The sequence below is a fragment of the Haemorhous mexicanus genome, chromosome 31, assembly GCF_027477595.1.
Source record: "Haemorhous mexicanus isolate bHaeMex1 chromosome 31, bHaeMex1.pri, whole genome shotgun sequence".
NCBI classification, from domain to species: Eukaryota; Metazoa; Chordata; class Aves; order Passeriformes; family Fringillidae; genus Haemorhous; species Haemorhous mexicanus.
Window position 1 is genome coordinate 3,137,003 of NC_082371.1, and position 68,583 is coordinate 3,205,585.

General features: G+C 52.2%; 5 protein-coding genes and 1 long non-coding RNA gene across 17 annotated transcripts in view; 3 read left to right on the forward strand and 3 right to left on the reverse strand.

Annotated features, from left to right (window-relative positions):
* The window catches only part of POLR3GL (RNA polymerase III subunit GL), a 16,831-nt gene extending 13,649 nt beyond the window's left edge, over positions 1-3,182 (forward strand). Inside the window, exons 6-9 of one of the 2 annotated variants that reach the window (XR_009489841.1) lie at positions 819-932; positions 1,029-1,144; positions 1,203-2,905; positions 2,986-3,182. Coding sequence is in view for 1 of the 2 variants with exons in the window: in XM_059871245.1 (XP_059727228.1) it covers positions 819-932; positions 1,029-1,115 (201 nt within the window). In the remaining variant the exon portion in view is untranslated. The other variant, XM_059871245.1, reaches the window with a different exon arrangement.
* A 9,132-nt stretch (positions 3,183-12,314) lies between these two features.
* On the reverse strand, positions 12,315-15,863 carry TXNIP (thioredoxin interacting protein). Of its 6 annotated transcripts, none has more exons than XR_009489864.1 (8): positions 15,614-15,863; positions 15,060-15,132; positions 14,821-14,968; positions 14,096-14,548; positions 13,859-14,015; positions 13,306-13,765; positions 13,154-13,180; positions 12,315-12,656 (listed from the first exon to the last, which is right to left on the reverse strand). XR_009489864.1 is itself a non-coding variant. In XM_059871470.1 (8 exons), exons 1-8 carry the CDS (start codon positions 15,861-15,863, stop codon positions 13,491-13,493), a joined length of 1,182 nt encoding a protein of 393 aa, XP_059727453.1. In that variant the 3' UTR covers positions 13,429-13,490. The 6 variants fall into 6 exon arrangements, 2 of the variants coding, with proteins under 2 accessions (XP_059727453.1, XP_059727452.1); XR_009489863.1 differs by lacking the exon at positions 13,154-13,180 and adding an exon at positions 13,003-13,029 and having other exon boundaries at positions 13,252-13,765; XM_059871470.1 differs by lacking the exons at positions 12,315-12,656; positions 13,154-13,180 and having other exon boundaries at positions 13,429-13,535; positions 13,617-13,765; positions 14,096-14,352; positions 14,446-14,548.
* Positions 12,505-14,764, forward strand: LOC132340436 (uncharacterized). 6 transcript variants are annotated; one of them, XR_009489869.1, is made up of 3 exons: positions 12,505-12,618; positions 12,689-12,759; positions 12,813-14,764. It is a non-coding gene; the product is annotated as an uncharacterized LOC132340436 (long non-coding RNA). The 6 variants fall into 6 exon arrangements; XR_009489868.1 differs by having other exon boundaries at positions 12,524-12,645; positions 12,716-13,008; positions 13,053-14,764; XR_009489866.1 differs by having other exon boundaries at positions 12,524-12,645; positions 12,716-12,759.
* Positions 15,864-29,081: 13,218 nt separating the features above from the next.
* HJV (hemojuvelin BMP co-receptor) lies at positions 29,082-38,189 on the reverse strand. The gene is made up of 4 exons (XM_059871275.1): positions 37,804-38,189; positions 36,237-36,399; positions 31,729-32,234; positions 29,082-31,004 (listed from the first exon to the last, which is right to left on the reverse strand). The coding sequence occupies exons 2-4, from the start codon at positions 36,334-36,336 to the stop codon at positions 30,378-30,380; spliced, it is 1,233 nt and encodes a 410-aa protein (XP_059727258.1). The 5' UTR covers positions 36,337-36,399; positions 37,804-38,189; the 3' UTR covers positions 29,082-30,377.
* Positions 38,190-43,745: 5,556 nt separating this feature from the next.
* BOLA1 (bolA family member 1) lies at positions 43,746-46,576 on the forward strand. Its single transcript, XM_059871243.1, has 2 exons — positions 43,746-43,810; positions 45,415-46,576. Exon 2 carries the CDS (start codon positions 45,425-45,427, stop codon positions 45,839-45,841), a length of 417 nt encoding a protein of 138 aa, XP_059727226.1. The 5' UTR covers positions 43,746-43,810; positions 45,415-45,424; the 3' UTR covers positions 45,842-46,576.
* A 1,278-nt stretch (positions 46,577-47,854) lies between these two features.
* Positions 47,855-68,583, reverse strand: part of SV2A (synaptic vesicle glycoprotein 2A) — a 21,160-nt gene continuing 431 nt past the window's right edge. Inside the window, exons 2-13 of the mRNA XM_059871153.1 lie at positions 65,845-66,576; positions 63,446-63,626; positions 61,742-61,893; positions 61,531-61,664; positions 56,768-56,857; positions 54,350-54,460; positions 54,182-54,270; positions 53,170-53,334; positions 52,946-53,079; positions 51,524-51,727; positions 49,426-49,585; positions 47,855-48,163 (exon numbers count right to left, since the gene is read on the reverse strand). Coding sequence (XP_059727136.1) covers positions 47,980-48,163; positions 49,426-49,585; positions 51,524-51,727; positions 52,946-53,079; positions 53,170-53,334; positions 54,182-54,270; positions 54,350-54,460; positions 56,768-56,857; positions 61,531-61,664; positions 61,742-61,893; positions 63,446-63,626; positions 65,845-66,424 — 2,184 coding nt within the window. The 5' untranslated portion in view covers positions 66,425-66,576 and the 3' untranslated portion in view covers positions 47,855-47,979. The remainder of the gene's footprint in view (positions 48,164-49,425; positions 49,586-51,523; positions 51,728-52,945; positions 53,080-53,169; positions 53,335-54,181; positions 54,271-54,349; positions 54,461-56,767; positions 56,858-61,530; positions 61,665-61,741; positions 61,894-63,445; positions 63,627-65,844; positions 66,577-68,583) is intronic.

Genomic DNA, 68,583 nt, shown 5'->3' on the forward strand with positions numbered 1-68,583 from the left:
TCACTGATTTATTTTATTGCTCACTGATTTATTTTAAAGATCACTGATTTATTTTATTGCTCAGTGTTTTCTTTTAATGCTCAGTGATTTATTTTAAAGATCACTGATTTACTTCATTGCTCAATGATTTACTTCATTGCTCAATGATTTATTTTAATGCCCAATGATTTTTTTTAAAGATCACTGATTTATTTTAAAGATCACTGATTTATTTTATTGCCCAATGATTTATTTTCATGCTCACTGATTTATTTTATTGCTCACTGATTTATTTTAATGATCAATGATTTATTTTAAAGATCACTGATTTATTTTATTGCTCACTGATTTATTTTAAAGATCACTGATTTATTTTAATGCTCAATGATTTATTTTAATGCTCAATGATTTATTTTAATGCTCAATGTTTTATTTTATTGCTCAATAATTTCTTTTAATGCTCAATGATTTATTTTAATGACCAAACACTGATTTATTTTTAAGATCAATGTTTTATTTTATTGCTCACTGATTTATTTTAAAGATCACTGATTTATTTTATTGCTCACTGATTTATTTTAAAGTTCACTGATTTATTTTAATGCTCACTGATTTATTTTCATGCTCAGTGATTTCTTTTCCCCACCAAGCCCCAGCCTCCCCGGGCAGCCGGGCCGGGCAGAGCCCCTCCCTAATTCCCGTTCCCCCTCCTGAGCCTGCTCAGCTCCCAGCAGAGCCCCTGCCACTCCTTCAGGGAGCATCCAAAGCATTCTTCTAGAAAGTTCCCCGGGGTGGGTTGGGGTTTTTTGTCCCCCTGGTGACGCCCCCTGCCCCCCCAGAGCCTGGAGAAGAAGGAGGAGGAGGTGACATCCGAGGAGGAGGAGGAGAAGGAGGAGGAGGAAGAGGGCAAGGAGGAGGAGGAGGAGGAGTACGATGAGGAGGAGCACGAGGAGGTGCCAAGGGGGGGACCTGGGGGGTGGGGGGGGGGGGGGCTCGGGGGTGCCCCGGTGCCACCCTGTGTCCCCTCTGTGTCCCCCCTGTCCCCTCAGGAGACCGACTACGTGCTGTCCTACTTCGACAACGGCGAGAGCTTCGGGCCCGACAGCGACGACAACGGCGACGAGGCCGTGTACTGACCCCGAAGAGAAAGGGGCACCCCGAAAAGGGGCACCCCGAAAAGGGGCACCCCGAAAATGGGCACCCAAAATGGGCACCTCAAAAATGGGCACCCCAAATGGGCACCCCGAAAATGGCACCCCGAAAATGGCACCCCGAAAATGGGCACCTCTGTGGGTACCCCGAAAATGGGCACTGACCCCAATGGCACCCCGAAAATGGGCACCTCTGTGGGTACCCCAAATGGGCACCTCTGTGGGTACCCCGAAAATGGGCACTGAACCCAATGGCACCCCGAAAAGGGCACCCCAAAAATGGGCACCCCGAAAATGGGCACTGACCCCAATGGCACCCCGAAAATGGGCACCTCTGTGGGTACCCCGAAAATGGCACCCCGAAAATGGCACCCTGAAAATGGCACCCCGAAAATGGGCACTGACCCCAATGGCACCCCGAAAATGGGCACCCCTGTGGGTACCCCAAATGGGCACTGACCCTGAAAATGGCACCCCGAAAATGGGCACCCCAAATGGGCACTGACCCCAATGGCACCCTGAAAATGGGCACCTCTGTGGGTACCCCTGTGGGTACCCCGAAAATGGCATCCCGAAAATGGCACCCCGAAAATGGCACCCCGAAAATGGCACCCCGAAAATGGGCACCACGAAAATGGGCACTGACCCCAATGGCACCCCGAAAATGGGCACCTCTGTGGGTACCCCAAATGGGCACCTCTGTGGGTACCCCTGTGGGTACCCCGAAAATGGCACCTCAAAAATGGGCACTGAACCCAATGGCACCCCGAAAAGGGGCACCTCTGTGGGTACCCCTGTGGGTACCCCGAAAATGGCACCCCGAAAATGGCACCCCGAAAATGGGCACTGACCCCAATGGCACCCCGAAAATGGGCACTGACCCCAATGGCACCCCGAAAATGGGCACCTCAAAAATGGGCACCCCAAATGGGCACTGACCCCAATGGCACCCCGAAAATGGGCACCTCTGTGGGTACCCCTGTGGGTACCCCGAAAATGGCACCCCGAAAATGGGCACTGACCCCAATGGCACCCCGAAAATGGGCACTGACCCCAATGGCACCCCGAAAATGGGCACTGACCCCAATGGCACCCTGAAAAGGGGCACCTCTGTGGGTACCCCTGTGGGTACCCCGAAAATGGGCACTGACCCCAATGGCACCCCCAAATGGGCACCCCTGTGGGTACCCCAAATGGGCACTGACCCCGATGGCACCCCGAAAATGGGCACCTCAAAAATGGGCACCCCAAATGGGCACTGACCCCAAAACGGGCACTGCCCCCCAGGTGTCATTGGGGTCCCCTTGGGGACACTGGGGTCCTGGTCCCTGCCTTGGGGACATTGAGGTGACATTGGGGTCCCTGTCCCCACCTTGGTGACACTGGGGTGACCTTGGGGTCTCTGTCCCCCCCTTGGGGACACTGGGGTGACATTGGGGTCCCTCTTCCCCCCTGGGGACCCTGGGGTGACATTGGGATCCCTCTCCCCCCTTGGGGACACTGGGGTGACATTGGGGTCCCTGTCCCCCCCTTGGGGACACTGGTGTGACACTGAGGTCCCTGTTCCCCCCCTGGGGACACTGGGGTGACCTTGGGATCCCTCTCCCCCCCTTGGGGACACTGGGGTGACATTGGGGTCCCTCTCCCCCCCTTGGGGACACTGGGGTGACATTGAGGTCTCTGTCACGACACTGGGGTGACTTTGGGGTCTCTGTCCCCCCTTGGTGACACTGGGGTGACATTGGGGTCCCTGTCCCCCCCTTGGGGACACTGGGGTGACACTGGGGTCCCTGTTCCCCCCTTGGGGACACTGGGGTGACCTTGGGGTCCCTTTTTCCCCCTTGGGGACATTGAGGTGGCATTGGGGTCCCTGCCCCCCCACTGGGGTCCCCGTCCCCCCCTTGGTGACCCTGGTGTCCCCTTTCCTGTCATTCCCCTTGTCACCACCAGGTGGCGCCGGTGCTCCAGGCCCGGAGCGTGGGGCGCGACCCCCCCCCAAATTTTGGGGCTTTTTTGGGTGGATTTTGTGCGAAATTCAAATTATTTTTGCTATTTCCGCCTCAGCTTTTGGCATTTTTTAGCTCGGGGGGGTTGGATGAGGGAGATCCAAAGGGGGGAAAAGGTTTGGAGGGGAAAAATGGGATTTTTTTGAGGTGAAAAATGTGTTTTTACAAAGAAAAAAAAAGCGATATTTTGGGAGGAAAGGTTTTATGGGGAGGAGAAAGTTCTATTTTTGGGGTGGAAAATTTAGTTTTGGGACATCAAAGTTTTTTTTGGGGGGGGAAAGTTTTTTTTTTTGGGGTGGGAAGTGGATTTTTGGGGAGTAAAAGTGGAGTTTTGGGGAGGGAAAAGTAACTTCTTGTGGGTCAAGATGTCTTTTTTAGGGGGAAAAATGTATTTTTGAGGAGAGAAAAATATTTGGGGTGGAAGGGGCATTTTTGAGGGAGGGAACTTCGGTTTATTGTGGAAACGATTTCAGGGGAAATGAATAATTTAAGGGGGAAAAATCAATAATTTCAGGGGGAAATCAATAATTTCAGGAGGAAAATCAACATTTTCAGGGGAAAAAAATCAATAATTTAAGGGGAAAAATCAATAATTTCAGGGGGAAAATCAATAATTTCAGGGGAAATCAATAATTTCAGGAGGAAAATCAATAATTTAAGGGGAAAAATCAATAATATCAGGGGGAAAATCAACATTTTCAGGGGAAAAAATCAATAATTTAAGGGGAAAAATCAATAATTTAAGGGGAAAAATCAATAATTTAAGGGAGGAAATCAATAATTTTATGGGAAAAAAATCAATAATTTCAGGGGGGAATCAATAATTTCAGAGGGAAATCAATAATTTCAGGGGGAAATCAATAATTTAAGGGGAAAAATCAATAATTTAAGGGGAAAAATCAATAATATCAGGGGGAAAATCAACATTTTCAGGGGGAAAAATCAATAATTTAAGAGGAAAAATCAATAATTTAAGGAGAAAAATCAATAATTTCAGGGGGGAATCAATAATTTCAGGGGGAAATCAATAATTTAAGGGGGAAATCAATGATTTCAGGGGGAAAATCAATAATTTTAGGGGGAAAAATCAATAATTTCAGGGGGAATCAATAACTTCAGGAGGAAAATCAACATTTTCAGGGGAAAAAATCAATAATTTAAGGGGGTAAATCAATAATTTCAGGGGAAAATCAATAATTTAAGGGGGGAAATCAATAATTTAAGGAGAAAAATCAATAATTTCAGGGGGGAAATCAATAATTTAAGGGGAAATCAATAATTTAAGGGGGGAAATCAATAATTTTAGGGGGGAAATCAATAATTTCAGGGGGAAATCAATAATTTAAGGGGGGAAATCAATAAATTCAGGGGAAAAACCAATAATTTAAGGGGAAATCAATAATTTCAGGGGGAAATCAATAATTTAAGGGGAAAAAATCAATAATTTCAGGGGAAATCAATAATTTCAGGGGGAAATCAATAATTTCAGGGGAAATCAATAATTTAAGGGGGGAAATCAATAATTCAAGTGGGAAAATCAATAATTTCAGGGGGAAAATTAATAATTTCAGGAGGAAAATCAACATTTTCAGGGGAAAAAATCAATAATTTAAGGGGAAAAATCAATAATTTCAGGGGGAAATCAATAATTTAAGGGGAAATCAATAATTTCAGGGGGGAAATCAATAATTTAAGAGGGGAAATCAATAATTACAGGGAAAAAATCAATAATTTCAGGGGGAAATCAATAATTTCAGGGGGAAAATCAATAATTTAAGGGGAAATCAATAATATCAGGGGAAAAATCAATAATTTAAGGGGGAAAATCAATAATTTAAGGGGGGAAATCAATCATTTCAGAGGGAAATCAATAATTCAAGTGGGAAAATCAATAATTTCAGGGGGAAAATTAATAATTTCAGGAGGAAAATCAACATTTTCAGGGGAAAAAAAATCAATAATTTAAGGGGAAAAATCAATAATTTTATGGGAAAAAAATCAATAATTTCAGGGGTAAATCAATAATTTAAGGGGAAAAATCAAAAATTTCAGGGGAAATCAATAATTTCAGGGGGAAATCAATAATTCAAGTGGGAAAATCAATAATTTCAGGGGGAAAATCAACATTTTCAGGGGAAAAAATCAATATTTTAAGGGGAAAATCAATAATTTCAGGGGAAAAATCAATAATTTCAGGGGAAAAAAATCAATAATTTAAAGGGGGAAATCAATAATTTCAGGGGGAAATCAATAATTTAAGGGGGAAAATCAATAATTTCAGAGGGAAAAATCAACAATTTCAGGGAGTGGGGTGGCCAGCAGGGGACTGGGAGTGTCCCCCTGATTTTTGGGGGGCTCTGGGAGTGTCCCCTGATTTTGGGGGGGGCTCTGGGAGGGTCCCCCTGATTTTTGGGGGGCTCTGGGAGTGTCCCCCTGATTTTGGGGGGGCTCTGGGAGTGTCCCTCTGATTTTTGGGGGGGCTCTGGGAGTGTCCCCTGATTTTTGGGGGGCTCTGGGTGTGTCCCTCTGATTTTTGGGGGGCTCTGGGAGTGTCCCCCTAATTTTTGGGGGGCTCTGGGAGTGTCCCCTGATTTTTGGGGGGCTCTGGGAGTGTCCCCCTAATTTTGGGGTGCTCTGGGTGTGTCCCCCTGATTTTTGGGGGGGCTCTGGGTTTGTCCCCCTGATTTTTGGGGGGGCTCTGGGAGTGTCCCCCTAATTTTGGGGGGCTCTGGGAGGGTCCCCCTGATTTTTGGGGGGGCTCTGGGAGGGTCCCCCTGATTTTTGGGGGGCTCTGGGAGTGTCCCTCTGATTTTGGGGGGGCTCTGGGAGTGTCCCCCTAATTTTGGGGGGGGCTCTGGGAGTGTCCCCCTGATTTTTGGGGGGCTCTGGGAGTGTCCCCTGATTTTGGGGGGCTCTGGGAGTGTCCCCCTGATTTTTGGGGGGCTCTGGGAGTGTCCCCCTGATTTTTGGGGGGCTCTGGGAGTGTCCCCCTGATTTTTGGGGGGCTCTCCCCCTGATTTTTGGGGGGCTCTGGGGGTGTCCCCTGATTTTGGGGGGGGTCTGGGAGTGTCCCCTGATTTTTGGGGGGCTCTGGGAGTGTCCCCCTGATTTTTGGGGTCTCTGGGTGTGTCCCCTGATTTTTGGGGGGCTCTGGGTGTGTCCCCCTGATTTTTGGGGGGGCTCTGGGAATGTCCCCCTGATTTTTGGGGGGCTCTGGGAGTGTCCCCCTGATTTTGGGGGGCTCTGGGAGTGTCCCCCTGATTTTTTGGGGGCTCTGGGAGTGTCCCCCTAATTTTGGGGGGGCTCTGGGAGTGTCCCTCTGATTTTTGGGGGGCTCTGGGAATCTCTTTTTATTTTTGGGGGGCTCTGGGAGTGTCCCCCTAATTTTGGGGGGCTCTGGGAGTGTCCCCTGATTTTTGGGGGGCTCTGGGAGTGTCCCCCTGATTTTTGGGGGGCTCTGGGTGTGTCCCCCTGATTTTTGGGGGGCTCTGGGTGTGTCCCCCTGATTTTTGGGGGGCTCTGGGAGTGTCCCCCTGATTTTTGGGGGGGCTCTGGGAGTGTCCCCCTGATTTTTGGGGGGCTCTGGGAGTGTCCCCCTGATTTTTGGGGGGCTCTGGGAATGTCCCCCTGATTTTTGGGGGGCTCTGGGAGTGTCCCCCTGATTTTTGGGGGGCTCTGGGAGGGTCCCCTGATTTTTGGGGGGGCTCTGGGAGTGTCCCCCTGATTTTTGGGGGGCTCTGGGAGTGTCCCCCTGATTTTTGGGGGGGCTCTGGGAGTGTCCCCCTGATTTTGGGGGGCTCTAGGAGTGTCCCCCTGATTTTTTGGGGGGCTCTGGGAGTGTCCCCCTGATTTTTGGGGGGCTCTGGGAGTGTCCCCTGATTTTTGGGGGGGCTCTGGGAGTGTCCCTCTAATTTTGGGGGGGCTCTGGGAGTGTCCCCCTGATTTTGGGGGGCTCTGGGTGTGTCCCCCTGTTTTTTGGGGGGCTCTGGGTGTGTCCCCCTGATTTTTGGGGGGGGCTCTGGGAGTGTCCCCCTGATCTTTGGGGGGCTCTGGGTGTGTCCCCCTAATTTTGGGGGGCTCTGGGTGTGTCCCCCTGATTTTTGGGGGGCTCTGGGAGTGTCCCCCTGATTTTTGGGGGGCTCTGGGTGTGTCCCCCTAATTTTGGGGGGCTCTGGGAGTGTCCCTCTGATTTTTGGGGGGCTCTGGGAGGGTCCCCCTGATTTTTGGGGGGGCTCTGGGTGTGTCCCCCTGATTTTTGGGGGGGGCTCTAGGAGTGTCCCCCTGATTTTTGGGGGGGCTCTGGGTGTGTCCCTCTGATTTTTGGGGGGCTCTGGGTGTGTCCCCCTAATTTTGGGGGGCTCTGGGAGTGTCCCTCTGATTTTTGGGGGGCTCTGGGAGTGTCCCTCTGATTTTTGGGGGGCTCTGGGAGTGTCCCTCTGATTTTTGGGGGGCTCTGGGAGTGTCCCCCTGATTTTTGGAGGGCTCTGTATGTGTCCCCCTGATTTTTGGGGGGCTCTGGGAGTGTCCCCCTGATTTTTGGGGGGCTCTGGGTGTGTCCCCTGATTTTTGGGGGGGCTCTGGGAGTGTCCCCCTAATTTTGGGGGGCTCTGGGAGTGTCCCCCAGATTTTTAGGGGGCTCTGGGTGTGTCCCCCTAATTTTGGGGGGGCTCTGGGAGTGTCCCCCTGATTTTTGGGGGGCTCTGGGAGTGTCCCTCTGATTTTTGGGGGGCTCTGGGAGGGTCCCCTGATTTTTGGGGGGGCTCTGGGAGTGTCCCCCTGATTTTTGGGGGGCTCTGGGTGTGTCCCCCTGATTTTTGGGGGGGCTCTAGGAGTGTCCCCCTGATTTTTGGGGGGACTCTGGGAGGGTCCCCCTGATTTTGGGGGGGCTCTGGGAGTGTCCCTCTGATTTTTGGGGGGCTCTGGGAGTGTCCCCCTGATTTTTGGAGGGCTCTGGGAGTGTCCCCCTGATTTTTGGGGGGGGCTCTGGGAGTGCCCCCCTGATTTTTGGGGGGCTCTGGGAGTGTCCCCCTGATTTTTGGGGGGGCTCTGGGTTTGTCCCTCTGATTTTTGGGGGGCTCAGGGAGTGTCCCCTGATTTTTGGGGGGGCTCTGGGGGGTCCCCCTGATTTTGGGGGGGCTCTGGGTGTGTCCCCCTAATTTTTGGGGGGGCTCTGGGTGTGTCCCCCTGATTTTTTGGGGGCTCTGGGAGGGTCCCCCTGATTTTTGGGGGGCTCTGGGTGTGTCCCCCTGATTTTTGGGGGGGCTCTTGGAGTGTCCCCCTGATTTTTGGGGGGCTCTGGGAGTGTCCCCCTGATTTTTGGGGGGCTCTGGGAGTGTCCCCCTGATTTTGGGGGGGCTCTGGGGGGGTCCCCCTGATTTTTGGGGGGCTCTGGGAGTGTCCCCCTGATTTTCGGGGGGTTTCTGGGAGTGTCCCCCTGATTTTTGGGGGGACTCTGGGAGGGTCCCCCTGATTTTGGGGGGGCTCTGGGAGTGTCCCTCTGATTTTTGGGGGGCTCTGGGAGTGTCCCCCTGATTTTTGGAGGGCTCTGGGAGTGTCCCCCTGATTTTTGGGGGGGGCTCTGGGAGTGCCCCCCTGATTTTTGGGGGGCTCTGGGAGTGTCCCCCTGATTTTTGGGGGGGCTCTGGGTTTGTCCCTCTGATTTTTGGGGGGCTCAGGGAGTGTCCCCTGATTTTTGGGGGGGCTCTGGGGGTGCCCCCTGATTTTTGGGGGGCTCTGGGAGTGTCCCCCTAATTTTGGGGGGCTCTGGGTGTGTCCCCCTGATTTTTGAGGGGCTCTGGGTGTGTCCCCTGATTTTTGGGGGGGCTCTGGGAGTGTCCCCTGATTTTTGGGGGGCTCTGGGAGTGTCCCCTGATTTTTGGGGGGGCTCTGGGAGTGTCCCCCTGATTTTTGGGGGGCTCTGGGTGTGTCCCCCTGATTTTTGGGGGGCTCTGGGAGTGTCCCCTGATTTTTGGGGGGCTCTGGGTGTGTCCCTCTGATTTTTGGGGGGCTCTGGGAGTTTCCCTCTGATTTTTGGGGGGGCTCTGGGAGTGTCCCCCTGATTTTTGGGGGGCTCTGGGAATGTCCCCCTGATTTTGGGGGGCTCTGGGAATGTCCCCCTGATTTTTGGGGGGCTCTGGGAGTGTCCCCCTGATTTTTGGGGGGCTCTGGGAGGGTCCCCCTGATTTTTGGGGGGCTCTGGGAGTGTCCCCCTGATTTTTGGGGGGCTCTGGGGGTGCCCCCTGATTTTTGGGGGGCTCTGGGAATCTCTTTTTATTTTTTGGCCTGGCTGTGCCCTCCCTTTCTCACAGCCCAGCCTTTCCTGGCCCAGCTCAGGGTGAACTTTTCCCTCCTTGGCCAGGAACCAGAACAGCTCAAATTCCAAAAATAAAATTAAAAAAAACAAACAGGATAAAGCTGAGGGGTGGGGGAGGGGATTTCAGGGGGGGGAGGGGATTTTTTTGGGGGGGCTCCAAGTGGGGGAGAGGGTGAGAAGCAAAGCCAAGGTCGTGGCCTTGATTTTGGACAGCAGGACCTTTCACCCAGATCCAAAACTGAGCCAGGGCTGCTCCAGCAGGGCCAAAAAAAGGCAGGAAAAATAGGAATACTGCCCTGCCTGCCTCAGTTTCCCTTCTCTGGCTGTTTTTCATCTCTGTGCCTCAATTTCCCTTTTTGCAATGTTTTTTTTTGCTGATTTTTTGCTTTTTTCCCCCTGGAAAAACCACAAAAAAGCCCAAAAGCCCCTCAAAAAAAAGGAGGAAAAATAGGAATACTCCCCTGCCTGCCTCAGTTTCCCTTCTCTGCCTTTTTTATCTCCGTGCCTCAGTTTCCCTTTTTGCACTGGTTTTTTTTTGCTGATTTTTTGGTTTTTTTCCCCCTGGAAAAACCACAAAAAAGCCCAAAAACCCCTCAAAAAAACAAAAAGGAAAAATAGGAATACTCCCCTGCCTGCCTCAGTTTCCCCTCTCTGCCTGTTTTTTATCTCCGTGCCTCAGTTTCCCTTTTTGCACTGTTTTTTTTTGCTGATTTTTTGCTTTTTTTCCCCCTGGAAAAGCCACAAAAAGCCCAAAAACCCCTCAAAAAAAAAAAAAAAGGAAAAATAGGAATACTCCCCTGCCTGCCTCAGTTTCCCCACTCTGCCTTTTTTATCTCTGTGCCTCAGTTTCCCTTTTTGCACTGGTTTTTTTTTGCTGATTTTTTGGTTTTTTTCCCCTGGAAAAACCACAAAAAAGCCCAAAAACCCCTCAAAAAAAAAAAAAAGGAAAAATAGGAATACTCCCCTGCCTGCCTCAGTTTCCCCTCTCTGCCTTTTTTTCTCTCTGTGCCTCAGTTTCCCTTTTTGCACTGGTTTTTTTTGCTGATTTTTTGGTTTTTTCCCCCTGGAAAAGCCACAAAAAGCCCAAAAGCCTCTCAAAAAAAGGCAGGAAAAATAGGAATACTCCCCTGCCTGCCTCAGTTTCCCCACTCTGCCTGTTTTTATCTCCGTGCCTCAGTTTCCCTTTTTTCACAGGTTTTTTTTTTGCTGATTTTTTGGTTTTTTTCCCCCTGGAAAAACCACAAAAAGCCCAAAAGCCCCTCAAAAAAAAAGAGGAAAAATAGGAATACTCCCCTGCCTGCCTCAGTTTCCCCACTCTGCCTGTTTTTATCTCCGTGCCTCAGTTTCCCTTTTTGCACTGGTTTTTTTTTGCTCTTTTTTTGCTTTTTTCCCCTGGAAAAACCACAAAAAAGCCCAAAAGCCTCTCAAAAAGAGGCAGGAAAAATAGGAATACTCCCCTGCCTGCCTCAGTTTCCCTTCTCTGCCTTTTTAATCTCCGTGCCTCAGTTTCCCTTTTTGCACTGTTTTTTTTTTTGCTGATTTTTTGGTTTTTTTCCCCTGGAAAAACCACAAAAAAGCCCAAAAACCCCTCAAAAAAACAAAAAGGAAAAATAGGAATACTCCCCTGCCTGCCTCAGTTTCCTTTCTCTGCCTTTTTATCTCTCCGTGCCTCAGTTTCCCTTTTTGCACTGGTTTTTTTTGCTCTTTTTTTGGTTTTTTTTCCCCTGGAAAAACCACAAAAAAGCCCAAAAGCCCCTAAAAAAAAAAAAAAAAGGAAAAATAGGAATACTCCCCTGCCTGCCTCAGTTTCCCTTCTCTGCCTGTTTTCATCTCCGTGCCTCAGTTTCCCTTTTTTCACAGGTTTATTTTTGCTGATTTTTTGGTTTTTTTCCCCTGGAAAAACCACAAAAAAGCCCAAAAGCCTCTCAAAAAAAAAAAGGAAAAATAGGAATACTCCCCTGCCTGCCTCAGTTTCCCCACTCTGCCTGTTTTTATCTCTCCGTGCCTCAATTTCCCTTTTTGCACTGGTTTTTTTTTGCTGATTTTTTGGTTTTTTCCCCTCTGGAAAAGCCACAAAAAGCCCAAAAGCCTCTCAAAAAAAGGCAGGAAAAATAGGAATACTCCCCTGCCTGCCTCAGTTTCCCCACTCTGCCTGTTTTCATCTCCGTGCCTCAGTTTCCCTTTTTGCAATGTTTTTTTTTGCTGATTTTTTAGTTTTTTTCCCCTCTGGAAAAGCCACAAAAAGCCCAAACTCCCCTCAAAAAAAAAAAAAGGAAAAATAGGAATACTCCCCTGCCTGCCTCAGTTTCCCCACTCTGCCTTTTTTATCTCCATGCCTCAGTTTCCCTTTTTGCACTGTTTTTTTTGCTGATTTTTTTTGGTTTTTTCCCCCTGGAAAAGCCACAAAAAGCCCCAAAAACCCCTCAAAAAAAAAAGAGGAAAAATAGGAATACTCCCCTGCCTGCCTCAGTTTCCCCACTCTGCCTGTTTTCATCTCCGTGCCTCAGTTTCCCTTTTTGCACTGGTTTTTTAGCTCTTTTTTTGTTTTTTTATCCCTGGAAAAGCCACAAAAAGCCCAAAAACCCCTCAAAAAAAAAAAAAAAAGGAAAAATAGGAATACTGCCCTGCCTGCCTCAGTTTCCCTTCTCTGCCTGTTTTCATCTCCGTGCCTCAGTTTCCCTTTTTGCACTGGTTTTTTTTTTGCTGATTTTTTTGCTTTTTTTCCCCCTGCAAAAACCAGGAAAACCCTTCCAGGGCTGCTCCCAGAAAAACCAAAAATGAGAGAAAAAATAAATAATCCCCACCCAGATTCCCAGGGGGTTCCTGCCATCCCCCCACCCCCGAGACAGACACGAGACAAAGGAATAATTCCATTGATTTATTACAACTTTATTACAAATTTCGCCCCCCAGGGGCCACGACAAAGTACAAAATTTGCATTTCTGTGCTTTCTTTCCCCCCATCCCTCCCTCCCCGAAACGCTATGTACAAAAAACAAAGAGTACAAAAGGTCGTGACACGCACGTTGTGTCGCGACAGGACGGATTCACCGCGTCACAGCTCCTCCTCCTCCTCCTCCCGGAGTCACCAAATCCGGATGGAATTGATTAAAAACCACAACTCCCCGCCCGGCCCGTGTCGCGACAGGGCAAGGACCACGACAGAGGAGGTTTTTCCCAGCTGGATCCGCCTCGAGGTTTGATCCACCTCGAGGTTCTCCCAGCTGGATCTGCCGCGAGGTTTTCCCCAGCTGGATCTGCCTCCAGGTTTGATCTGCCTCGAGGTTCTCCCCAGCTGGATCCACCTCGAGGTTTTCCCCAGCTGGATCTGCTGCGAGGTTCTCCCAGCTGGATCCGCCTCGAGGTTTTCCCCAGCTGGATCTGCCTCCAGGTTTGATCTGCCTCGAGGTTTTCCCCAGCTGGATCCACCTCGAGGTTCTCCCCAGCTGGATCTGCCTCGAGGTTCTCCCAAGCTGGATCTGCCTCGAGGTTCTCCCCAGCTGGATCTGCCTCCAGGTTTGATCCACCTCGAGGTTCTCCCCAGCTGGATCCACCTCGAGGTTCTCCCCAGCTGGATCCACCTCCAGGTTTGATCTGCCTCGAGGTTCTCCCCAGCTGGATCTGCCTCCAGGTTCTCCCCAGCTGGATCTGCTGCGAGGTTCTCCCCAGCTGGATCCACCTCGAGGTTCTCCCAGCTGGATCCACCTCGAGGTTCTCCCCAGCTGGATCCACCTCGAGGTTCTCCCCAGCTGGATCTGCCTCGAGGTTCTCCCCAGCTGGATCTGCCTCCAGGTTTGATCCACCTCGAGGTTCTCCCCAGCTGGATCCACCTCGAGGTTTTTCCCAGCTGGATCCACCTCGTCTCCCCACAGCGCTCGAGGGGTTTTTTATCCTCGAGATTTGGGATGGGGAGTGCAGGAACCCCTCGGGAAATGCAGCAGCTCCTCGGGAAATGCAGCAGCTCCTCGGGAATGTGGCAGTTTTTGTTTTTTTTGTTTTCCCCCTCTCCAGATGTGCTGCAGGTTTGTGGCACACCGAGAGCTCACTGGTTGATGTTGTTGTTGTTGTTGGAGACGCAGGGATCCACCTGGGAGCAGGAGGAGGGTGAGGAATCCGGCCAGGTGATCCCAGATCCACCTGGCCCCTGCCCCGGAGCTGCCGTGCTCACCTCCGTGTAGGTGGGGGGAGGCATGAACTTGAACTCGGGCGCGTACATGAAGATGGGGCTGTCAAAGCCGTCGGGATCGTCCAGCAGGGGCGTGGTGGGGCTCTCCAGCCGGTGATCCTCGGGAACGATGTCCAGGTAGCACGGGGGAGCTGCGGGGAGGGAGGGAGGGATGGCTGAGCTCAGCTGGGGGGTGGCTGAGGGGCTCCGAGCCCGGCCCAGCCTGAGCATCCCAGCCCACTCACCCTCGGGAGCGTCGGGGAGGTTCAGGTCCACCCAGCTCATCTCGGAACTGGTCTGACTGGCCATGCTGGAGCTGCGGCTGCCGATGCCAGAGCGGCTCCCGATCACCAGGGGCAGCTCCAGGATGATTTTCTTGGAGCCTGGCACGCTGACGTAGATCTGCAAAAACAACCGAGGAGGTTCAGGGGAGTGTGGGACAGAACCCCAAGACGAGGAGGATCAGGAAGATGAAGGCTCACCTGCAGGAAATACTCCACCCTGAGGATGTTGCAGCCCAGGATGGAGGGTTTGAGCTTCTTCACACGGATGGTTTTGCCACGCCAGGACTCGGAGGTGCCGGAGATGATGTGGTTGCCACGAACGCAGGAGAGTTTTTGGGAGAACACCTTGGTCTGCCCGTTGGCCAGGTAGGTGTGCTTGGCCACGATGGCTGCCTTGGGCACCACGATGCGGGAGCAGGTGTTCTCGAAGTCGGCGTTGATGCAGATCTCATCACCTGCACAAAGGGAAAAAACAGCCGTGTTTAGGGGTGCTGGGGGTTCCTCACTGGTTCCCCCCACCCCAATTCCCTGCTCCCAGCAATCCTCACCTTCACAGAAGCCCTTCCTGTCGATCTGGGCGCTGACAGACACGCGTCCATCCGGGATGAACATGCACGACACTTTCTTCTCCTTTTTGGCTGCCACTGGAGACTGTGGGGAGAGGGAACGGTCAAACACTGGCCCCATCCTGTCCTTCCCACCCTTCCTTCCTCCTTCTCTTCCTTCCCTTTTTGCAACCAAGCCTCAAATTCCCCTGGAGTACACAACCCGCCCCACCCAGTGTCAGTTTCTGGAATTATCCACAACTCCTTAATCCCACCCTTAATCCCGCTCAGCCCAAATCTGATTAAAGACACCACCAGCTCAGGCTGACCCTTCCCAAGGGCTTTTCTCCCCAGCTTTTCGAGAGAACAGGGGCTCACCAGCAGTTCTGGGGTGTTCACATCCACAGGATCCATCACCTCGAAGCGTTTCTTGATCTGCTGAGCGGGGCAGGACGGGCGCTCCAGGGACGCCTGCACCCAGTAATCCACAGAGCCATACTTGCCCTTGAACGTGGTGCCCAGCGGCCTAGAGACACACAGGCGGTCACTCCAGAGCCAAAACACGGATTTTCCAATTTAATTCCACCCCTCAGTGGCAGCTGCTGCCTCATACTCACCCCTGGGGCAGCTCGAAGCCGAATTTGTACTCGTACTTGTTGCCGGGTCTCAGGATGACTGAGCCGTCCTCATCTGGAGGAGAAAAGGGCAGGGAAAACATCAGGGTGATCCTCAGCTCCAAGGGTGTTGGCCACCACCTGTCCACACCTCGGGAACCCTGTGTTCTCTCCCTTCACCTCACCAACAGCCCGGGGCAGAACAGGGTGGCTCCGCGGCTCCACCCCAGCTCCAGCTCCCCCTTTATCTGCCAGCTCCAGCCCCAGGGTGTGATCCTGTCCCTGACCGTGTCACCAGCCTGCCCAACCCCTGTGGAGTCAGAACACACCACAGCAGCTCCCCAGGCTCTGATTTTGTCCTTTTTGCTCCCAAACTTCGACTTGGCTCGGCCGAGTTGCTGAGTTTTCCTGGATTTGGTTTTTCCCAAGCTCCAGACACAGCATTAATGCTGTGCTGGTGATCAAGGTGATCAAATCCAGCCCCACCAACCCCTTGAGTTGGGCTGGGTTTATAACCCGATATTTAAGGCCACCTTCCCCCTTTTGCCAGCCCTCACCTGTGGGCTGCTCCTCCAGGGCCAGCACGTCCTCGAAGCGCAGGTACTCCATCTCCTGCCGGCACTGCGCCGGGCCCTTGGCCCAGGTCACCCTGGCCACGCCACACGCCAGCACCTTGACGGCGGTGACACGGGTCACCTCGGCCACCTCCACCAGCACACGCCCGGCCACCTTGTCCCCGCTGAAATAAACCTTGTCGGGCTCGCTGAAGGCCACAGCGAAGTTCTTCACTTTCTTGAACATCACCATGGCTGAGGCGGGATGAGGGCGAAGGGTTTGATCGAGCAAAGGCTGCAGGGTTTTATCCCCGTAGGGCAACAAAAATAAGCCCGAGGCAGAAAAAAAATTTAAAAAAAAGAAGCGAGGGGAGGCTTTGTTGAGAAACGCTGCGAAGTTCCCACAGGAGCCGCTGCCCCTGGACCTCAGCGCTCTGAGGGCGCCGCTGCCTCCGCTGCCTTTTATAGGCTCGGGGTCCCGCCCACCCCCGCCCGCGCCTGTTGCTGCTCGGGGCCGCCACGCCGAGGGCGCGTGGCCGGGCGTGCTGCTCGCGTGATCAGCGCGCTCATTGGCTGCCGCTGCCTTGTTTACGGCAACCCTGACCAATCAGAGCAGCGTCCGGGGAGCGTGGACAGCGTGTGAAGGAAAGCCGCGCGTGTTCAGCGGGGGCGGGACGGACGGGGGTGGAGTGACAGCTCGGAGGGCCAATGGGGAGCGAGGACGGGCGGCGGCTCTGGCCAATGGCGAGCGCGGAACACGATGTCATGTTCCCAGGCTCGGGAGGGGGGGGCGCGGGGGTGTCGGTCCCAGTTTGGGACGGGCCGCGCTGTACTGGGAGCACTGGGAGCGGCCCCGAGGGGCCCTGAGGGGCACGGGGGGGCTTCACCTCCTTCCTCAGAATCCTCCTCCCCACCCAGGGCAGCCTGGGGGCGCCTCCATTGCCCTCCTTCAGCCCCCCCACCCCCGAGTGAACTCTCCCCTATTAATTTGGGGTTAATTAGGGCGGATTTGGGGTACGGATGGAAATGGGGGGATGCCTCTGGGCAGGATCTTCCCCTCTGTGCTGCTTCCATCCCCTGGAATCCTTCAGCTGGATCTGAGGGGTTCCCTCAGCCCTCTGGGTGGTATTTTTGCCTCCCCCCCCTGCACACACTCCCCCCAATATTTGGGATAAATAAAGGTGAATTTGGGGGTTCAGCATCAAAACCTGAATTTGGGGTTCCCTCCCTCCTTCTGGTGTATTTTTCCCTGTTCCTGGTGTATTTTTGGGAGTGTTCCCACCACCTCAGTGGTATTTCACCCCCCCTGCACACACTCCCTGCCAATATTTGGTGTAAATAAAGGTGAATTTGGGGGTTCAGCATCAAAACCTGACTTTTGGGGGTTCCCTCCCCGTTTCTGGTGTATTTTTGGGAGTGTTTTTTACTTCCAACTCCGTCCTGGGGACACTTCCCCTTCCTTTTTCCCCAAAACACCCCTCCCAAACATCGACCCAGGCAGCAGCAAACACCCAAACCCATTCCATACCCCCTGGCCCCGAGTTCCAGCAGGATTTGAGCCCTAAAACAACATTTCTCCTCCCTCTAAAGGACACTTTGACTTCCCAGAAACCATCAGATTTCCCTCCCTTCATCAGCATCACTCCAGCACAGGAATTTCCTCATTTTTCCCTTTTTTCCCCCAATTTTTGGTGCTCTCCCAGCTCAGGATAATTCTGTGAGTAGAAGAAACAGGAGAACAACATCCAAGGAGCCCTGGCCCTGATTCCAGCAGGGATTTGAGCACTAAACAGAATGTCAGATCCAGCACAGGAATTTGCTCATTTTCCCCATTTTTTCCCCAATTTTTGGTGCTCTCCCAGCTCAGAAGGACACAGAGGAAAGAGAACAACATCCATGGAGCCCTGGCCCTGATTCCAGCAGGGATTTGAGGACTAAAACAGAATTTCTCCTCCTTCCAAAGGAGACTTTAATTTCCCAGAAACCCTCAGATTTCCCTCCCTGCCTCAGCCTTACTCCACAACAATAATTTGCTTTTTCCCCCTTTTTTTTCCCCAATTTTGGTGCTCTCCCAGCCCAGGAGGACTCAGAGGAAAGAGAACAACATCCAAGGAGCCCTGGCCCTGATTCCAGCAGGGATTTGAGGAGTAAAACAGAATTTCTCCTCCCTCCAACCCCTCTAAAGGACATTTTGACTTCCCAGAAACCATCAGATTTCTCTCCCTGCCTCAACATCACTCCAGCACAGGAATTTGCTCATTTTTCCCCATTTTCCCCCAATTTTTGGTGCTCTCCCAGCTCAGGATAATTCTGTGAGTAGAAGAAACAGGAGAACAACATCCAAGGAGCTCTGGCCCTGATTCCAGCAGGGATTTGAGCACTAAACAGAATGTCAGATCCAGCACAGGAATTTGCTCATTTTCCCCATTTTTTCCCAAAATTTGGTGCTCTCCCAGCTCAGAAGGACACAGAGGAAGGAGAACAACATCCAAGGAGCCCTGGCCCTGATTCCAGCAGGGATTTGAGCACTAAACAGAATGTCAGATCCAGCACAGGAATTTGCTCATTTTCCCCATTTTTTCCCCAATTTTGGTGCTCTCCCAGCTCAGAAGAACTCAGAGGAAAGAGAACAACATCCAAGGAGCCCTGGCCCTGATTCCAGCAGGGATTTGAGCACTAAACAGAATGTCAGATCCAGCACAGGAATTTCCTCATTTTCCCCATTTTTTCCCAAAATTTGGTGCTCTCCCAGCTCAGAAGGACTCAGAGGAAGAAGAACAACATCCATGGACCCCTGGCCCTGATTCCAGCAGGGATTTGAGGAGTAAAACAGAATTTCTCCTCCTTCCAAAGGAGACTTTCATTTCCCAGAAACCATCAGATTTCCCTCCCTGCCTCAGCCTTACTCCACAACAATAATTTGCTTTTTCCCCTTTATTTCCCCAATTTAGGTGCTCTCCCAGCTCAGAAGAACTCAGAGGAAGGAGAACAACATCCAAGGAGCCCTGGCCCTGATTCCAGCAGGGATTTAAGCACTAAACAGAATTTCAGATCCAGCACAGGAATTTCCTCATTTTCCCCATTTTTCCCCCAATTTTGGTGCTCTCCCATCTCAGAAGGACTCAGAGGAAGGAGAACAACGTCCAGCAGAGGGGATGGGAGTGGCTGCCCTGCCCAGGGCCGTGTTTGTGCTGGTTTTGTTGGGTTTGGCGGCGGTTTGTCCCGCAGGGTTGTTTGTCCCGCTGCTGCTGGCGCCGCTCCCGCCCTTGCCTCGCCTCCTTCCCCCGGAGTTCATTCACACCTGGCGGAACAAACCCAGAAATCCGGATCAGCCCCAGCAGAAACTGCCCCCCTGCCGAGGCTGGGCTCTCCTTGGCAGCAGCTCCTCCTCGATTTGGGGCAGAATCCGGGAATTTCACCTTTTTTCTTTTAATCGCTGTTGTCTCCCAGGAGGAAAAAAATGATGGGTTAAGGGAGAGTTGGGGATTTCTCATATGATTATAGTTTTATTGTGTATTTCTAGAAATATGTTAAAATGAAAATAATGTTATTTGGATTATGTGAGTATGTGTTTATTTCTATATTGTATGTGTAGGTTATCTATTTATATTTATATATGTATGAAAATTATGTTTATAATATAAATAGATAATCTATTTGTATTATCTATTTGGATATTATTATAATGTAATGTAATGTAATGTAATGTAATGTAATATAATATAATGTAATATAATGTAATAAAATGTAATAAAATGTAATAATATAATATAATATAATATAATATAATATAATATAATATAATATAATATAATATTATAATATAATATAATGTAATGTAATATAACATATTTAGTAGATTTAATATAATATATTATTATATTAATATAGTAATATATTAATTATATATTTAATATTAATATATAGATTATTATATTATATTTATATATTATATTCCATTATATATTTATATTATATTATATTATATTATATTATATTATATTATATTATATTCATTATATTATATTATATTATATCTATTAAATATCATATACTATTATTTTAATATAGTAATATTGTAATTATATCTATGATATGCATGTATTGATTATTATATTATATTTGTATATTATATTCCATTATATATTTATAATATATATTTATATTTATATTTATATAATATATACTTCGATGTTAGATAGAAATGTCTATTATATAAATATAAATATAAATATAAATATAAATATAAATATAAATATAAATATAAATATAAATATATTATAAATATAGCTATAAATATATTATAAATATAAATATAAATATAAATATAAATATAAATATAAATATATTATAAATTATTAATTGTAATTCTGAATATAAATATACATAGATATGGATATAAATATTAAATTAAATTAAATTAAATTAAATTTATTTGTATCTCTAATATAAATATAAAGATAGAGAGAGTTATAATTGTAATTAGAATTTGGTGAAAGGTGGGGAGCTTTTTCCAGCCTCGCTGCCAGGGGATATTTGACCCCCGAGCTCTCTGCCCCTGCCAGGGCCTGTTGATTCCCTCCCTCTCCAGTTCCCCGGGTGCCTTTCCAAGGAAACCTTCCCTGACACATTCCAGCGGAGCCAAAGGGCCCCGGAGCCCCCCCAGGGGACTGGGCACGTTCCAAAATCCCAAAAATCCTCCCTGCATTCCTCCCCTGGCCCTCAGCGCTGCCCTTTCCCCCCCTGCCCTCCATCCCAGCTCCTCCGGGCTCGGCATTGCTCCAGGAATTCCGGGTGGATCTGGGCAGGGGTTGGGATTTTCACTTGGGAAAAGCCAATTTTCCCAATATCAAACCCAAGAAAATCAGGAGAGGAATCACAGGGCAGGGACAGCCTCCTGCCAGCACTGAAATTTTATTTAAGGCATTTTTCCCCCTCTAAGCTGTTGGGAAAAGCCAATTTTCCCAATATCAAACCCAAGAAAATCAGGAGAGGAATCACCAAGGCAGCTACAGCCTCTTGCCAGCAATAAAATTTTATTTATCCCCCTCCAAGCTGCTTTCCCAGGTGGATGGATGGGCAGAATGACAGAATCCACAATTTTTCCTGGAGCTCCTAAGCAGGGAAAATAAATATCCAGGAAATTCTGGATGGATCTGGGGTGTGGAGATCAGGATTTTCACTCAGAAAAAGCCAATTTTCCCAATATCAAACCCAAGAAAATCAGGAGAGGGATCACAGGGCAGGGACAGCCTCTTGCCAGCACTGAAAGTTTATTTAAGGCATTTATCCCCCTCTAAGCTCTTGGAAAAAGCCAATTTTCCCAATATCAAACCCAAGAAAATCAGGAGAGGAATCACCAAGGCAGGGACAGCCTCCTGCCAGCACTGAAATTTTATTTATCCCCCTCCAAGCTGCTTTCCCAGGTGGATGGATGGGCAGAATGACAGAATCCACGATTTTTCCTGGAGCTCCTAAGCAGGGAAAATAAATATCCAGGAAATTCTGGATGGATCTGGGGTGGGGAGATCAGGATTTTCACCAGAAAAAGCCAATTTTCCCAATATCAAACCCAAGAAAATCAGGAGAGGGATCACCAAGGCAGGGACAATTTCTTGCCAGCAATAAAATTTTATTTTATTTCACACTTTACCACCCCTCCCAAGGGCTCAGAGGTTCCCAGGTGGACGGATGGGCAGAATGACAGGATCCATAATTTTTCCTGGAGCTCCTAAAGAGGGAGAAGAGAATTCCAGGCCACCGTGACTCACTGAGCCCTCCATCCCATGGCAATCTGGAATTCCCTCGAGGGTCAGGATTGCTCCAGGAATTCTGGGTGGATTTGGGGAGGGTTGGGATTTTCACTTGGGAAAAGCCAATTTTCCCAATATCAAACCCAAGAAAATCAGGAGAGGGATCACAGGGCAGGGACAGCCTCCTGCCAGCACTGAAATTTTATTTAAGGCATTCATCCCCCTCTAAGCTCTTGTAAAAAGCCAATTTTCCCAATATCAAACCCAAAAAAATCAGGAGAGGGATCACCAAGGCAGGGACAATCTCTTGCCAGCACTGAAATTTTATTTATTTCACACTTTACCACCCCTCCCAAGGGCTCAGAGGTTCCCAGGTGGATGGATGGGCAGAATGACAGGATCCATAATTTTTCCTGGAGCTCCTAAGCAGGGAAAATAAATATCCAGGAAATTCTGGATGGATCTGGGGTGGGGAGATCAGGATTTTCACTCAGAAAAAGCCAATTTTCCCAATATCAAACCCAAAAAAATCAGGAGAGGGATCACAGGGCAGGGGCAGCCTCCTGCCAGCACTGAAATTTTATTAAAGGCATTTATCCCCCTCCAAGCTCTTGGAAAAAGCCAATTTTCCCAATATCAAACCCAAGAAAATCAGGAGAGGGATCACTAAGGCAGGGACAGCCTCCTGCCAGCACTGAAATTTTATTTTATTTCACACTTTACCACCCCTCCCAAGGGCTCAGAGGTTCCCAGGTGGGTGGATGGGCAGAATGACAGGATCCATGATTTTTCCTGGAGCTCCTAAAGAGGGAAAATAAATATCCAGGAAATTCTGGATGGATCTGGGGTGTGGAGATCAGGATTTTCACCAGAAAAAGCCAATTTTCCCAACATCAAACCCAAGAAAATCAGGAGAGGGATCACCAGAGCAGGGACAATTTCTTGCCAGCACTGAAATTTTATTTTATTTCACACTTTACCACCCCTCCCATGGGCTCAGAGGTTCCCAGGTGGATGGATGGGCAGAATGACAGGATCCATGATTTTTCCTGGAGCTCCTGAAGAGGGAGAAGAGAATTCCAGGCCACTGTGACTCACTGAGCCCTCCATCCCATGGCAATCTGGAATTCCCTTGAGGGTCAGGATTGCTCCAGGAATTCCGGGTGGATCTGGGCAGGGGTTGGGATTTTCACTTGGGAAAAGCCAATTTTCCCAATATCAAACCCAAGAAAATCAGGAGAGGAATCACCAAGGCAGGGACAGCCTCCTGCCAGCAATAAAATTTTATTTAAGGCATTCATCCCCCTCTAAGCTCTTGGAAAAAGCCATTTTTCCCAATATCAAACCCAAGACAATCAGGAGAGGGATCACAGGGCAGGGACAGCCTCCTGCCAGCAATAAAATTTTATTTATCCCCCTCCAAGCTGCTTTCCCAGGTGGATGGATGGGCAGAATGACAGGATCCATAATTTTTCCTGGAGCTCCTAAGCAGGGAAAATAAATATCCAGGAAATTCTGGATGGATCTGGGGTGGGGAGATCAGGATTTTCACTTGGGAAAAGCCAATTTTCCCAATATCAAACCCAAGAAAATCAGGAGAGGAATCACAGGGCAGGGACAGCCCCCTGCCAGCAATAAAATTTTATTTAAGGCATTCATCCCCCTCTAAGCTCTTGTAAAAAGCCAATTTTCCCAATATCAAACCCAAGAAAATCAGGAGAGGAATCACAGGGCAGGGACAGCCTCTTGCCAGCACTGAAATTTTATTTATCCCCCTCCAAGCTGCTTTCCCAGGTGGATGGATGGGCAGAATGACAGAATCCATAATTTTTCCTGGAGCTCCTAAAGAGGGAAAATAAATATCCAGGAAATTCTGGATGGATCTGGGGTGTGGAGATCAGGATTTTCACCAGAAAAAGCCAATTTTCCCAATATCAAACCCAAGAAAATCAGGAGAGGGATCACCAAGGCAAGGACAGCCTCCTGCCAGCACTGAAATTTTATTTATTTCACACTTTACCACCCCTCCCAAGGGCTCAGAGGTTCCCAGGTGGATGGATGGGCAGAATGACAGGATCCATGATTTTTCCTGGAGCTCCTGAAGAGGGAGAAGAGAATTCCAGGCCACTGTGACTCACTGAGCCTGGGAATAACCCACTTCCAGAGGCAGGGAGGCAGAAAGTGAACCCTGAGGTGACTCACTCGGGGAGGAACTGGGCATGGCTCAGCCTTGTTTTTGCCAGCACAGCTCCCTGGTGCTGATAAGATCCCTGGGGTTTTTTCTGGTGCTGATAAGATCCCTGCTTTTTTCTGCTCCAGGTTATCAGGGTTGGTTGCCAGGAGAAGCCACGCTGCTCCTGGGGCAGCCTGGACTTTTGTCCTTGCTGGGAAAAAAAAGCAGAATTCAGGATCAGCTGGGGAGAGGAGGATTCCTGCAGCTTCTCCGGGATGTTTATCCCGTTTTTCTCACCTTATATGGGCTCTTCCAGCAAATTCCAGGCTGGGAAAGGGGGGAGAGAGCACAGGGAGGGAGCTGGGCTGGAAAAAGCATTTCCTCTGCTTGTTTGTGCAGGAGGAACGTTGGGAACTGAGCCCAGCTGGGGGAAAAAAAAAACCACTCTGGGATTGGGTTGGCTCCTGGAAAGCAGCTGCTTGTCCCACAGTTATAAATGTACTTAATATATTATTTTATATTTTTATATATTATATATTATATGGTGTGTATATATTATATATTATATATTTTATGTAATATATTATATAGTAGATATTATATTGTATAATATATATTATATAATATATAATATATGATATATGATATATAATATATGATATATGATATATGATATATGATATATAATATATTACATATAATATAATATATAATATATAGTATATAGTATATGGTACATAGTATATAGTATATAGTATATAAAAACAACAAAATAAATATAAATAAATAAAACCTATAAATATAAATATAAATATAATCTATATTCAATAAATATATAATATTTTTATATAATATACAATATAACATATAAAAGATGATATAAGATATATGATATATTATATATAATATATAGTATACGACATATAATATATTTTATACATTATATATAATATATAATATATAGAATATATATTCTTATATTATATAGAATAATATATATTATATCTATACATTATATATTCTACATATAATATAGAATAATATACAATATCTCTATATTATATATTCTATATATTATATAATGTGTATATATAATATTTATATATTATATATTATATATAATATATCATATATAGTTTATATTATATTATATTATATTATATTATATTATATTATATTATATTATATTATATTATATTATATTATGTATTATATATTGATATATTATTATATATTGAAATATCATTATATATTCATTATATATATAGTATTTATATATAATATATAAAACACATAATATATAAAATATATATTATATTAAAAAGATAAATAATATCTAAAAATCTATATTTTATATATATAGTGGGAAATAAATTTATAGCCGAAGGGGAAACCCAAAGCCCAGCAGAAAACTCGCCTGAAAATGAGAAATACTGACTTGGAAATACCATAAAATAAAACCAACATTGTTCAGGAAAAAAATGGAACTAATAAAGTGGTAAAAAAAAGGAAAATGAAATACTTGAAAAGAAAAAAACTATAAAAAAATACATTATAATACTTGAAAAAATAGAACTATAAAAATACATTAGAACTATAAAAATACATTAGAACTATTAAAATACATTTTAAATTATTTAAAACATTTACAACATCGTGTAACTACAACTAATAAACCAAACCCCACTTATAATATATTATAATTAAAAACCAGATAACTTCTAATTGTAATAACATAGATTATAACATCTATTTTTGGTAGCATTTATTTCTATTATTTTATAACATTGATTTATCTTTTTATAACATTTTTCTATTATTTTATAACATTTATTTATCTTTTTATACCATTTTTTCTATTATTTTATAACATTTATTTATCTTTTTATACCATTTTTTTCTATTATTTTATAACATTTATTTATCTTTTTATAACAATTTTTTCTATTATTTTATAACATTGATTTATCTTTTTATACCATTTTTTTCTATTATTTTATAACATTTATTTATCTTTTTATAATATTTTTCTATTATTTCATAACATTTATTTATTCTTTAATAATATTTATTTCTCTTTTAATAACATCTCTATTCTATTTATTATTTATAACATTTCTCTATTCCTATGACATTTCCTTTTAACATCTAATTATAACATCTCTGTTGTCTCACCCTTCTCATAAAAATAAAATTCGATTTTTTAACACACCTCTCACTTGCCCAAACTCCAAATTTAAAAAAAAAAAACAACCAAAAATTCTCCTTTTTTTGCTGTTTTGTCCCCAGAAAAACCTTTTGACCCCCAAGTTTGAGATTCTGCAGGGTCAGGAGTGGGGATCTCCTTTTCCCCTCCCCTCAGGGCTGGCCCTGGAGGATTTTTTCCTCTGCAATCCCATTTTCCCAGCTCCTGCTGGAGACTGGGATGTGGAATTTCTCCATCCAGCTGGGATTTCCTCCCTCCTTTCTGCCCAGAGGGTCTTTGTGTGGAGCAGGGAGGGGCAGAGAAGGTTCCAGAAGAGCTCAGCCAGCCATGAGCGAGGAGGAACTCAGATCCTGGGTCTGCATCGGTGACCTCAGAGAGGGCCTTCCCCCTCAGACAGCAAAAAATGGGGAATTTTCCCTCGTTTCCAGCAGCAAAAAGTGCTCCGAGCTGGGAGTGTCAAGGTGGAGGAAGAAAAGTGTGACTTGGAGCCATCTGGTGTCCAGAAGGTGCCGTGAGCAAAATGATCTCGATCCCTGCCTTGAGCGAGATGATCTGGAAGGGCTTTCCCAGCCAGGAGCAACCTGGAATTGTGTGGTTCCTTGTTGGTGGGGGGGAGGATGGGAATCCTGGCATGCTGGAGCGCTGAGTGTGCTGGTGGGATGGGGTCTGTGGAGATCTACGGGCTTTCCTGGAATGGCAGAGGGTTCTTCATCCGTCCATCATCCATCCATCCATCCATCCATCCATCCATCCATCCATCCATCCATCATCCATCCATCATCCATCCATCCATCCATCATCCATCCATCCATCCATCCATCCATCATCCATCATCCATCCATCATCCATCCATCCATCCATCCATCATCCATCCATCATCCATCCATCCATCATCCATCCATCATCCATCCATCATCCATCCATCATCCATCCATCCATCCATCCATCCATCATCCATCATCCATCCATCCATCCATCATCCATCATCCATCCATCCATCATCCATCCATCCATCCATCCATCCATCCATCCATCCATCCATCATCCATCCCTCCATCCCTCCATCATCCATCCATCCATCCATCCATCCATCATCCATCCTTCATCCATCCATCCATCCATCCATCCATCCATCCATCCATCCATCATCCATCCATCCATCATCCATCCCTCCATCCATCCATCATCCATCCATCCATCCATCCATCCATCATCCATCCATCCATCATCCATCCATCCATCCATCCATCCATCCATCCCTCCATCCATCCATCCATCCATCCATCCATCCATCATCCATCCATCCATCCATCCATCCATCCATCCATCATCCATCCATCCATCCATCCATCCCCCATCCATCCATCATCCATCCATCCATCCATCCATCCATCCATCATCCATCCATCCCTCCATCCATCCATCATCCATCCATCCATCCATCCATCCATCCATCCATCATCCATCCATCCATCCATCATCCATCATCCATCCATCCAACCATCCATCCAACCATCCATCCAACCATCCATCCATCATCCATCCATCCATCATCCATCCATCCATCCATCATCCATCCATCATCCATCCATCCATCATCCATCCATCCATCCATCCATCCATCCATCATCCATCCATCCCTCCATCCATCCATCATCCATCCATCATCCATCCATCCATCATCCATCCATCCATCCATCCATCCATCCATCCATCATCCATCCATCCATCCATCCATCATCCATCATCCATCCATCCAACCATCCATCCATCCATCCATCCATCCATCCATCATCCATCCATCCATCATCCATCCATCATCCATCATCCATCCATCCATCCATCATCCATCCATCCATCATCCATCCATCCATCCATCCATCATCCATCCATCCATCCATCATCCATCCATCCATCCATCCATCCATCCATCCCTCCATCCATCCATCCATCATCCATCCATCCATCATCCATCCATCATCCATCCATCCATCCATCCATCCATCCATCATCCATCCATCCATCCATCCATCCATCCATCCATCATCCATCCCTCCATCCATCCATCCCTCCTCTGTCACAGGGCCACCACCTCCTCTGGACACCCTGCAGAACCTCAAACCTGAGCCGCAGCCATGCAGGGATTCATCTAAATGGGGAAAAAGTGCCAAGCATGGGGTGGTGGTGGCCCATTCCCAAATCATTCCACCCTGCTCCTCCTCAGAGCCTCCTGGGGCAGGACCTGGCCTCTTCCCCACCCCAAACCCCGGAGCAGAACGTCGGCGCCAAGCCGAGTTGTTGATGTCAACAAAATTGTTTCCATTGACGTCAGCGGACTTTGGATCGACCCTTCCCCTCCCTGGCTGATGTCACCTGCTAAAAACCACCTCAGCCAGCTCCAGCAGGAGCCCACCTGGGGGAATTCACCATCCAGCTGGAGCTGAGGGGGTTCAGGGTGGTCTCCCCAGAGGAGGAGGCCTCAGGAGAAGGTTTGGGGTGGATATTTTGGAGATTGTGCTCGTGGGAAGGGAGGTTGGACGTTGGAACCGTGGTGGATGTGTTCAAAAACAGGTGGATGTGGTACCTGGGGTCACAGGTCAGGAGTGGCCTTGGCAGTGCTGCAGAGAGTTAATGATTAATGATCTCAGAAGTTTCTGCGACCTTAATGAGTCCATAATTCATCAACAACAGCAACTTCTCCACGTTGTATTCCAGTTGTCAGCAGTGTCCACGTTGGGCCACTCCTGGTGTAACTCTGGGCTGGGTGGAGCTGCTGAGCCTCCAAGCTGGAACCAGAGCTCTCCAAACCAGAGTTCCTGGGCGTTTTCAGTTTGGGAGCTGCTCTCTCAATTTCAGAGATGGCTCCTGAGAAAGGAGCTGGCAAGGAAAGCTCCAGGCCCAGTCCTGGTGGCTGTTCAGCAGGAGGGAAGGTCTGGTTCCACTGGGAACCCTCCTTTCCCCGTGGAATTCCCGTTGAGTGGCCCCACAGGCCAGCAGCTAAAGGACAATTAGGTTCTGCACCATCAAATCCATCCCATCTCCACCAGGAGCTCCAGCACCACCAGCGCTGCTCCTGAGCATTTATCCCTACAGAGGGTTTCATCCCCATGGAGAACATTCTCCCCACAGAGAATTTCATCCCCCCAAGAGGATTTTATCCCTCCCCAGATGATTTTCTTCCCAAAGAGACACGTGGAGCTCATCAGGAAGCAGTTTGCTTTCCTCTCCATCCACCCAAAGCTCTGGAGTCAGAGGAGCAGGGGAGGAAGGAGATATTCTTATCCTCATCTGCCACTGCTGCCCAAAGACATGCAGAGACAGATGACAGGAAACGGGGACTCAGAAATAGACCCTTTAATGTCAAACCCATCAGGGATCACCAGGAGCAGGGTAAAAAACACGGAGCGGGTCTCCTGCTCCTCACTGCGTGCTCCGAGCCCCCATCCGAGGAGGAACTCTTCGTGATGTCCATGAAATTATTTCCTGTGTGTTCTTTGTGCTCTTGGCACAAAAGAGTAAAGAGAGAGAAAACCCCGTGGATGTGTTGAAACTTGGATTGCAGAACCTCCCCCGAGGGAGCCTCCGTGCCTGGAGGGGCGGAAATTCCCTTTTCCCCCACGTCCACAAGCCCTTCCTGCAATTCTGTGGGACAGGGCTGGCCAAGTTTTTAACATTTTATTAAAAATAAAGGAAAGTCTTCCCTAAGGAAAAGATTTCTGCTGTAGAGCTCCATCTGCTTTACTGAAATCCTCTGAAATATGCGAAATTTGCCCTCCCCTCTGCAGCCCTGCACCTTCCACGGGGCAACACCCTGCCCCTCCGTGTGCCCAGCTGGAATTCTGGTTTTCCAAACAAAAAGCTCCAGTTTGGGTTGGATTTGAGCAGCGACAGAGAATCCAGGCCCAAGGGAGAGAATTCCCAAGGGGTGTTTTGTCCTCCCTAAAACCTGACACCGGTTCCCAAGTCCAGACCCGGCTAAGCTGAGTCCACAACAGGTGCCAAGAAAACAAGGACAAACAGCAACAGTGGCCTGGGATAGAGGAGATCTCAAGCTCCACAGCTCCCACTGCTGGAGATTCACTTGTTATTTATCCTGGAAGAGGAGCACATGGACAAAACCAGCTGATTTCTACTCAAAAGTTCCCCTCTTGGTCACAAAGTTCCCCAAAATTATTTGCGGCCTTGCTCTGCTTTGGGAGCAGCTGAGTGAAGGGTCCCAAATCCATTAAATTTTTTTTTTTTTTACTGCTAAAAATTGGGCTCTGAGTCTGTTATTTCTGGATCTGTCGGGTTCCTGAGTGGAATTCTGCTGGGTTAACAGGGGGAGAAAGGTGGGAAGTGATTTATGGAAAGGCTCTGAGGGACAGAGGGGGTTGCTAACCCTGGGGGTTTATTTTTTTTTTTGATGAACTGCAATGCCACATCCTCAGGGGAAAAGGAACGTGTCAGAATGGAACAGGAAAATTTGGAACTGCCTTCAGGAGAGGAGCTGGGAGCAGCTGCACCATCCCCGTGAGACCAGAGGGTGCAAACCAGGGGTCCCTCTCTTGGGTCTCTGAGACACCTCCTTCAAGGTGAGGAACCCTCAAGGTGGAGCCAGCAGCTCTCACAGCTTCCCTACAGAGCAGGCAGGGCTTAAAAGTGCAACAAAACAGCCCAAAGTCCACATGGGAGGAGGAAGAGGAGGAGGAGAAACGATGGAGAGCTGAGCTGGCAGCCTCCCCCAGCCTGGAAGATGTGGAGCTTCTCAGCATCGGGCAGGAAGAGCCGAGCATCCTCCAGCGCCCCGTGCGCTGCCATGGTGAAGTTGGCATCCCCTGAGGTGACCACGTCGAAGACACACGACTGGAAGTAGACGTCCTCCACCGGCAGCATCTCCCGGCAGAGCGCCCGCGCCGTCTCCGCGGGGACGCGGCCGCGCCCGCGGGGGCTGCGGGACATGCGCTGGCTGCGGGGACAGCCACCCACGCAGAGCTGCAGGTCCTGTTCCTCCGTGAAGGCCCTGGCCACCTCCTCGGCGGCGCGGATGGAGAAGGAGAGCTGGCGGCCGGCCTGGCGCACGGCGATGGTGGTGCCGATGTAGCCGGCGCGGATCTCCACGTGCCGGCCGGGGCTGCGCTCCCGGATGGACAAGCTGCTCCCGCCGGGACGCGCGCCGCCGTCCGTGGAGCCGTCCTGGAAGGCTGCGGGGAGGTTGTCCAGCTCGGCCTGGTAGACCTTCTGGTCAATGCATTCCTTCATGTTTTTGAAGATGATGGTGAGCTGTGGGGAGTGGATAAGGAGGGGGGTGAGTGTGCTGGGTGTGGGTCCATCCCAGGGGTTGGGGGTATCTCAGGATGGAGGTCCAACCCCACCTATCCATCCTCAAAGCATCCCTGCCACAGTCCTTTGGGGATAACGACAATAGTTCCTTCTTTTCTTAACACCATCTAAGCAATGGAAAACTCAGGTGGAGCCAAACCCAGCAAGATTCCTCCAGGTACCCCATACACCACAAGATTCCTCCAGGCACCCCAAGATTCCTTTGGGCCCCCCATGGACCCCAAGATTCCTTTGGGTACCCCTTGGACCCCAAGATTCCTTCAGGTACCTCATACACCCCAAGATTCCTCCAGGCACCCCAAGATTCCTTTGGGCTCCCCATGGACTCCAAGATTCCTTTGGGTACCCCATGGACCACAAGATTCCTCCAGGCACCCCAAGACTCCTCCAGGCACCCCATACACCACAAGATTCCTTTGGGTACCCCTTGGACCCCAAAATTCCTTCAGGTACCCCATGCACCCCAAGATTCCTCCAGGCACCCCACGCTCCACACAGTCACCTGACAGCAGCAGGAGCATCTGAGGGTCCCCTCAACAACCTTCACCACTGTTGTCCCTCCTTCCTCCTCCCCCCCCGGGTCTGAAGCAGTTCCAAGGATTTTGGGAAGCCCAGCAGGTGCCCCGACCCTGGATTTGCCACCCATGCCGTGCGCTAGCCTTACCTTGCTGGTGACCGTTGCGTTGGACCCCTTGGCCACCGGCGAACTGGTGGCTTGCACAAACAGGTAATCATTGTCCAAGAGCGGCCAGGAGCCCTCCACCCGGCAGGTGTGGAAATCATGGTGAAAGGTTCGGATGTGGGGGTCCCCAAAAGCAGAGCAGTGCTGGAAACCAGGGGGCCGGCCGTGCTTGTAGAGGAAACTCCTCTCGTAATCGCAGATACCGAGCGACTCGAAGCCGCGCGCGGCGTTGGGCGCCGCGGGCCGGGGCCGCGGAGGAGCCGTGGGCCCTTCCCTGGAGCAGTTGTTCTGGATCATGAGGTCCTCGATGCCGTGCACGGCGGAGTGGAAGGCCAGGTCGCCGCGGCAGGTGCGGGCGGTGCGGCGCGTGCACAGCGAGTAGGAGCGCAGCGCGGTGCAGAAGGCGGCGCCGCGCTCGGGCCCGTGCAGGTGCAGCGTGGCCGCCACGTACTCCGAGTTGCAGCGGAGGATTTTGCACTGGGAAGAGACTGGGAGAGAAGGGATGGGGTGAGGAAAGGGCAGCCTGTCCTCCCCTGTTCTGTTGCCACCTGTGTGGCAGTCGGCTTTGGTCGAGTGGGAAGTTTTTCCGTGTCCCTTCCATCCTCCCCTGTTCTGTTGCCACCTGCGTGGCAGTCGGCTTTGGTCGAGTGGGAAGTTTTTCCGTGTCCCTTCCATCCTCCCCTGTTCTGTTGCCATCTGTGTGGCAGTTGGTTTTGGTCGAGTGGGAAGTTTTTCCGTGTCTCTTCCACAATTGTGGAAATGTTCCTCACTTGGGGTTCACCCAAATGTGGAATTTGCAGGCAACCCCAACATGGGAAGAGATGAGAATCTTGTTTCAGAAGGCTGATTTATTATTTTATGATATAATATTTTATAATATATATCATAAAATTACAAATCAGCCTCCTGAAACACAGAGTCAATATTCTCATCTCTCCCCTGGTCCTGGGACCCCTGCAAACCCCAGTGCACCTTATCTCTTCCATAATTGTGGGAATGCTCCTCCCTTGGGGTTCACCCAAATGTGGAATTTGCAGGCAACCCCAACATGGGAAGAGATGAGAATCTTGTTTCAGAAGGCTGATTTATTATTTTATGACATAATATTTTATAATATATATCATAAAATAACAAATCAGCCTCCTGGAACACGGAGTCAAGATTCTCATCTCTCCCCTCATCCTGGGACCCCTTATCTCTTCCACAATTGTGGGGATGCTCCTCCTTTGGGGTTCACCCCATGTGGAATTTGCAGGCAACCCCAACATGGGAAGAGATGAGAATCTTGTTTCAGAAGGCTGATTTATTATTTTATGACATAATATTTTATAATATATATCATAAAATAACAAATCAGCCTCCTGGAACACGGAGTCAATATTCTCATCTCTCCCCTCATCCTGGGACCCCTTATCTCTTCCACAATTGTGGGGATGCTCCTCCCTTGGGGTTCACCCAAATGTGGAATTTGCAGGCAGCCCCGACGTGGGAAGAGATGAGAATCTTGTTTCAGAAGGCTGATTTATTATTTGATGACATAATATTTTATAATATATATCATAAAATAACAAATCAGCCTCCTGAAACACAGAGTCAAGATTCTCATCTCTCCCCTGGTCCTGGGACCCCTGCAAACCCCAGCACACCTTATCTCTTCCACAATTGTGGGGATGCTCCTCCCTTGGGGTTCACCCAAATGTGGAATTTGCAGGCAACCCCAACATGGGAAGAGATGAGAATCTTGTTTCAGAAGGCTGATTTATTATTTTATGATATATGTTGTCGCCAGGATATTTTCTGAAAAATCCCTTTGCCAGGATTTTTGTCCTGAGAAGCTCAGAAGCCTCAGAGGAAAAGAAAAACAACAATTATCTGCTGCTGTGGAATGCAGCAGGTGCATTTTTGATTGGTCCATGTTGGTTGTTTTTAATTAATGGCCAATCAAAGTCCAGCTGTCTCGGACTCTCTGATCAGTTACAAAATTTTATTATCATTCCATTCCTTCTGTTCCTAGCTAGCCTTCTGATGAAATCCTTTCTTTTATTCTTTTAGTACAGTTTTAATATAATATATATAATAAAATAACAAATCAGCCTCCTGGAACACGGAGTCAAGATTCTCATCTCTCCCCTCATCCTGGGACCCCTTATCTCTTCCACAATTGTGGGGATGCTCCTCCCTTGGGGTTCACCCCATGTGGAATTTGCAGGCAACCCCGACGTGGGAAGAGATGAGAATCTTGTTTCAGAAGGCTGATTTATTATTTTATGATATAATATTTTATAATATATATCATAAAATAACAAATCAGCCTCCTGGAACACGGAGTCAATATTCTCATCTCTCCCCTCGTCCTGGGACCCCTGCAAACCCCAGTGCACCTTATCTCTTCCACAATTGTGGGAATGCTCCTCCCTTGGGGTTCACCCATGTGGAATTTGCAGGCAACCCCAACATGGGAAGAGATGAGAATCTTGTTTCAGAAGGCTGATTTATTATTTTATGACATAATATTTTATAATATATATCATAAAATAACAAATCAGCCTCCCGAAACACAGAGTCAATATTCTCATCTCTCCCCTGGTCCTGGGACCCCTTATCTCTTCCACAATTGTGGGAATGCTCCTCACTTGGGGTTCACCCAAATGTGGAATTTGCAGGCAACCCCAACATGGGAAGAGATGAGAATCTTGTTTCAGAAGGCTGATTTATTATTTTATGATATAATATTTTATAATATATATCATAAAATAACAAATCAGCCTCCCGAAACACAGAGTCAATATTCTCATCTCTCCCCTCGTCCTGGGACCCCTGCGAACCCCAGCACACCTTATCTCTTCCACAATTGTGGGAATGTTCCTCACTTGGGGTTCACCCCATGTGGAATTTGCAGGCAACCCCAACATGGGAAGAGATGAGAATCTTGTTTCAGAAGGCTGATTTATTATTTTATGATATATGTTGTCACCAGGATATTTTCTGAAAAATCCCTTTGCCAGGATTTTTGTCCTGAGAAGCTCAGAAGCCTCAGAGGAAAAGAAAAACAACAATTATCTGCTGCTGTGGAATGCAGCAGGTGCATCTTTGATTGGTCCATGTTGGTTGTTTTTAATTAATGGCCAATCAAAGTCCAGCTGTCTCGGACTCTCTGGTCAGTTACAAAATTTTATTATCATTCCATTCCTTCTGTTCCTAGCTAGCCTTCTGATGAAATCCTTTCTTTTATTCTTTTAGTACAGTTTCAATATAATATATATCATAAAATAATAGATCAGCCTCCTGGAACACGGAGTCAAGGTTCTCATCTCTCCCCTCATCCTGGGACTCCTTATCTCTTCCACAATTGTGGGGATGCTCCTCCCTTGGGGTTCACCCCATGTGGAATTTGCAGGCAACCCCAACATGGGAAGAGATGAGAATCGTGTTTCAGAAGGCTGATTTATTATTTTATGATATAATATTTTATAATATATATCATAAAATAACAAATCAGCCTCCTGAAACACAGAGTCAATATTCTCATCTCTCCCCTGGTCCTGGGACCCCTGCAAACCCCAGTGCACCTTATCTCTTCCATAATTGTGGGAATGCTCCTCCCTTGGGGTTCACCCAAATGTGGAATTTGCAGGCAACCCCAATATGGGAAGAGATGAGAATCTTGTTTCAGAAGGCTGATTTATTATTTTATGACATAATATTTTATAATATATATCATAAAATAACAAATCAGCCTCCTGAAACCCGGAGTCAAGATTCTCATCTCTCCCCTCGTCCTGGGACCCCTTATCTCTTCCACAATTGTGGGAATGCTCCTCCCTTGGGGTTCACCCCATGTGGAATTTGCAGGCAACCCCAACATGGGAAGAGATGAGAATCTTGTTTCAGAAGGCTGATTTATTATTTTATGACATAATATTTTATAATATATATCATAAAATAACAAATCAGCCTCCTGAAACACAGAGTCAATATTCTCATCTCTCCCCTCGTCCTGGGACCCCTTATCTCTTCCACAATTGTGGGGATGCTCCTCCCTTGGGGTTCACCCATGTGGAATTTGCAGGCAGCCCCGACGTGGGAAGAGATGAGAACGAGGGGAGAGGGGTGATGCATCTGACTCCATCTTATCAGAGGGCTAATTAATTACTTCATTATACTATTATTCTGTATTGTGTTACACTGTAGGACATTACATCTAAACTGAATCTGTCTGCAAATAAACAGACAACAAGACAGAACTTTCCTTTGTTTTACTTAGTTTTAACCAGCTAAAACAAAAATATTCCCTAAACTACAGGGTTTTTTCCCTTTAAACCTGCTCTAAACTAAAAACCCAAAAAACCACCGACACCTCACACCTATAACCCAGCAAACTAAACCTAAACCACAACATTCCCCCCACCATCCAGCTTCAGATTCTCGTGGAGATTACATTTTTTCTCCTGATTTTTACAGGGAACGACCCTGCCCACGCTGATCCTTACCATGCCTGAGGAGGAAGAGGAGCAGGAAAGCTCGGAGGAAGAGGCCGGGGTTTTCCAGCTGCCCTGGGCTCCTACTGTGGGCAGCTCTCCCCATTCCCATCCATGCAGAGCTTGGGGGGGTCTCTCACCCACCAGCAGCTCCCAGCTTCATTCAGCAGCTCCCCTGGAAGCAGAGGTGGGATTGGAGAGGTGGGACTGAGAGGGGCCCTTTTTTAACACCATGGAAAACTCAGGTGGAGCCAAACCCAGCAGGATTCCTCCAGGTACCCCATGGACCCCAAGATTCCTCCAGGCACCCCAAGATTCCTCCAGGTGCTCCAAAATTCCTCCAGGTACCCCATGGACCATCAGATTCCTCCAGGTACCCCAAGATTCCTCCAGGTGCTCCAAAATTCCTCCAGGTGCCCCATGGACCCCAAGATTCCTCCAGGTGCCCCAGAATTCCTCCAGGTACCCCATGGACCACAAGATTCCTCCAGGTACCCCAAGATTCCTTCAAGTACCCCAGCAAGGTTCCTTCAGGCACCCCTTGGACCACAAGATTCCTCCAGGTACCCCAAGATTCCTCCAGGTGCTCCAGAATTCCTCCAGGTACCCCATGGACCACAAGATTCCTCCAGGTGCCCCAAAATTCCTCCAGGTGCCCCTTGGACCCCAAGATTCCTCCATGTACCACAAGATTCCTCCAGGTACCCCAGCAAGGTTCCTTCAGGCACCCCTTGGACCACAAGATTCCTCCAGGTACCCCAAGATTCCTCCAGGTGCCCCAAAATTCCTCCAGGTGCCCCATGGACCACAAGATTCCTCCAGGCACCCCAAGGTTCCTCCAGGTACCCTTGGACCCCAAGATTCCTCCAGGTACCCCAAGATTCCTCCAGGTTCCCCCAAAATTCCTCCAGGTACTCCATGGACCACAAGGTTCCTTCAAGTACCCCAGCAAGGTTCCTTCAGGCACCCTTTGGACCACAAGATTCCTGCAGGTACCCCAACGTTCCTCCAGGTACCCCATGGACCATCAGATTCCTCCAGGTACCCCAAGGTTCCTCCAGATACCCCTTGGACTCCAAGATTCCTCCAGGCACCCCAAGATTCCTCCAGGTGCCCCAAAATTCCTCCAGGTACCCCATGGACTCCAAGATTCCTCCAGGTACCCCATGGACCACAAGATTTCTCCAGGTACCCCAAGATTCCTCCAGGTTCCCCCAAAATTCCTCCAGGTACCCCATGGACCACAGGAGCAAGTCCAACCCAGCGCTCCCAAGGCCACCACTTGTCCTCAGGTGGCTTTGGACACCTCCAGGGATGTGACTCCACCTGGGCAGCCTTTGCCACACCTTGACCACCCTTTCCATGAGGAAATTTCATCACCCTGAAATTTTATCTCCCTGATATCCAACCTAACCCCCCCCCTGGTGCTGCTTGGGCTGTTTCCTCCCAGGGGTGGCGGTTGAGCGCGTCACTCCGTCCTCACTTTGGGGACACCACCCGTGGGATCAGAGCCTGGAGCACCCCTGGGTGCCAAGGCCATCCTTGGACCCTCATTCCTGCTTTCCCACTGCCCCCTCACCTGGACCAGCCTCCTCAGGGAGCTCCTTCCCCGCGTCCTTGTCACCAGCTCTGCCCCGAGTGACAGCCACAGAGACCCGTGGCACGACCCAGGAAAATTCCAGCCCCCCTGGGCTCCTCCATGGTCCTGCTGATGGATGAATTTGGGGTCCCACGAGCCCCTCCAGGGGACAGAGAAGGGAGCCCCCCGTGGCTCCTCGTCCCCGGCCACCTTTGCTCTGTCCTTTCCCCCCGCGGGGCAGAGGCGGGGGTTGAAATCGATCCTTCTAAATTTAGCTGGGCTCTGCTCCAGCCCGGAACAACGGCCAGAGCGTGGAGAAGGTGGGGCACGGGAGCTCCAGGTTTGGGGAGCCCCCAAACCCTGGGCAATGCTGGAGCTTCCCTGGGTTTTCCTCCTTGGTGAAGGGGTGAATCCCTGTGGAGAAGCTTTTCCCCAAAAAGCTGGTGGGATGTGTCCAGCAGGGAAGGGGATGTTCCCTGACAGGGAGCACTTTTCCAGAATTTTGTCTCCTGGGGCACAGCCAAGTCCTGAAGGCAAACACGGCACGGGCCAAAGTTGGCCAATGTCCCCAGGGGTCGATGGCCAGTGTCCCCAGGGCTGGTGGCCAATGTCCCCAGGGATCAATGACTGCCAGACCATGCTGGCTGCACTCCTGAAATCCTGAAATCAGGAAGTGCTGCCCCAACCCTGCTCCCTGCAAGGAGAAGGAATGGTCAGGAATGGTCAGGAATGGTCAGGAATGTCCAAACTGGGATTTTCCAGGTCCATTCCCACCTGAAATCCCACCTACACCTGCAGAAAGTGCTGCACCAACCCTTGCAAGGACAAGGAATGGTCAGGAATGGTCAGGAATGGTCAGGAATGTCCAAATTGGGATTTTCCAGGTCCATCCCCACCTGAAATCCCACCTACACCTGCAGGAAGTGGTGCACCAACCCCTGCAAGGAGAAGAAATGGTCAGGAATGTCCAAATTGGGATTTTCCAGGTCCATCCCCACCTGAAATCCCACCCACACAGGTGCAAGAAGCAGCTCCCTGTAAGGAGAAGGAATGATCAGGAATGTCCAAACTGGATTTTCCAGGTCCATTCCACAGCCCATGGAGGAGGACAGGGGTGGGAATTGCTCCCTCAGCATTCCAGCGCCCACAAATCCCTTTGGGAACCCGTTCAGGAAATCCTTCTGGCTCCTAAACCAAGTTGCTGCTGTTTTCCACCTGCAGGGAGCAAATCCTGGTGCCCACCTGAGCCCAGGAGAGCTCTGGGATTGGGGTGGGAAGGGAAGGATTTGGGGAAATCAGTGTTTGCCAGAGAGCTGGAAGAGTGGGTCCCTCTTCTTTCCGGGATGTACAGTCCATCCCAAAGGATGCACTCCTCCTTCCATGCCATGCTTGGAAGGAAATAAACCCCATCCCTCCAGAAATAAAGGAAATAAACCCCATTCCTCTAGAGATAAAGGAAATAAACCCCATCCCTCCAGAAATAATGGAAATAAATCCCATTCCTCTAGAGATAAAGGAAATAAACCCCATCCCACCTGAAATAAAGGAAAGAAATCCCATTCCTCCAGAAATAAAGGAAATAAATCCCATTCTTCCATAATAAATAATGGAAATAAACCCCATCCCTCCAGAAATAAAGGAAATAAATCCCATTCCTCTAGAGATAAAGGAAATAAATCCCATTCCTCTAGAGATAAAGGAAATAAACCCCATCCCTCCAGAAATAAAGGAAATAAATCCCATTCCTCTAGAGATAAAGGAAATAATCCAATCTCTCCAGAAATAAAGGAAATAAACCCCATTCCTCTAGAGATAAAGGAAATAAACCCATCCCTCCAGAAATAAAGGAAATAAATCCCATTCCTCCATAATAAATAATGGAAATAAACCCCATCCCTCCAGAAATAAAGGAAATAATCCCATCCCTCCAGAAATAAAGGAAATAAATCCCATTCCTCTAGAGATAAAGGAAATAAACCCCATTCCTCCATAATAAATAAAGGAAATAAACCCCATCCCTCCAGAAATAAAGGAAATAAACCCCATCCCTCCAGAAATAAAGGAAATAATCCCATCCCTCCAGAAATAAAGGAAATAAACCCCATTCCTCCAGAAATAATGGAAATAAATCCTATTCCTCCATAATAAATAATGGAAATAAATCCCATTCCTCCAGAAATAAAGGAAATAAATCCCATCCCTCCATAATAAATAATGGAAATAGACCCCATCCCTCCAGAAAAAAAGGAAATAATCCAATCTCTCCAGAAAAAAAGGAAATAAACCCCATCCCTCCAGAAATAAAGGAAATCCCATTTCTTCAGAAATAAAGGAAATAAACCCCATCCCTCTAGAGATAAAGGAAATAAATCCCATCCCTCCAGAAATAAAGGAAATAAACCCCATTCCTCCAGAAACAAAGGAAATAATCCAATCTCTCCAGAAATAATGGAAATAAACCCCATCCCTCCAGAAATAAAGGAAATAAATCCCATTCCTCTAGAAATAAAGGAAATAAACCCCATCCCTCCAGAAATAAAGGAAATAAATCCCATCCCTCCAGAAATAAAGGAAATAAACCCCATTCCTCCAGAAATAAAGGAAATAAAACCCATTCCTCTAGAGATAAAGGAAATAAACCCCATCCCTCCAGAAATAAAGGAAATAAACCCCATTCCTCCAGAAATAAAGGAAATAATCCCATCCCTCCAGAAATAAAGGAAATAAACCAATCTCTCCAGAAATAAAGGAAATAAACCCCATCCATCCAGAAATAAAGGAAATAAATCCCATTCCTCCAGAAATAAAGGAAATAAACCCCATCCCTCCAGAAATAAAGGAAATAAACCCCATCCCTCCATAATAAATAATGGAAATAAAGCCCATTCCTTCAGAAATAAAGGAAATAAATCCTATCCCTCCAGAAATAAAGGAAATAAACCCCATCCCTCCAGAAATAAAGGAAATAATCCAATCTCTCCAGAAATAAAGGAAATAAATCCTATTCCTCCATAATAAATAATGGAAATAAATCCCATCCCTCCAGAAATAAAGGAAATAAACCCCATCCCTCCAGAAATAAAGGAAATAATCCCATTTCTTCAGAAATAAAGGAAATAAACCAATCTCTCCGGAAAAAAAAGGAAATTATCCCATCCCAAGCATAAATAAAGGAAATAAAAATATAAAAATCCCATCCCAAGCACAAATCCCATCCCTTCACCCCACAGCTCATCCAAGGAGCCCAGCACTCCACTTACCCCCGAAAATACCCCGGGATGGGCACCAAATCCCCCCCAAATCCAGAGGGAAATCCTGGTCCCTGCTGGGGTGGGAATGGGGAGGGAATCCCGGCTGTTGCCACCCGGGCTGGGAGGGGAAAAAACAGCTGAAGATGGTGACAGGGCAGAGCAGGAGCTGGGTGGGCTCGGAGAGCACTTTAAAAATAGCCCAGGGGGATTTGGGATCCCAAATTCCAGTGGGGAGGGGAAGGGAGAAGGCAGGGAGGGCCAAGGTGGGGTGGGGAGTGGGGTGAGGTGGGCGGGGGTCCCTTGGAGCTGCCCGTCCTGGGGGTCTCCAGGTGTGGAATGGGGTTTTTTTACAGGGAATTTTGGTGAGCCAGGGAAGTTTGAGATGCTGGGTGATCCCAAAAGGATTTGCTAGCGAGGTTCTGGATGTAGGAAGTGAGAAAAAAGGAAGGAGAAATCAGAGAAATCAGAGAAATCAGAGAAATCAGAGAAAAATAAGAGAAAAATAAGAGAAATAAGAGAAATCAGAGAAATCAGAGAGAAATAGGAGAAATAAGAGAAATAAGAGAAAAATAAGAGAAATCAGAGAAATTGGAGAAATAGAAATAAGAGAAATCAAAGAAATAAGAGAAATAAGAGAAATCAGAGAAAAATAAGAGAAATAAAAGAAATCAGAGAAATAAGAGAAAAATAAGAAAAATCAGAGAAATAAGAGAAAAATAAGAGAAATAAGAGAAAAATCAGAGAAAAATAAGAGAAAAATCAGAGAAAAATAAGAGAAATAAGAGAAAAATCAGAGAAATAAGAGAGAAATCAGAGAAATAAGAGAAAAATAAGAGAAATAAGAGAAATAAGAAAAATAAGAGAAAAATAAGAGAAAAATAAGAGAAAAATCAGAGAAAAATAAGAGAAAAATAAGAGAAATAAGAGAGAAATAAGAGAAATAAGAGAAATCAGAGAAAAATAAGAGAAATAAGAGAAAAATAAGAGAAATAAGAGAAAAATAAGAGAAATAAGAGAAATTAGAGAAATACGAGAAATAAGAGAAATAAGAGAGAAATCAGAGAAATAAATAAGAGAAAAATAAGAGAAAAATAAGAGAAAAATAAGAGAAAAATCAGAGAAAAATAAGAGAAAAATAAGAGAAAAAAGAGAAATCAGAGAAATAAGAGAAATCAGAGAAATCAGAGAAATCAGAGAAAAATAAGAGAAATAAGAGAAAAATAAGAGAAATCAGAGAAATAAGAAAAATAGGAGAAAAATAAGAGAAATAAGAGAAAAATAAGAGAAATCAGAGAAAAATAAGAGAAATAAGAGAAATAAGAAAAAAATAAGAGAAATCAGAGAAATAAGAAAAATAAGAGAAAAATAAGAGAAATAAGAGAGAAATCAGAGAAATAAGAGAAAAATAAGAGAAATCAGAGAAAAATAAGAGAAATAAGAGAAAAATCAGAGAAATCAGAGAAAAATAAGAGAAATCAGAGAAATAAGAGAAATAAGAGAAAAAAACCAGAAATAAGACAAAAATAAGAGAAAAATAAGAAAAAAATAAGAGAAATAAGAAATCAGAGAAATAAGAGAAATCAGAGAAATAAGAGAAAAATCAGAGAAATAAGAGAAAAATCAGAGAAATAAGAGAAAAATAAGAGAAATAAGAGAAATAAGAGAAATAAGAGAAATCAGAAAAATAAGAGAAATCAGAGAAATCAGAGCATGTGTATTCTAATAAACACTTTGAAGCCTTCTGAAAAGGGAGTGTGGCTTGGTGTCGTGACCATCTCAACTATGACAGGGATTTTTTGGGGGAATTTGAGGATTTGTGGAGAGGTTTTACAGAGATTTCTTGAGTCAGAGAGAAGTTGAAGAGGATTCGTGCCACGAGGTGGCAGCAGGACTGGAAGGAAGGCCAAAAAAGTAAAAAAAAAAAGTAAAAAAGGAGCAAAAGAACGCCCTTATTTTAGTTTTTAGGGTGTGTCATAAGGGAGAAATTGGAAAATGAGGGTGAACCTGGAAAATTAAGGATGGTCTGGGAAAAATCAGGGTGAAAGTGGGAAAAGGATAAGGGAAAAAATGAGGAGGAATAAAAAAGGAGAGTGAATTTTGAAAATATGAGGGCGGTGATGGAAAAATAGGGGTGAATGTGGAAAGATCATGATAAAAGTAGGAAAATTAAGAATGAAACGGGGAAAATCAGGATGCTTTGGGAAAAATCAGGATGAAATTAGGAAAATAATAAGGAAAATATGAGGAGAAATAAAAATGTGAGTGAATCTGGAAAATATGAGGGCGGTGCTGGAAAAATCAGGATAAAAGTAGGAAAATGAAGGGCGAACCGAGAAAAATCGGGATGATCTGGGAAAAATCAGGGTGAAAATAAGGAAAAAAAATGAGGAGAAATAAAAAATGGGAGTGAATTTTGAAAATATGAGGGCGGTGATGGAAAAATAGGGGGGAATATGGAAAAATCAGGATAAAAGAAGGAAAATTAAGAGTGAACCTGGAAAAATCAGGGTGAAATTAGGAAAAGAATAAGAAAAAAAGGAGAAATAAAACGTCCCCCTGTGTCCCCCCCAAGCACGCCTGGCTCCGCCCCCCACACCTCAGGCTCCGCCCACACACCTCAGGCTCCTCCCGTTTAACCATATAAGGATAAATAGGGCGTGGTTTGTGTGGGGGGGCGGTGCCTGCGCCGCCGGCGGGGATTGGGCGGGTTGAGTCACGTGGCGCGGCTGCGGCGGTGTCACGTGACGGCGGGAGCGGTGAGGGCCGTGAGGGGAGCGTGAGGGGAGCGGGGGCACCGTGAGGGGAGCGGGGGCACCGGGAGGGCACCGAGAGGAGCTTGAGGGCTTTGGGGGCTCCGGCAGCATCTGCGGGGGACAGGGGGGCTCTGAGGGGGCTCTGAGGGGGCTCTGAGGGGGCTCAGGGCCTTCCCGAGAGCTCCCCGGGACCCCCCCGTGCGCCCCCTCCGCCGTGCCCGGGGAGGGGTTGGTCCAGCGGGGCTCCCCCAGACTCGCCGGTCCCCAGCACCCCGTTTGTACCCCCCTCCCAAGGCCTCTCTCCTTGCGCCCCCCAAATCCCCCCTTTCCCTTGCACCCCTTCTCCAGTGTGGGGTCCTCTCCTGTGGGTGGGGGGGGGGGGGGGGGGGGGTTTCACCTTGCACCCCCCCCTCTCCTGGGGGTCTCCTCCTGCACCCCCCCAAATCCCCCCTCTCTCTTGCAGCCCTTTTTTAATGTGGGGTTCTCTCCTGGGGTCTTGGGGGGTCTCTCTTCCTGCACCTCCTCAATTCCCCCCTCTCTCTTCTAGCCCTGTTCCTCTCCTGGGGGTCTCTCCCCCTGCCCCCCCTCAATTCCCCCCTCTCTCTTGCAGCCCTGTTCCTCTCCTGGGAGTCTGGGGTCTCTCCCCCTGCCCCCCCCTCAATTTCCCCCTCTCTCTTGCAGCCCTGTTCCTCTCCTGGGGGTCTCTCCCCCTGCCCCCCCTCAATTCCCCCTTCTTGCAGCCCTGTTCCTCTCCTGGGGGTCTGGGGTCTCTCCCCCTGCCCCCCCTCAATTCCCCCTTCTTCCATCCCTGTTCCTCTCCTGGGGGTCTGGGGTCTCTCCCCCTGCCCCCCCTCAATTCCCCCTTCTTCCATCCCTGTTCCTCTCCTAGGGGTCTTGGGGGTCTCTCCCCCTGCCCCCCCTCTCTCTTGCAGCCCTGTTCCTCTCCTGGGGGTCTGGGGTCTCTCCCCCTGCCCCCCCTGAACTCCCCCCTCTCTCTTGCAGCCCTTCCCCTCTCCTGGGGGGTCTGGGGTCTCTCCCCCTGCCCCCCCTCAATTCCTCCCTCTCTCTTGCAGCCCTGTTCCTCTCCTGGGGGTCTGGGGTCTCTCCCCCTGCCCCCCTGAATTCCCCCCTCTCTCTTCCATCCCTGTTCCTCTCCTGGGGGTCTGGGGTCTCTCCCCCTGCCCCCCCTGAATTCCCCCCTCTCTCTTGCAGGCCTGTTCCTCTCCTGGGGGTCTGGGGGTTCTCTCCTGCCCCCCTGAATTCCCCCCTCTCTCTTGCAGCCCTGTTCCTCTCCTGGGGGTCTCTCCCCCTGCCCCCCCTCAATTCCCCCTTCTTGCAGCCCTGTTCCTCTCCTAGGGGTCTTGGGGGTCTCTCCCCCTGCCCCCCTGAACTCCCCCCTCTCTCTTGCAGCCCTGTTCCTCTCCTAGGGGTCTGGGGGTCTCCCCCTGCCCCCTCTCTCTTCCAGCCCTTCCCCTCTCCTGGGGTCTTGGGGGTCTCTCCCCCTGCCCCCCTGAACTCCCCCCCCCTCTCTTCCAGCCCTGTTCCTCTCCTAGGGGTCTTGGGGGTCTCTCCCCCTGCCCCCCTGAACTCCCCCCTCTCTCTTGCAGCCCTTCCCCGATGCGGGGTCCCCTCCTTGCGGCCGCCGGCGCTGCCATGGGTGGCACGGGGGGTCCCCTGGCCCGCACCATCCGTGCCAAGCTGACCGCAGCCCTCCAACCCACCCACCTGGAGATTCGGGATGACTCCCCCCTCCACGGGGGTCCCCCCGGAGCCGAGACTCATTTCGGGGTGCTGGTGGTGAGCGGGCGCTTCGCGGGGCTGCCGCCGCTGCAGCGGCACCGCCTGGTGCACGAGGCGCTGCGGGCCGAGCTGGCCGGGCCCCTGCACGCCCTGCAGCTCACCGCCCGCACCCCCGAGCAGTGGCAGAGCGACCCCCAAAACCCCCCCGCGCCCCCTTGCCTGGGGGGGTCCAAGAGGGAGAAGAGACGCGGCGCCCGGGAGGAGGAGGAGGAGGAGGAGGCGGGGAAACAGTGACGGCTCTGGGAGAGCCCCGGGAGCAGCGTGGGGCTGCCGGGACCCCCCCCCCAAAAAATGTGTGGAGCTCACGGGACCCCCCCCAAGAACAACAGGATCCCCCCAGGAACAGCGCGGAGCTCATGGGACCCCCCCCAGGAACAACAGGACCCCCCCAGGAACAGCGTGGAGCTCATGGGACCCCCCCCAAGAACAACAGGACCCCCCCAGGAACAGCGTGGGACTGCCAGGACCCCCCCCAGGAACAACAGGACCCCCCCAGGAACAGCGTGGAGCTCATGGGGCCCCCCCAGGAACAGCGTGGAGCTCATGGGACCCCCCCCAAAAACTGTGTGGAGCTGCCAGGACCCCCCCAGGAACAGTGGGGGGCTCCTGAGACCCCCCCAGGAACAGCGTGGAGCTCATGGGACCCCCCAGGAGCAACGTGGGACTCGCAGGACCCCCCCCAAGAGCAACAGGACCCCCCCCCAGGAACAGCGTGGAGCTCATGGGACCCCCCCCCCAGGAACTTGGTGGGGCTGCCAGGACCCCCCCAGAAACAACATGGGGCTCCTGGGACCCCCACCCCGGTGTCAGCATTGGGAGGGGGCAAAAATAATGGGGGTCACCCCCCCCCCAGTCCCTCCCACAGCCCCCCCAGGCTGGACCCACCCAGCACCCCCTCCCTGGTGGGGATTTTTGGGGTGTCCCTCCCTTTGAATCTGAATTAATTTAAATAAATGTGTTCTGTGGGCAGTGGGGGTCTGGAGAATCCTTTTCTTTTTGGGGAGGGGGGGGAGTTGGTAAATATTTTGTGGGGTTTTTTTTTTGGTGGGGGGGGGATGGTTTTTGGTTGGTTTGTTTGTTTTTTTCCCATTTTAATTAATTTACAAACACCTGAAACTACAGCACGGCACGACAGAGCTACAGGGGGGGGGGCCGGGGGTGACCCCCCCAAGGACCAGCTACACCAAGGAGGGGACAAAGCACACGGGGGGGGCTGCTTGGAATTGGGGAGGGGGGCTGCCCTGGGGCTGGGGGGGCTCCCCAGCTCTGCCCAACCCTGTGGGAAGGGGGCAGAGCATGGGGGACCCCCCCAACCCCAAATTTGGAGGGGGCAGAGCACTGGGACCCCCCCTGAACCCCGATTTGAGCACTGGGGACCCCTTGTACCCCGATATTTTGTTTTGGGGGGGGGGGTCTAGGGGTTGTTTGTGCTTTGCAAACCGCTGGTGGTTTTGGGGTGGGGGGAGGTAAAAGGGTGGGGGGGGGGCAGGGGATTGTTAAGGGGGGGGCTTGGGGTGCAGGGAGGAGGAAAAGGGGGTGCAGGGAGCCCCCCCCAACCCCCCCTCACCCACACCAGCCTCCCTCAAACAGGGGAAAATCCTTTAAAAATCAGTTAAAAATCCCTAACTGGCAGTTTTGGGGGTCCCCCGCTGCTGCACCCCAAATGAGACCATGGGGGGGAAGGGGGGGGGGGGGGCTGTGCTTTGCACCCTGAAAATTGGGGGGGGGGGGGCACCCAAAAATTGGGGCATCCTGGGGGGGGGGGGCATGTGCTTTAAGGAGGGGGCACCCTAAAATTGTCGAGGGGATTCTACACCCCAATATTCTCTGCTCCCCCCCCACCACCCCGAGGCACCCCAAAAAATCTGGGGGGGTTTGGGGTACCCTGCTGGGGACGGGGAAACTGAGGCACAGGGGGGGTCCTCCCCTGCTTCATCCTCCTGCTCCTTGGCTCAGCAGGGATTTGGGGGTGCACAGAAATTGGGGGGAGGGGGTTCAGAGGGTCGGGACCCCCCCCTAAATCCTGTCCCACAGCCCCCCAGGAATGAGCAGCAACTCACACAGGGGGTGACACCAAGAAAAGAAACTGGGGGGGGGCTCTGAGGGGGAGAATTGGGGGTCGGGGGGGATTTTGGCAGGTGGGGGGGGGGGTGTCAGGGAGGTTTTGGGGGTACAGAGGGATTTTTTGGGGGGGTGGGGGAGAGGGGGTCCAAGTGCAAATGAAAAAGATCCCGAATGCTCCAAGAAGACGTTTCACAGTGTCTAACGCAGAACTAACCCCGGGGGCACGAGGAGATGGAGGTGGGGGCGAAATGCTGGATTTGGGGGGGTACCCCAGGGAAAGGGGGGGGTCCCTCTCCCCCAGCCCCCCATCACTGCAGGACCTGCCCCCTCGTCTCGGGCAGTTTGAGGGCCAGGGAGCTGCCGAGGGCCAGAGCAGCTGAGGCAAAGAGGATGGGCACGGCCTTGGTGATGCCCACGAAGGAGGTGAAGATGCTGATGCCCAGCACGGCTGCCAGCTTGCACAGAGCGTTCAGGAAGCCAAAGGCCGTCGTCCTGGGGAGGATGAGGAGGGTTGGGGTTGGTGGGGGCACCCCCCCGGGGGTGAGGGTGGGTGCTCAGCCTCGGGGGGGCACCTGCAGAGGGCAGGTGATGCCATGAAATTGGCACCTGGAGGGTGGGAATGGGTACCTGGCAGGCCGAAATGGGAAATCAAAATTGTTAAATGGGCACCCAGCAGCCCAAAATGGGAACTCAAAATTGTTAAATTGGCACCCAGCAGCCCAAAATGGGAATTCAAAATTGTTAAATGGGCACCCAGCAGCCCAAAATGGGAACTCCAAACCCTGAAATGGGCATCCAATGCCCCAAAATGGGAATTCAAATTCTTAAATTGGCACCCACCACCCCAAAATGGGAACTCCAAACCCTCAAACTGGCACCCAGCAGCCCAAAATGGGAATTCAAATTCTTAAATGGGCACCCAGCAGCCCAAAATGGGAACTCAAATTTCTTAAATTGGCATCCAGCACCACAAAATGGGAATTCAAAATTGTTAAATTGGCACCCAGCAGCCCAAAATGGGAACTCCAAACCCTGAAATGGGCACCCAGCACCCCAAAATGGGAACTCAAATTCTTAAATGGGCACCCAGCACTCCAAAATGGGAATTCAAATTCTTAAATGGGCACCCAGCACTACAAAATGGGAACTCAAAATTCTTGAATTGGCATCCAATGCTCCAAAATGGGAACTCAAAATTGTTAAATTGACACCCAGCAGTCCAAAATGGGAAACCAAAATCCTTAGATGGGCATCCAACGCCCCAAAATGGGAACTCAAAATTCTTAAATTGGCATCCAGCACCACGAAATGGGAATTCAAAATTGTTAAATGGGCACCCAGCAGCCCAAAATGGGAACTCAAAATCGTTAAATGGGCACCCAGCAGCCCAAAATGGGAATTCAAATTCTTAAATTGGCACCCAGCAGCCCAAAATGGGAACCCCAAACCCCCTCCCACCCAGCACCCAAAACTTCACTCCTTGCACCCAAAACTTCCACCCAGCACCCAAAACTTCCACCCAGCACCCAAAACTTCCATCCAGCACCCAAACCTCACTCCTTGCACCCAAAACTTCCACCCAGCACCCAAAACTTCCATCCAGCACTCCAAACCTCACTCCTTGCACCCAAAACTTCCACCCAGCACCCCAAACCTCACTCCTTGCACCCAAAACCTCCACCCAGCACCCAAAACTTCCACCCAGCACCCAAACTTCACTCCCTGCACCCAAAGCCTCCATCCCAGGCCCCCACCTCTTGTCAGAGGGGTACAGCTCCACGGTGAGCACGTCGAGCGCGTTCCAGGAGGCGATGCTGACCCCCCCAAAGAGGCAGAGCAGGGCGATCATGGCAGACTCGCTGTTCCCAAAGGACAGGAAGAAGCAGCTGATGCAGGACATGACACTGGAGCCAGCTGGGGGACACGTGGATGTGTCAGAGCGCGGGGAAACTGAGGCACGGGGTGGGACTTGGGGGGCTGACAGTCCCAAAAGGGAGAGGGAGGTGGGGGTGACCCACCAGGAGGTCACCAGAGATGGGTGGGAGGAGGATCAGCAGAGTCCCCAAGGGGTGATGGATGAAGGGGGGGTGACCCACCAAGGTAAAGATGATGGTGGTGGGTGAAGGGATGGAGATGACCCACCAGGAGGTCCCCAGAGATGGAGGTGACCATCACGTGGGAGGAAGATGAGGAAAGTCCCCAATGGGTGGGAGGAGGATCAGGAAAGTCCCCAAGGGGTAATGGATGAAGCTGGGGTGACCCACCAAGGTAAAGGTGATGGGTCAAGAGATGGAGGTGACCTATCAGGAGGTCCCCAGAGATGGAGGTGACCAAAAGGTGGGAGGAGGATGAGGAAAGTCCCCAAAGGATGATGGAGGTGGGGTGACCCACCGGGGTAGAGGTGATGGTGGTGGGTGAAGAGATGGGGGTGACCCACCAGGAGGTCCCCAAGAGGTCACCAGAGATGGAGGTGGGAGGAGGATCAGGAAAGCCCCCAATGGGTGGGAGGAGGATGAGGAAAGTCCCCAAGGGGTGATGGATGAAGCTGGGGTGACCCACCAAGGTAAAGGTGATGGTGATGGGTCAAGAGATGGAGGTGACCCATCAGGAGGTCCCCAGAGATGGAGGTGACCAAGGGGTGGGAGGAGGATCAGGAAAGCCCCCAAAGGATGATGGAGGTGGGGTGACCCACCGGGGTAGAGGTGATGGTGAATGGGACAAAAGATGGGGGTGACCCACCAGGAGGTCCCCAAGAGGTCACCAGAGATGGAGGTGACCAACGGGTGGGAGGAGGATCAGGAAAGTCCCCAGTGGGTGGGAGGAGGATCAGGAAAGTCCCCAAGGGGTGATGGATGAAGGTGGGGTGGCCCACCAGGGTAAAGGTGATGGGTCAAGAGATGGAGGTGACCTATCAGAAGGTCCCCAGAGATGGAGGTGACCAACAGGTGGGAGGAGGATGAGGAAAGTCCCGAAAGGATGATGAAGGTGGGGTGACCCACCGGGGTAAAGGTGATGGTGGTGGGTGAAGAGATGGAGGTGACCCACCAGGAGGTCCCCAGAGATGGAGGTGACCAACGGGTGGGAAGAGGATCAGGCAAGTCCCCAATGGGTGGGAGGAGGATCAGGAAAGTCCCCAATGGGTGGGAGGAGGATCAGGAAAGTCCCCAAGGGGTGATGGATGAAGGTGGGGTGACCCACCAAGGTAAAGGTGATGGTGGTGGGTCAAGAGATGGAGATGACCCACCAGGAGGTCCCCAGAGATGGAGGTGACCATCAGGTGGGAGGAGGATCAGGAAAGCCCCCAAAGGATGATGAAGGTGGGGTGACCCACCGGGGTAAAGGTGATGGTGAATGGGACAAAAGATGGGGGTGACCCACCAGGAGGTCCCCAAGAGGTCACCAGAGATGGAGGTGGGAGGAGGATCAGGAAAGTCCCCAAGGGGTGATGGATGAAGGTGGGGTGACCCACCAAGGTAAAGGTGATGGTGGTGGGTCAAGAGATGGGGGTGACCCACCAGGAGGTCCCCAGAGATGGAGGCGACCAAAAGGTGGGAGGAGGATGAGGAAAGTCCCTAAAGGATGATGAAGGTGGGGTGACCCACCAAGGTAAAGGTGATGGTGAATGGGACAAGAGATGGGGGTGACCCACCAGGAGGTACCCAGAGATGGAGGACACCAATGGGTGGGAGGAGGATCAGGAAAGTCCCCAAAGGATGATGGAGGTGGGGTGACCCACCGGGGTAGAGGTGATGGTGGTGGGTGAAGAAGATCAAGAGCCTGGTTTGGGCTGGAAGGCACCTCCAGGAGCCCCCAGCCCCACCAGGGCTGCCCCAAGCCCCTCCTGTTGCCCACCCAGCATGCGCAGGCGGCCGATCTTGTCCATGAGCAGGGCCGAGACGATGTTCCCCGGGAGCACAGCCAGGGTGCCCAGGAAGCTGACAAAGTAGATCATGTAGGCGTTGTTGTCGTCGCTGAAGTCCAGCTGGCAGCCCTCCTTGTTGTGCAGGAAGGTGCTGTTCACCACCCGGCTGTTGATGAACTTGTACTCGAACAGATCTGGGGGGACAGTGGGGCCACGGGGTCACCCCATCTCCGTGCACACCTGCTGGCCCCTCCCACCCCACCTGGTGGGTCCACCCCCCCGCTCTGGTCCTTATCTCTGCCACCCCAACTCTGTCATGCCACTGGGGACCTTCCTCCAAGCTGGTGGCTCACCCTCATCTCCACCAAAACCCGGGGGGCCATCCTGGTGGGTCAGGTTATCTCTGTCCCCCCAAATACATCGTGTCACTGGGGGCTTTCCTGACCTTCCTCCAAGCTGGTGGCTCACCCTCATCTCCATCAAAACCCGGGGGGCCACCCTGGTGGGTCAGGTTATCTCTGCCACCCCAGCTCTGTCATGCCACTGGGGACCTTCCTCCAAGCTGGTGGCCCACCCTCATCTCCATCAAACCCTGGGGGCCACCCTGGTGGGTCAGGTTATCTCTGCCACCCCAACTCCATCGTGTCACTGAGGGCTTTCCTGACCTTCCTCCAAGCTGGTGGCCCACCCTCATCTCCACCAAACACTGGGGGCCACCCTGGTGGGTCAGGTTATCTCTGCCACCCCAGCTCTGTCATGCCACTGGGGACCTTCCTCCAAGCTGGTGGCCCACCCTCATCTGCATCAAAACCCTGGGGGCCACCCTGGTGGGTCAGGTTATCTCTGTCCCCCCAAATCCATCGTGTCACTGGGGGCTTTCCTGACCTTCCTCCAAGCTGGTGGCCCACCCTCATCTCCATCAAACCCGGGGGGCCACCCTGGTGGGTCAGGTTATCTCTGCCACCCCAACTCTGTTATGCCACTGGGGACCTTCCTCCAAGCTGGTGGCCCACCCTCATCTGCATCAAACCCTGGGGGCCACCCTGGTGGGTCAGGTTATCTCTGTCCCCCCAAATCCATCGTGTCACTGGGGGCTTTCCTGACCTTCCTCCAAGCTGGTGGCCCACCCTCATCTCCATCAAACCCGGGGGGCCACCCTGGTGGGTCAGGTTATCTCTGCCACTCCAACTCTGTCATGCTACTGGGAACCTTCCTCCAAGCTGGTGGCCCACCCTCATCTCCATCAAAACCCTGGGGGCCACCCTGGTGGGTCAGGTTATCTCTGTCCCCCCAACTCCATCGTGTCACTGGGGGCTTTCCTGACCTTCCTCCAAGCTGGTGGCCCACCCCCATCTCCATCAAACCCTGGGGGCCACCCTGGTGGGTGGTTCCCGGGGATCCCATTGCCCCACCTGTGTTGTAGAAGACGGTGGAGATGAAGGTGCAGTTCTTGAAGAAGGTGTTGCTGGAGGTGATGTCCTCGAAGTAACACTCCTCAAAGAGCGAGTCCTCGAACGTCACCGACTTCATCTTCAGCCCGATGAACCTGCGGGGGGGGGACAGGAGAGAGACCCCAGGTGCCCCCCAAGCTCAGCCCCGAGCTCAGCTAGGCCAGGCTCAGCCTGCCCTGACTCACTTGTCGTTGAAGTACTCCCCACCGCGGTGCACTTGGTTCTCCAGGGTGAAGTTGAAGGTGAAGTGCCGAACCTTCTCGCGCGTGAAGAGCTTCGTGCGCGACGCGTACTCGATGCTCTGCAGGTGCTTGATCATGTCCGGGAACCACACGGTGAGCCCGTAGTAGCTGTGGGGACAGGGGTGAGCGGGCACCACACACCTGGGCTTGCCAGAGCTGGCCCGGGGCTCCCAGGGCTATGCCAGGGATACTCGTTCCATCCCATCCCACTCGGTGCTGCCCCATCCCATCCCATGGATCCCATCCCATCCCATGGATCCCATCCCATCCCATGGATCCCATCCCATCCCATCCCATCCCATGGATCCCATCCCGTCCCATCCCATTGATCCCATCCCATCCCATCCCATCCCATCCCATCCCATCCCATGGATCCCATCCCATCCCATCCCATGGATCCCATTCTCTCCCATCCCATCCCATGGATCCCATCCCATCCCATCCCATGGATCCCATCCCATCCCATCCCATGGATCCCATTCTCTCCCATCCCATCCCATGGATCCCATCCCATCCCATCCCATCCCATCCCATCCCATCCCATCCCATCCCATGGATCCCATTGATCCCATCATATGGATCCCATCCCATCCCATCCCATCCCATCCCATCCCATCCCATGGATCCCATTGATCCCATTGATCCCATCCCATTGATCCCATCATATGGATCCCATCCCATCCCATCCCATCCCATCCCATCCCATTGATCCCATCCCATACAATTGATACCATTGATCCCATCCTATGGATCCCATCCCATCCCATCCCACTGATCCCATCCCATCTCATCCCACAAATCCCATCCCATCAATCCCACGGATCCCATCCCATCCCATCTCATCCCACGGATCCCACCCCATCAATCCCATGGATCCCACCCCATCAATCCCATGGATCCCACCCCATCCCATGGATCCCACGGATCCCACGGATCCCATGCCACCCCGCAGCACCTGAAGGACATGGTGAACCACACCGCCATCATCATCAGCGTCACCCGCCGGTACTCGGGCACGAAGCACTGCTGGAAGTTGCTCCAGACCTGCGCAGGGACACGGGAGGTGACAGGGACACCAGAGGTGACAGGGGGCACAGGGAGCACTGGGTGGCCCCGGCCTCACCTGCTGGGACAGGTTGAGGCATCGGACCAGCCAGCGCCGGTACCAGGTCCCGGTGTCCGACTGGATCTCGATGAGCTCGTCCTCCCGCTTGATGGTCTTGATGTGGGTGACCTGGGGGTGGCACAGATTGGGGACACCAGGAAGCCACCAAGAAGTTCACTCCTTGCACCCACAACCTCCACCCAGCACCCAAAACCTCATTCCTTGCACCCAAAACTTCACTCCTTGCACCCAAAATTTCACTCCTTGCACCCAAAACTTCACTCCTTGCACCCAAAACCTCACTCCTTGCACCCAAAACTTCACTCCTTGCACCCAAAACCTCCCACCTAGCACCCAAAACCTCACTCCTTGCACCCAAAACCTCACTCCTTGCACCCAAAACTTCACTTCTAGCATCCAAAATTTCACTCCTTGCACCCAAACCTCACTCCTTGCACCCAAAACCTCCACCCAGCACCCAAAACTTCACTCCTTGCACCCAAAACCTCATTCCTTGCACCCAAAACTTCACTTCTAGCACCCAAAACTTCACTCCTTGCACCCAAAACTTCACTCCTTGCACCCAAACCTCATTCCTTGCACCCAAAACCTCAGTTCTAGCACCCAAAACCTCACTCCTTGCACCCAAAACCTCACTTCTAGCACCCCAAACTTCACTCCTTGCACCCAAAACTTCACTCCTTGTACCGAAAACCTCACTTCTAGCACCCAAAACCTCCCACCTAGCACCCAAAACCTCACTTCTTGCACCCAAAACCTCACTCCTTGCACCCAAAACCTCACTCCTTGCACCCAAAACCTCACTCCTTGCACCCAAAACCTCATTCCTTGCACCCAAAACCACCCAGCACCCAAAACTTCACTCCTTGCACCCAAAACTTCACTCCTTGCATCCAAAACCACCCTCCTTGCACCCAAAACTTCACTCATTGCACCCAAAACTTCACTTCTAGCACCCAAAACCTCACTCCTTGCACCCAAACCTTACTCCTAGCACCCAAAACCTCACTTCTAGCTCCCAAATTCTCCACCCAGCACCCAAAACCTCACTCCTTGCACCCAAACTTCACTCCTTGCACCCAAATTCTCCACCCAGCACCCAAAACCTCACTCCTTGCACCCAAAACCTCCCACCCAGCACCCAAAACCTCCCACCCAGCACCCAAAACCTCACTTTTTGCACCCAAAACTTCACTTCTAGCACCCAAAACCTCAGTTCTTGCACCCAAATTCTCCACCCAGCACCCAAAACCTCACTCCTTGCACCCAAATTCTCCACCCAGCACCCAAAACTTCACTTTTTGCACCCAAAACTTCACTTCTAGCACCCAAAACCTCACTTCTTGCACCCAAAACCTCACTCCTTGCACCCAAAACCTCACTCCTTGCACCCAAAACTTCACTCCTAGCACCCAAAACTTCACTCCTTGCACCCAAATCCTCCACCCAGCACCCAAAACTTCACTCCTTGCACCCAAACCTCACTCCTTGCACCCAAAATTTCACTCCTTGCACCGAAAACTTCACTTCTAGCACCCAAAACCTCAGTTCTAGCACCCAAAACCTCCCACCTAGCACCCAAAACCTCACTTCTAGCACCCAAAACTTCACTCCTTGCACCCAAAACTTCACTCCTTGTACCGAAAACCTCACTTCTAGCACCCAAAACCTCAGTTCTAGCACCCAAAACCTCCCACCTAGCACCCAAAACCTCACTCCTTGCACCCAAAACCTCACTCCTTGCACCCAAAACCTCACTCCTTGCACCCAAAACCTCACTCCTTGCACCCAAAACTTCCCTCCTTGCACCCAAATTCTCCACCCAGCACCCAAAACTTCACTCCTTGCACCCAAAACTTCACTCCTTGCACCCAAATTCTCCACCCAGCACCCAAAACTTCACTCCTTGCACCCAAACCTCACTCCTTGCACCCAAATTCTCCACCCAGCACCCAAAACTTCACTCCTTGCACCCAAACCTCACTCCTTGCACCCAAAACTTCACTCCTTGCACCCAAAACTTCACTTCTAGCACCCAAAACCTCACTCCTTGTACCCAAAACCTCATTCCTTGCACCCAAATCCTCCACCCAGCACCCAAAACCTCACTCCTTGCACCCAAATCCTCACTCCTTGCACCCAAAACTTCACTCCTTGCACCCAAATTCTCCACCCAGCACCCAAAACCTCACTCCTTGCACCCAAAACCTCACTCCTTGCACCCAAATCCTCCACCCAGCACCCAAATCCTCCACCCAGCACCCAGTTGTGCCTCAGTTTCCCCGTCTGTCACAGCAGCATTCCCCTGGTGGTGCTTTTCCCAGAGGTGGGAATTGCACCCCTGCTCTGGGAGGACACCCCACCCTCACTGGGGGTGCTGGGGACCCCAGGGGGGTCAGCTTGGGGGATCCTTACCGAGAAGACCCTCTCGGGGTGGCCCTTGGCCCTCATGTTGGTGTCATGGACCTGCTTCAGCACCATCCAGGCCTCGTCGTGCTTCCCGTTCTGTGAGGGCAGGGACAGGTCACCCCGGGACACCCCAAACCTGGACCCTGAACCCCCCTCAGTGGTGCCTGCCTGGGTGCCACCACCCACCAGGGATCCCTCCATCATCTTCATCTTCATCACCTCCTCATGGTCCCCCCCCATCCCTCTGGGTGCCACCACCCACCCAGGGATCCCTCCATCATCTTCATCCCCTCCTCATGGTCCCCCCATCCCTCTGGGTGCCATCATCCCCTTGGGGATCCCTCCATCATCTTCATCTTCATCCCCTCCTCATGGTCCCCCCCCATCCCTCTGGGTGCCACCACCCACCAGGGATCCCTCCATCATCTTCATCACCTCCTCATGGTCTCCCCATCCCTCTGGGTGCCATCATCCCCTTGGGGATCCCTCCATCATCTTCATCACCTCCTCATGGTCTCCCCATCCCTCTGGGTGCCATCATCCCCTTGGGGATCCCTCCATCATCTTCATCTTCATCCCCTCCTCATGGTCCCCCCCCATCCCTCTGGGTGCCACCACCCACCAGGGATCCCTCCATCATCTTCATCTTCATCACCTCCTCGTGGTCCCCCCATCCCTCTGGGTGCCATCATCCCCTTGGGGATCCCTCCATCATCTTCATCACCTCCTCAGGGTCCCCCCATCCCTCTGGGTGCCACCACCCACCCAGGGATCCCTCCATCATCTTCATCTTCATCACCTCCTCATGGTCCCCCCATCCCTCTGGGTGCCACCACCCACCCGGGGATCCCTCCACCATCTTCATCTTCATCCCCTCCTCATGGTCCCCCCCCCATCCCTCTGGGTGCCACCACCCACCCAGGGATCCCTCCACCATCTTCATCTTCATCACCTCCTCATGGTCCCCCCATCCCTCCGGGTGCCATCATCCCCTTGGGGATCCCTCCATCATCTTCATCTTCATCCCCTCCTCAGTGTCCCCCCATCCCTCTGGGTTCCACCACCCACCAGGGATCCCCCCATCATCTTCATCTTCATCCCCTCCTCAGGGTCCCCCCCATCCCTCTGGGTGCCATCATCCCCTTGGGGATCCCCCCATCATCTTCATCTTCATCCCCTCCTCATGGTCCCCCCCCATCCCTCTGGGTGCCATCATCCCCTTGGGGATCCCTCCACCATCTTCATCTTCATCACCTCCTCATGGTCCCACCCATCCCTCTGGGTGCCACCACCCACCAGGGATCCCTCCATCATCTTCATCTTCATCACCTCCTCATGGTCCCCCCCCATCCCTCTGGGTGCCATCATCCCCTTGGGGATCCCTCCATCATCTTCATCACCTCCTCATGGTCCCCCCCCATCCCTCTGGGTGCCACCACCCACCCAGGGATCCCTCCATCATCTTCATCTTCATCACCTCCTCGTGGTCCCCCCATCCCTCTGGGTGCCATCATCCCCTTGGGGATCCCTCCATCATCTTCATCACCTCCTCATGGTCCCACCCATCCCTCTGGGTGCCATCATCCCCTTGGGGATCCCCCCATCATCTTCATCACCTCCTCATGGTCCCACCCATCCCTCTGGGTGCCACCACCCACCCAGGGATCCCTCCATCATCTTCATCTTCATCACCTCCTCATGGTCCTCCCATCCCTCTGGGTGCCATCATCCCCTTGGGGATCCCTCCATCATCTTCATCACCTCCTCAGGGTCCCCCCCATCCCTCTGGGTGCCACCACCCACTTGGGGGGTTCCTACCCAGTTCCATCCCTCTCCAAAACCCATCTGGGGCTCCCTGTCCAGGCCTCACCACCCCCTGGCCGTCCCTTCCTGGGCACCCTCAAGCCACCCTCCACTCCAGGTCCCTGATGCACCCCCAAAAGCCCCCCCAGACCCCACCTCCAGGTCCCTGATGCACCCCAGGTTCCCCAAAAGCCCCCCCAGACCCCACCTCCAGGTCCCCCATGCACCCCCAAAAGCCCCCCCAGACCCCACCTCCAGGTCCCTCATGCACCCCAGGTTCCCCTAAAGCCCCCCCAGATCCCACCTCCAGGTCCCTGATGCACCCCAGGTTCCCCAAAAGCCCCCCCAGACCCCACCTCCAGGTCCCTGATGCACCCCAGGTTCCCCAAAAGCCCCCCCAGACCCCACTCCAGGTCCCCGATGCACCCCAGGTTCCCCAAAAGCCCCCCCAGACCCCACCTCCAGGTCCCTGATGCACCCCAGGTTCCCCAAAAGCCCCCCCAGACCCCACCTCCAGGTCCCTGATGCACCCCAGGTTCCCCAAAAGCCCCCCCAGACCCCACCTCCAGGTCCCTGATGCACCCCAGGTTCCCCAGAGCCCCCCCAGACCCCACCTCCAGGTCCCTGATGCACCCCAGGTTCCCCAAAAGCCCCCCCAGACCCCACCTCCAGGTCCCTGATGCACCCCCAAAAGCCCCCCCAAACCCCACCTCCAGGTCCCCGATGCACCCCAGGTTCCCCAAAAGCCCCCCCAGACCCCACCTCCAGGTCCCTGATGCACCCCAGGTTCCCCAAAAGCCCCCCCAGACCCCACCTCCAGGTCCCTGATGCACCCCAGGTTCCCCAGAGCCCCCCCAGACCCCACCTCCAGGTCCCTGATGCACCCCAGGTTCCCCAAAAGCCCCCCCAGACCCCACCTCCAGGTCCCTGATGCACCCCCAAAAGCCCCCCCAAACCCCACCTCCAGGTCCCCGATGCACCCCAGGTTCCCCAAAAGCCCCCCCAGACCCCACCTCCAGGTCCCCGATGCACCCCAGGTTCCCCAAAAGCCCCCCCAGACCCCACCTCCAGGTCCCTGATGCACCCCAGGTTCCCCAAAAGCCCCCCCAGACCCCACCTCCAGGTCCCCCATGCACCCCCAGAAGCCCCCCCAGACCCCACCTCCAGGTCCCCGATGCACCCCAGGTTCCCCAAAAGCCCCCCCAGACCCCACCTCCAGGTCCCCCATGCACCCCAGGTTCTCCAAAAGCCCCCCCAGACCCCACCTCCAGGTCCCCCATGCACCCCCAGAAGCCCCCCCAGACCCCACCTCCAGGTCCCTGATGCACCCCAGGTTCCCCAAAAGCCCCCCCAGACCCCACCTCCAGGTCCCTGATGCACCCCAGGTTCCCCAAAAGCCCCCCCAGACCCCTCCTCCAGGTCCCTGATGCACCCCAGGTTCCCCAAAAGCCCCCCCAGACCCCACCTCCAGGTCCCCCATGCACCCCAGGTTCCCCAAAGCCCCCCCAGACCCCACCTCCAGGTCCCTGATGCACCCCAGGTTCCCCAGAGCCCCCCCAGACCCCACCTCCAGGTCCCTGATGCACCCCAGGTTCCCCAAAAGCCCCCCCAGACCCCACCTCCAGGTCCCTGATGCACCCCAGGTTCCCCAAAAGCCCCCCCAGACCCCACCTCCAGGTCCCTGATGCACCCCAGGTTCCCCAGAGCCCCCCCAGACCCCACCTCCAGGTCCCTGATGCACCCCAGGTTCCCCAGAGCCCCCCCAGACCCCACCTCCAGGTCCCCCATGCACCCCAGGTTCCCCAAAAGCCCCCCCAGACCCCACCTCCAGGTCCCTGATGCACCCCCAAAAGCCCCCCCAGACCCCACTCCAGGTCCCTGATGCACCCCAGGTTCCCCAAAAGCCCCCCCAGACCCCACTCCAGGTCCCTGATGCACCCCAGGTTCCCCAAAAGCCCCCCCAGACCCCACCTCCAGGTCCCCCATGCACCCCAGGTTCCCCAAAAGCCCCCCCAGACCCCACCTCCAGGTCCCTGATGCACCCCCAAAAGCTCCCCCAGACCCCACCTCCAGGTCCCCCATGCACCCCAGGTTCCCCAAAAGCCCCCCCAGACCCCACCTCCAGGTCCCCGATGCACCCCAGGTTCCCCAAAAACCCCCCCAGACCTCACCTCCAGGTCCCTGATGCACCCCAGGTTCCCCAGAGCCCCCCCAGACCCCACCTCCAGGTCCCTGATGCACCCCCAAAAGCCCCCCCAGACCCCACCTCCAGGTCCCTGATGCACCCCAGGTTCCCCAAAAGCCCCCCCAGACCCCACCTCCAGGTCCCTGATGCACCCCAGGTTCCCCAGAGCCCCCCCAGACCCCACCTCCAGGTCTCTGATGCACCCCAGGTTCCCCAAAAGCCCCCCCAGACCCCACCTCCAGGTCCCCGATGCACCCCAGGTTCCCCAGAGCCCCCCCAGACCCCACCTCCAGGTCCCTGATGCACCCCCAAAAGCCCCCCCAGACCCCACCTCCAGGTCCCTGATGCACCCCAGGTTCCCCAGAGCCCCCCCAGACCCCACCTCCAGGTCCCCCATGCACCCCAGCTTCCCCAAAAGCCCCCCCAGACCCCACCTCCAGGTCCCTGATGCACCCCAGGTTCCCCAGAAGCCCCCCCAGACCCCACCTCCAGGTCCCCCATGCACCCCAGGTTCCCCAGAGCCCCCCCAGACCCCACCTCCAGGTCCCTGATGCACCCCCAAAAGCCCCCCCAGACCCCACCTCCAGGTCCCTGATGCACCCCCAAAAGCCCCCCCAGACCCCACCTCCAGGTCCCCGATGCACCCCAGGTTCCCCAAAAGCCCCCCCAGACCCCACCTCCAGGTCCCCGATGCACCCCAGGTTCCCCAAAAGCCCCCCCAGACCCCACCTCCAGGTCCCTGATGCACCCCAGGTTCCCCAAAAGCCCCCCCAGACCCCACCTCCAGGTAGAACCGCGGGCTCTCCGGCATGGTGGTGAGCGCCCCGATGGCGAAGACCGAGGGGAAGGCGCAGACGAGGACGAAGACCCTCCAGCTGTGGAATTGGTACGCAGAGCCCATCTGGAAGCTCCAGCCTGGACAGGGGACAGGACACGGTGGTGGGGCCGAGCCCCGGCTGACCCCCCGTGTGCCACCAGCCCAGGGCTCCTACCGTAGTGGGGGATGATGGCCCAGGCCATGGCGGAAGCGTAGATGCCCCCGATCATCCAGAACATGCAGAGCCAGCTCAGGTGCTCCCCGCGCTTCTCCTGGGCCAGGAACTCCGAGAAGTAGGAGAAGACGATGGGGATGGAGCCGCCGATGCTGGGGATGGAGGGGAGGGAGCAGCATCACCCCCCTGCCCCCACCACACACAGTGGGGAGAGCAGCCCCTGCTCTGGGGGTCCCTGCGTGGCTGGGTGTGGCATTCCCATGCTCGGGGAAAATCCCTTGGCCCAGGGTTTCCTCTGAGAAGGCTCAGAGGAAAAGGAAAAGAAGAATTCCCTGATTTGCTTCTGCTGGGTTTTGCTGGAATGTGGTTGGAGGTTGTTTACCCCCAGGTGGTTGGTTGGTTGGATTCTGCTGTGAGTTGTTTTGACTCTTTGGCCAACTGGGGCCAACTGGAGACTCTGGAGAGAGCCACAAGTTTTTCATTATTATCTTTTTAACCTTCTGTGAGTGTCCTTCCTGTATTCTTTAGTAGAGTTTAGTTAATATTAATATATTATAGTATAATATAATATAGTATCATAAAATAACAAATTAGCTTTATGAGGACACAAAATCAGATTCATCCTTCCTTCCTTCATCTTGGGGGCACACAAATACAACAGCTGGGCACCCCTGCCAGTATCCTTTCTGTATTCTTTAGTATAGTTTAGTTAATATTAATATATTATAGTATAATATAATATAGTACCATAAAATAACAAATTAGCTTTATGAGGACACAGAGTCAGATTCATCCTTCCTTCCTTCATCTTGGGGGCACACAAATACAACAGCTGGGCCACCCCTGGCAGTATCCTTTCTGTATTCTTTAGCAGAGTTAATATTAATATAATATAGTATAAAATAACAAATATAATATAGTATAAAATAACAAATTAGCTTTATGAGGACACAGAGTCAGATTCATCCTTCCTTCCTCGGTTTGGGGGCACACAAATACAACAGCTGGGCACCCCTGCCAGTATCCTTTCTGTATTCTTTAGTAGAGTTTAGTTAATATTAATATATTATAGTATAATATAATATAGTACCATAAAATAACAAATTAGCTTTATGAGAACATCGAGTCAGATTCATCCTTCCTTCCTTGGTTTGGGGGCACACAAATGCAACAGCTGGGCTCCCCCTGCCAGTATCCTTTCTGTATTCTTTAGTAGAGTTAATATTAATATAATATAGTATAAAATAACAAATATAATATAGTATAAAATAACAAATATAATATAGTACCATAAAATAACAAATTAGCCTTCTGAGAACACAGAGTCAGATTCATCCTTCCTTCCTCGGTTTGGGGGCACACAAATGCAACAGCTGGGCTCCCCCTGCCAGTATCCTTTCTGTATTCTTTAGTAGGGTTAATATTAATATAATATAGTACCATAAAATAACAAAATAGCCTTCTGAGGACATCGAGTCAGATTTATCCTTCCTTCCTTGGTTTGGGGGCACACAAATGCAACAGCTGGGCCACCCCTGCCAGTATCCTTTCTGTATTCTTTAGCAGAGTATAGTTCAGCACTCTTTAACATAATATAGCATCATAAAATAACAAATTAGCTTTATGAGAACACAGAGTCAGATCCACCATTCCTTCCTCGGCCCGGGGGCCAAAGGAAGCCCACCCAAAGCCGGCCCCCCTTACCCCACGCCCGAGAGCAGGCGGCAGAAGAGGAAGGTGCCGTAGCCCTGGACGAAGGAGGAGAAGAAGGCGAAGACGCTGTTGACGGAGAGGGAGATGAGGAGGCACTGCCTTCGGCCCAGCCGGTCGGCCAGCCCGCCCCACACGAACGCGCCCACCATCATGCCCAGGTACACGATGAGCCCTGGGGAGGGGGGGACACACAGCCAGGTCAGTGCTGGGGGACACAGGGACCTGCACCCCGAGTCACCCTCGGGTTTTGGGCAGGGACCCTCTCCTCAAAATGTTGGGTGCCCTTGAGGGGAGGGGACACAGCCAGGGAGGGGGTGACTCGGGGTGCAGGTCCCTGTGTCCCCCAGCACTGACCTGGCACCCCGAGTCACCCTTGGGTTTTGGGCAGGGACCCTCTCCTCAAAAGGTTGGGTGCCCTTGAGGGGAGGGGACACAGCCAGGGAGGGGGGGACACACAGCCAGGTCAGTGCTGGGGGACACAGGGACCTGCACCCCGAGTCACCCTCGGGTTTTGGGCAGGGACCCTCTCCTCAAAATGTTGGGTGCCCCTGAGGGGAGGGGACACAGCCAGGGAGGGGGTGACACAGCCAGGTCAGTGCTGGGGGACACAGGGACCTGCACCCCGAGTCACCCTCGGGTCTTGGGCAGGGACCCTCTCCTCAAAAGGTTGGGTGCCCTTGAGGGGAGGGGACACAGCCAGGGAGGGGGTGACACAGCCAGGTCAGTGCTGGGGGACACAGGGACCTGCACCCCGAGTCACCCTCGGGTTTTAGGCAGGGACCCTCTCCTCAAAAGGTTGGGTGCCCCTGAGGGGAGGGGACACAGCCAGGGAGGGGGTGACACAGCCAGGTCAGTGCTGGGGGACACAGGGACCTGCACCCCGAGTCACCCTCGGGTTTTGGGCAGGGACCCTCTCCTCAAAACGTTGGGTGCCCTTGAGGGGAGGGGACACAGCCAGGGAGGGGGTGACACAGCCAGGTCAGTGCTGGGGGACACAGGGACCTGCACCCTGAGTCACCCTCGGGTTTTGGGCAGGGACCCTCTCCTCAAAAGGTTGGGTGCCCTTGAGGGGAGGGGACACAGCCAGGGAGGGGGTGACTCGGGGTGCAGGTCCCTGTGTCCCCCAGCACTGACCTGGCACCCCGAGTCACCCTCGGGTTTTGGGCAGGGACCCTCTCCTCAAAATGTTGGGTGCCCTTGAGGGGAGGGGACACAGCCAGGGAGGGGGTGACACAGCCAGGTCAGTGCTGGGGGACACAGGGACCTGCACCCCGAGTCACCCTCGGGTCTTGGGCAGGGACCCTCTCCTCAAAAGGTTGGGTGGCCTTGAGGGGAGGGGACACAGCCAGGGAGGGGGTGACTCGGGGTGCAGGTCCCTGTGTCCCCCAGCACTGACCTGGCACCCCGAGTCACCCTCGGGTTTTGGGCAGGGACCCTCTCCTCAAAAGGTTGGGTGCCCTTGAGGGGAGGGGACACAGCCAGGGAGGGGGTGACACAGCCAGGTCAGTGCTGGGGGACACAGGGACCTGCACCCCGAGTCACCCTCGGGTTTTGGGCAGGGACCCTCTCCTCAAAAGGTTGGGTGCCCTTGAGGGGAGGGGACACAGCCAGGGAGGGGGTGACACAGCCAGGTCAGTGCTGGGGGACACAGGGACCTGCACCCCAAGTCACCCTCTGGTTTTGGGCAGGGACCCTCTCCTCAAAAGGTTGGGTGCCCTTGAGGGGAGGGGACACAGCCAGGGAGGGGGTGACACAGCCAGGTCAGTGCTGGGGGACACAGGGACCTGCACCCCGAGTCACCCTCGGGTTTTGGACAGGGACCCTCTCCTCAAAATGTTGGGTGACCTTGAGGGGAGGGGACACGATCCTCTGTTGTCCCCCTGCTCTGCTCAGGGTCTGTGGGACTCCCTCACCCAGCCCCAGCCCCTGTCCCAAGAGTGGCACATCTCAGGGATGGGGGGCTCTGGTGTCCCCTGGGGTTTGGGGGGGTCTCAGGCTCTGGCAGGCATCGCAGAGAAGGGGGAAGCCATGGAACAAAGCCCCCCAAAGCCAGACTCAGCATCCACTGCTCAGCCCAAATTTCAGCCAGTGCTCATGTGGGGACCAGTGTGGGACTGGGAGGAGGACCCTCCTGGGAGTGGGAGCCCTCCCCAGGGGATCCTCGTCCCCACATCCCCTCCTGGACCCCACACCCCACGGCCTCGTGGCCTCCCAATTCCTCCTGCGTTCCCCCATAGCCCCTGTGACCCCCCATGTCCTTCCCCATCCCCACCCTCCCGTGCTTCTCAGTATCCCCCTACATTCCACGTGTCTCTCTTCACCCCCACATCTCCCAATGCCCCTCCACGACCCCCAGCCCCCCTCCCTGCCCCCCGTGCCCCTCTCCTCACCCAGCATGCCCTTATTGGAGTCGGACAGGCACATGTCCTTCTCGGCACTGGGCAGGACGAAGCCCACCACGAAGATCTCCACGCCGTCAGCCATCAGGGCCAGGCCCAGGACAAAGTAGAGGGTCCACTGGAATCGGCCATGGCCACATTCCTGCAGGATGAGCTCGTACTGCTGCGCCAGCTCCTCCCTGTCCTTCCTCCGCTGCCCCTCGCTGTCGTCGAAGGCTCCGGCGGCCGCCGCCGCCCCCAGGCGCTCCCCCCCCTTCAGCGACTCCTGCCGCGGGATCCCTTGGTATTCGCCCTCGTAGATCTCATCCTCCTCATCGTGACCTTCCGTGGCGTCGCTGGACACCCCCTCCTCCTCGTTGGCCCCCTCGCCCCCCCGGTAGTAGCCATCCTGGGGCGCGTAGTCTTCGTCATCCTCCTCCTCCTCGAAGCGGGAGTAGGAGCGGCGGGTGTACTCGTCCTGCACTCGGTCCATGCCCCGGCTCACCTTCTTGGCCGCGTGTTTCTTCACCTCCTTGGCGATGTCCTTGGCGCCGCGGATGAAGGCGGTCCGGTCCCGGAACGACTCCTCCATGGTGCCCTCGGGGCTGGCACGGGGCTGCTGGGGGTGCTCGGGGGTCTCTGCTTCAGGGGCTGCGCCCTCAGGCCCGAGGTGAGGGGAGAGGGGTGGTGGAGACACCCATCCGTGGAACGGGGGGTGGGAGGACCCTGGATGCCAGCCTGGACCTGGGAAGCCCAGACAAAACCAGGCTGAGGTCAGCGGGGGTGGCCCTGCGGGTCTCTTGGCACTTTTTCTCCATCTCGGATGGAAGCAGGAGGATTAGAGGACACAGACTCGAGCTGCGTCAGGGAAGGTGTAGGTTGGATATGAGGGAAAAATTTCCACCAAAAGAATAATAAAGTACTGGATGCTTTTCCCAGGGAGGTGGTGGAATCACCAGCTCTGGGTGTGTTTAAAAAAGGACTGGACACAGCACTGGGTGCTATGGTCTGGTGGAGGTGTGAGGGCATGGGCTGGATGATGATCTCAGAGGTCCTTTCCAACCTCATCATTCTGGGATTCTGGGATTTGGGGACCCCCCAGTGAAGCAGCAGGTGGGGGCTGGGGTGGGGACAGGCTGAGAGAGGCTGGCTCCATGCCAGCCCCCTTCCCCTCACTTGGGGTCTCCAGCTGCCACAGCTCCCTGGGACCCCCCAGTCCCCCTGGATCCATCCCTCCTGCCCCCATCCCAAAGCACAGGGGGACCTGGGGGGACAGCAGGGACACGGCTGCCCCTGAGTGTCCCCAGGACTGCGAGTCACCCCAAAACCAAGGCCATCAGCAGCTCTGGACAGAAGCTCCCCATTCCCCTGGGCACCACAGGGAGGACGAGGGGGTCAGGAGGGCCCCAAACCCTCCCAGCACCGCCCTGGCTGGGTGGCTCAGGGTACAGGAGCCCCTCAGAGGATCCCTGGGGGGATCCCTCGAGTGACAGTGACCCGAGTGTGCCAGGCCACGCTCACTGCAGGAGCTGCCAGGCAGGATTTGCTGCAGGAGATGCCAGCACTGGCAGATGCTGACCCGGCCAAAGGGGGCTGGGGGCTACCACGAGTCCCCCCGGGGGGAGGAGAGGGACATCCTGGGGGTGGCATCTCCTTGTCCCCTCACATCCCAGCATCCCACCCCCTCTTCCCCACACCCACTGCACAGAGCCCGGCTCAGCTCGTGACAGGGACGGACCCGCAGCCCCCCAGCCCCCGATGCTGCTGCTCCCCCACCCTCGGGGGCCATCGTGACCCCTCCCCAAGCGCTATTTTTATCTCTGGAAGGGCGGGAAGGAGCCGAGAGCGGAGGGACGCAGCCGGCGACGTGTCCCCCCCTGGCCAGGGAAGGGGACAGGGCACGCAGGGACGCTAAATTTAGAATGGAGATCTTTGGGAAGCCTGCAGGGAGGGGGGCTGCGGCACAGCACGGGCCCCCACTCCCGAGCAGAGGCAGGCAGGTGGTTTGGCAGGATAAAATGGCAAATTCCCCCCCGGCTGCAGGGAGACCCCAGTCCCTCCCCGGGGCTCCTGGATCCGTGACCAAGGTCATTTTGCTCCAGCCAGGCTGGAGGTTCCCTTTGGAATCTCCCCGTGTGGGGCCGGCATTGCACAGCCCGGGAGGTGTTTGGGGCTGGGAGGAGGAATGGGGGAGCAGGGAGAGGCTGGGAGCACGGTGAGGATGAGGATGGGCTGGAGGAGCAAGGTCACGGCTGGCTCCGTGACAGAGAGCGGCCGTACAAACCGGGGGGAGCCTCGAGCGGCCGAGCCTCGAGCCAGGAGCCAGAGCTGGCTGAGATCGGGGGTTTGATCCCACAAGAGAGCCAGAAATCCCCCAGAGCACCATCCCTGAAATGCGGGAGCCAGGGAAGTGCCCAAAAAATGCCCGTCTGGGGGCCGAGCACGCCGCTGGCCCTGCAGCCCCGCCGTGGCGTTGGACAGCTCTGCACAAGGTTATCGGCGCTGGCTCCGTCTCCTCCTGCCACGCAGCCGAGAGGAGCCGAGGATGGATGGAACCGCGCACCCCAAAACCCCCGGGAGTCCCACACTGGGGGAGCTGCATCCCCCCCCCCCATCCCCCGCAGCCCCCAGCCTCCCTGCGGAACGCCAGGAACATGGCGACAAGGGGGAAGATTTGGGAATCGCTCGTGTCCAAGGTCACCCCCCAAACAGCCCCCACCCCGCTACCCCTTCCCTAAAAACCCCCCGGTT

Excerpts from the sequence above, each read along its gene's own strand:
- HJV (XM_059871275.1), bottom strand. The coding sequence starts at position 36,336 with ATGGGAATGGGGAGAGCTGCCCACAGTAGGAGCCCAGGGCAGCTGGAA. Across the intron at positions 32,235-36,236 it reads CCTCTTCCTCCTCAGGCATG|TCTCTTCCCAGTGCAAAATC; the intron begins GTAAGGATCAGC and ends CTTCTCTCCCAG. Across the intron at positions 31,005-31,728 it reads ACGCAACGGTCACCAGCAAG|CTCACCATCATCTTCAAAAA; the intron begins GTAAGGCTAGCG and ends CACTCCCCACAG.
- TXNIP (XM_059871469.1), bottom strand. The coding sequence starts at position 15,863 with ATGGTGATGTTCAAGAAAGTGAAGAACTTCGCTGTGGCCTTCAGCGAG. Across the intron at positions 14,353-14,445 it reads CAGGAAGGGCTTCTGTGAAG|GTGATGAGATCTGCATCAAC; the intron begins GTGAGGATTGCT and ends CCCTTTGTGCAG. Across the intron at positions 14,016-14,095 it reads GGGTGGAGTATTTCCTGCAG|ATCTACGTCAGCGTGCCAGG; the intron begins GTGAGCCTTCAT and ends TTGTTTTTGCAG.
- BOLA1 (XM_059871243.1), top strand. The coding sequence starts at position 45,425 with ATGCGGGGTCCCCTCCTTGCGGCCGCCGGCGCTGCCATGGGTGGCACG.